The sequence below is a fragment of the Myripristis murdjan genome, chromosome 11, assembly GCF_902150065.1.
Source record: "Myripristis murdjan chromosome 11, fMyrMur1.1, whole genome shotgun sequence".
NCBI classification, from domain to species: Eukaryota; Metazoa; Chordata; class Actinopteri; order Holocentriformes; family Holocentridae; genus Myripristis; species Myripristis murdjan.
The window spans coordinates 27,528,361-27,600,449 of NC_043990.1; the positions used below are offsets into that span (position 1 = coordinate 27,528,361).

Here is a 72,089-nt window from a genome sequence, read left to right on the forward strand (position 1 = left end):
GGCACTGTCTCAGTGCCGGACATGAGGGCTGAGGCACACGTGATGGCGTGCACAGCTGTCCACATTATCAGTGTACAAACAAAAGAACAAAAATACAAATCATGAGCAAATGTGCATCACCAGTTATTCACATGATCAGACTAGCAGGTGGAAATATTGTGTAACGTTGGTATCATTACATAAACAAATGATGTAATATGTACAGGCGTTCATTGTCAGCTATTTAAAAGGTGGCAGTAACTTGTACACAAGAGGAATGAATCACATTTATTATTTATATGCTTTTTTTTTTTTTTTTTTGAAAGGGGGGATAGGCTAGACCAACAGTTTTCCATGTATGGTTGCTCCAATATATTACATACATTGGCCTTTTATTTAAAAACCACCTCTTAATCCAAAGACAGAGAATATGTTGTTATGATTATGATGATGATGGTGATGATGACTACTAATATTACTGCTACGTTTCATTGTGTGCTCAAAGAGATTTTCATTATCCCAGTGTTTCAGCTCACTTTTTTTTCTTTTTTTTTTCATAATCATGCAACGTTAACTATCTGCCGCTTGGACCCAAAAGCATCAGGATGGGCCTCAGTGAACGGAATTAAGCGGCGAGCTGAGAAGCTGAAGGATGACCAGTATGTGCCAGCGAGTCTCGTGTCATCAGCATCAATAGCCAATCTGCAGACCTTCAAACATCCCAGCCAGGCGGTTCATGACCTTTCCCGAGGGATCGCCATGGTGACAGTGTGTCAAAGCAGCAGGCCCGGCCGACGCCGCACTGTAAAAAAAGGATGAGTCACTTTCAACATATCTGGGTGTCTCAGTTGGGATATCACCCATCTGTGCTCATTTGAGTTATATACTAATATAACTGGATATACAACATAATTGTAATTGTAACCAACATACTTATATCTATCAATTAGATTTAATTAGGTGACAAGTATTTTGTGTTCCTCCCTGCATATATGGCCTTCTGCAGAGTTTTTAATGACATTATGAGGCACATTTTGCACATCCTGAAACTATATATGGGACGTAAATTCATATTTCAAATTCCTTCTCAGTTTTAGTTAAAACAGCACATCTTGATGTTTACTGATATGTTTTCACTTATTTCATAAATGAAATATTATTGGTATATTGTCCTATTGCACATATTCTCATATCATTCAAATGTTGCTTGTCTTGCAAATGCTTTGATTTGATTTTTTTTTTGGATGTGTATTTTTCTATCTATTTTATTTTATGTTTCTGGTTATATAATGATACCATCCATATTTTCATTCATATTTTCTTGGTCTCATTATGTTCTTGTGATTTGGCACACCCTAATAATGCCTCACTTCACTCTTTTATGCAGTATTTAGCATATTCTGGCACTGAAAATTGTTAACTGTGTTATGTTTAAATATGCCCATTTGCTCTGTTTATATTTATTTTCTATTTATCTTAGCTGTATCTTCCCTCCCAATTTATGGTTTATGTAAGTCTCAGATTATCTTATCTTAGCATGTGTTGAAAAGCAAGACAAACATGCGTTGCCCGGACACACAGATGTGTTGAAAATGACACTTCCTTTTTTTTTTTTTTTTTTTTTTTTTTTTTTTTACAGTGTGGGCTGATTCACAGTCGGAGTGACTCAGCTCTAGGGCTTCAGCTGCCTTTTAGAAACACTATGCCACAGATCCCTGGTGTGGAGGCTGAACATTGGACTCCTCCTCCGCCTGGACTTGTTTATTTGCCATCCCACAATGCACTGGGAAACGGGAGGTGGGGGTGTGGGGGTGTGGTTAGATGAACAACAGCAGGGATCCCTCAGCCAAATGGACATGTTTACTTTGGGATGTTTCTCCATCAGTCACTGTGACAAGAACAACATTTAAAAAAAAAAAAAAAAAAGTTTCCACAGTTTTCATTAGGAACGTCAGCGCACTAAACCCTAAATTATGGCAAAGTCCCTGCATCTGATGGACTTTTCCAACAAAACTTCTGACCATATCTGTTCATTTTTTGGGGACAAAGCAGAGAAATTACAAGTTATTGTTTAGTCAGTGTGATAAATTGTTAGATGTAGGTCACCAAACAAACACGGCCACTGAATCCTGAATGGACTTTGTTTTTAAATGGCTTCCAAATAGAATTCTGACATAAATTCTTAATCTTTTTTCCTACATTATAATGATAAATGCTCCAAAATAACATTAAACATCCTAAGGCAGATTTTTGAAGGATATTAGTGTTTGCCATACCCAAATGTCACCCACGGTTTGTACTCAGTTGTCCTGAATGCAAAACCTTTGTCGTTTGAGAAAACACACCGAACCTTGGCTCTGGCTCCAGTCACAGACATTCATGTTTAATTGCAACAAGCAAGAGTTAAAAACTTATTGTGGGCAGCCTGAGAATCCCTCTGAGAACACTGGCAACTTCAGCTTTGATTGGGTGAGACTGAGCCCCAAAGGAAGCGTGTGTATTAATAGAACCTGTTCTTCATCATTACCACCGCCACAACGCCGCCATGAAAACAAGCCCTCCAGGGTGATTCATTCACACACTAATTGTGGAACAAAACCAGAAAACAAGGAGAGCCAAGGGTATTTACTCCGTAATGTTGTGGCGTTCAAGGCATGAGGCAATCAACAATATCTCAATATAGTGACGGTCCTTCGTCATCCCGAGGCCAAGGGAGGATTCTGTTTATTTGTGGTCTCAAAGACTGAGGAAAACCACACCAGACCTTTTTAAGGCATAACATTTTGCTAATTCATGTGTAAAAATATTCATATTTCCAAGCAGTGTCAGCCTACGCAGATTTTTTTTTAAAGGAACATAAAAATCATAAATGTGCATTCTACTAATCTCTATGATATGTAACATATAACATGATTCAACAAATATCCAGTTCATGAAAGCTTTTTCATTTGCTGTTCTACATGTGCTGTGGCCCGTTTTGTTACAGGCAGCAGTTTGATTTGATTAAACAGAAGAAGAATTGAGTACTTAGCATTAGCAGTGGCAGCCATCATAGCCGGACAGACAAAGACAAAATAAACTCAAGCAAAAATGGAAGGAAAGGTTCAAAGGAAAGCCAGCTAGTAAAAAGGGAAAGTGACTGACTCGGGATGAATCTGGAGCGCACGACTTTGGCGTTCCAAGGTCGAACATTCCAAAATGGGAAGTGACCACGGGAAATCGTTTATTAGCCCCAGTCTACACAGGGTGTCTTGCTTAACATGGGCAGGTGTCTACAATTGTTCCAAGTTGCAAGCACAACAAGCAATTTTTGAAAGTTTGATTAACAATACGTACTAATAGATGTGTGCTGTTAATGTTACTTTAAGCGGTTGCTGTGTTTTCCTGATAAAACCTCATCAGTTAAAGCATGGGGTTGGAACTTTTCAACCCAGGCCATATTAAAACACCGCACTTTGTATAGCTACATCCACGCCGTTCTGCTTCTATAGGTCAGCTATAGCTGCGTTCACCATGGAATTCATGATGTGAATTTAGGATGCATGAATGTTCACAAGAAAAGAAAAAAAAACTACATTTTCCACAGGGAACAAGTATTTTTTGAAGAGGTCCTCCACACAGCTCGTTTGTTCCTACCCTCTAATATGTCCTACTTGAGTGTTTCCTAAATTTGTGCCCCTACTGGCATCAGGAGACTTGCCACAGGTCCTGGTGTTCATGCATCAAAATGGTCGCAGTTTGGTTAAGATTAGGCACCAATAACACTTGGTTAAGGTTAGGGTAAGGTTGAGGTTAAGGTTAGAGGACCTTTGTCATCATGGTGGCCATAATAAATACGAAGGATTGAGGAAAACAAAACACCCGAAGATGAATACCTAACTCACTTCACTCTGAAGTTAAACTCTTGTCTCTGGGTTGAAAGTCCTGTGTAAGGGTGATCCAGCCAACCGACCAACCACGTACCAACACAGATTTTGGCAGCTGTTATACTACGATACTTTACATCAGTTCCTGAGACACAACATTGTTGTTATTTACACAACTGGTAGAGAATGCTTACCTTTAAAACCTTAACTATAGGTCGTAATACACTGCTTGTACAAATTACCTATGGGGTCCCTTTTTGGTAGAAGACAGTCTAATTTCTTTTTTACCTTGGACTGTCAACACTGGAGGATCTCGAGAATTTTTTGTGCTGACACACTTACAGTTTGTGATGCCAAGTGGAAGAAAAAAAAATCAGTTGATTGGTTCTGTGCAGATTTCAGACTAGTGGGCGTGTCTTTTTAAGATGCATTAAGACAAGTGCTCCCCCGCACTTTCCCTTAATCTTAACTTCTTGCACAGAGCATTGTCTTATGCTGTGTTCACGGGGGGTAGGAATCACTGGATAACTGGCAATACAATAGTATCACAATATTTTACCCACAATAATGAAGGTATCACCATATAGGCCATTCTATGATTATAAGATAATCAGCTATGATACATCACGATATCTGTAACTGAGGAAGAAAAAAATGCCCAGGAAGATATTTTTCCCATAAGCAAGACTGAGTCGTGTTGTTCAGTGTTTTGACCTGCACAGCGACTACAACATGAACATGACAGAGCAGTTCCAGCTCAAATACCGAAAGGCAGGGAACAAACACATCTCACAGGAACTCAGATGTGCAGTCTGTGCAAATTAAGTTGAAACCCAAATATAGAGACCTGGCACAAGTGTATCAATAACGTCTCACAAGGGAGAGTATCATGATACACTGCCTGGCCAAAAAAAAAAAGTCGCCACCTGGATTTAACTAAGCAAATAGGCAAGAGCCTCCTATTGGATAATTACTGCATGGGCGATTATCTTTCAGCTGGCAACAAGTTGTTTAACCCCAACTGATGCAATGAGTAGCTTCTCATTTCTTAAACAACCAGGTCGAAAGACACATCCCGTGATCGTGGAAAAGATGTTAGTCTGTTTGAGAGGGGTCAAATCATTGGCATCAAGCAGAGAAAACACCTAAGGAGATTGCAGAAACTTGGGTTAGGAACTGTCCAACGCATTATTAAAAACTGGAAGGATAGACCAGATTTACCCTGTTCCAGAGTGATAGGCGCATCAGGGTAAGAAGAGAGGCAGATGAAGTGAAGCACCCATCATGCCTAGTGCCTACTGTACAAGCCTGTGAGGGCAGTGCTATGATCTAGGGTTGCTGCAGTTGGTCAGGTCTAGGTTCAGCAACATTATGTGCCCAAAGAATGAGATCAGCTGACTACCTGAATATACTGAACGACCAGATGATTCCATCAATGGATTTTTTTCTTCCCTGATGGCACGGGCATATTCCAAGATGACAGTGCCAGGATTCATCGGGCTCAAATTGTGAAAGATGGTTCAGGGAGCATGAGACATCATTTTCACACATGGATTGGCCACCACAGAGTCCAGACCTTAACCCCATCGAGAATCTTTGGGATGTGCTGCAGAAGGCTTTGCGAAGTGGTCTGACTCTCCCATCTTCAATACAAGATCTTGGTGAAAAATGAATGCAACACTGGACGGAAAACAATCTTGTGACATTGCAGAGCTTATCGAAACAATGCCACAGCGAATGTGTACTATAATCAAAGCTAAAGGCGGAAATTTTAGAGTGTGTGGCCTTTTTTTTGGTGACGACTTTTTTTTTGGCCAGGCAGTGTATATTGCATTATCGATTTATTGGCCCACCCCTAGAGTTCACATCTTCATCGGATCCATGGGATGGTTCCAAATCTCCCTTTATGGGATTGCAAACTAGATGTCTCTTACAGGACTTTATGTTTTTAAATTTCAGCCATGGCTCACTGGTTATTTTCAGATCAAATTTCTCATCATTCACAGAAAGCCTTTGAAGCGTCAAAACTGGGCCAATTCATGTTACATCTAGAATCCTGATTTGCCCAAATTGATGGTACACCTCGGTGCGGTGGACTTCTTGCACTTCCTGCTGGGATCCTGGAATGTATACGATAAAAGGCTCATTCATACCCTTTTTTCGTCCGTCCATCCGTCTGTCCGTCCGTCCGTCCTCTACGTGTATACACTTCATACCTCCGTACGTCTTTTTTGTTGGCGTGTGCGTTAGCACAACACTTCCTCTAGATGGCAGTGCCGAGCGCCAATAAAACGGCATTAATAAAACACGGCGACTGTGGAAGAAGTTCTTTTATTGTATTTGCCCCGCAAACGTAAAAAAAAACAAAAAAACAATAACACACATTTCGGTGGAACCTGAGGCCACTAAAACCTCAGCTGCCACTTCAATGGGGAGTTTTGGTGTTTGGTGCTGCCAATGCGGGAAATGGATGATGAGCGGCATTTCCAGTATTTCAGGATGTCCGCCCCAACTTTCGACAAGTTAAAAAAACAAAAAACAAACAAACAAAAAAAAAAAAAACTTTTGACAAGTTGCAACACCACGCTCCATTTTTAAATGCCTTTGCAGATCTTCGTGACTCTGGTGATTTGATGACAATGTGAACTATAAACTCAATACTGCCCCCACGAATTCCGTTGGTATTGCTCCGTTTCGTCCGTAATCGTAAGCTCCCCCGCTTCGTGCAAAATGACGGACGAAATGATCGGACAGGACGGATGAAATGCTCCATCCGTCTCCGTTTCCGTCTTTTATGTAGGGTATGAATGGGCCTAAACCCGACTCAACATGAACAGGGTGTGTCTTGCACTGGTGGGCATGCCTTGGAGTCTGCAGTTAGATTTAGAAAAAATTCCCAATATCCTACTTGTAATTACTGTTCGGAGGTTGACATAAATTTTTCTCTATTTTCTTTTTTACAATACAAAAAAACAAACAAACAGAACTTAACATTTTTAAAGTGTCAACACAGCGTTACCATGACGAACATAATGATCGACCAGAGACACATGGATGATTTTGCTCATTACCTATCACTTAAGCTGCTCTCAAAAACTACAGAGGTGTCTTCCTTTACTCCTTGCATCACAAACCTTCTGAATAAACTAGAGAATTAAATAATGTGCCCGGTCCCATATGCTTTTTTTTTTTTTTTTTTTTTTTGTCTGCTGTTTGTTGTTGGCATTTTGGGACTGGGGGTTGGCCCTTTTGAAGTTCTCTCAGCTTTACACTGAGACAAAATATTTCTGCAAAATGCATCATTCATCTGGTCACATTAGATTTGGCACAAAAGTCATTTCCACTCTGCCCAATTCACCTTGGCTGCAAAAAAATCAATTTCTATCAAGCTTCATGTCTCTGGATATTGATATTAATACTTACATTAATACTAGTATTGATAATACAAAACCAAATGTAACAAGCAGAGCTCCACCTGCCCCAGCAATCCAAAAGCTAAGAAAATCTAATCTGGAGGACGCAGCATGAAGAATGTCATTGCTTGACAGTTTGTACCCACCTTATTGCTGCATACACACACACGCACACGCACACACACACACACACACAAACATACAGCGAGCAGGAAGGTATTGAGTAAACTCTTCCATATAACCGCAGGCCAAAAGCCATTAGAACCTTTTGTGTCTTTGTGAACACACACACACACACACACACACACACACAGTGATTATTGTTATGTCCACTATGTCCTTACTGGCTTTTTGCATTATTTGTATGTTCTCAATTTTGGAAGTGATTCTCTTATTATAGACATCGATGATTACATCCTACAGTATAGTAAATGTTTTCAAATCAAATAATGAATATTGTAGATAATGGCTATTAAATACTAATGTACAGAATATACTTTTATATTCTTACATACACTCAACCAGATAACTCTTTATCTTGCAATGATTTAAGCCTAAAAACAATGTATTGTTTTGAAAATGAACATGTGTACACCGCATTTCCAGTGGCTCTTCCTGACAGCCGTAGCACTAAAGTCAATGGACTGAGCTGAGAGTGAGAGAGTGTCTCAGGTCGCTTGGTATGTAGCACCAAACTGAGGCCTGGATACTGGAGGGGAGGGGAAAGCTTGCTCTAACTATCTCTGCTCTGCTGCAGCACTCAGTAAAAAGAGGAAGCCAGGGGAACGCAAACAAAGACACAGCCCAACGGCTCTCTCACCGCATTGCCAGGAAACCGAGTCGGGTTTAGGTAGGGGGAGGGGAGCGCGAAGAACAGGGAGGAGGAGGAGGAGGAGGAGAAAAGGGAGAAGGAGACCAAAACACAGCAGGTGTGCTCCGGTAGTATGTAATGTGTCAGCATGGCTCAATGCCGAACACACTCGGGCCTCGGCGGCACCAAAACACTCTGTCTCCAACACTGATAGCATTTTATTTTTCCACTTGCTGAACAGGGCTGTGCATTCTCTAAACCCCAAGCTATTGTGAAGTCCCTGCAGATGACATTATTTGCCACCAAAATGCGACTGGTGACTGGCAAGATATCTTTTTTTTTTTTTTAAGAGAAAGGTCACCAAACGATCTGCTCAGAGGGAAGGTCCGAACTGAATTTCCCTCTGTGCAGTTTCTTTTTAAAACGTGGCTTCCGCTGAATTTTAGGCGACTGGGCTTTCTCACGTAAGTGCGATCACCGTTTGACACCCACACTGCACTGAAAGCAAAAGCTTGTGATCTCGGTGAACTTTTGTCTTTCACTTCAATAAAACAAGTTGTCGTGGGCGTGCGCTCCGGCGTGTGACGATCCGGAGCCGCGCGATCCCGTTTGGACCCTGTCATCCTGACGCATGACACCGCCGTGCATCTGTGTTGCCGCCTCGCCCGTGAAAGTGAAGTTATTCCCAACAACAATGGAGCGATCACATGGGTCCATGCAGGCAGCCCTGTTGTTGACTCCTGTTGCAGAGGTGCCTGTTTTCCCCTCGGATAACCTCCCTCCCTCCCTCCAGCCGTCACTCCTCTCCCTCCTCCTGTTTCCACGTGCTCTCGCTCTATCTGGATGGGTATGAGCAGGGCTACTTCAAACACGTGCACTATGCCACCCCCTCCCCTCCTCACCCTCCCTCCAAACCACCACCACCACCACTCCTCTCCTCCTCTCCTGCTATCAGCCTATTTCCCTTTGTCAAGCCCATCTTGTTCTGTGCTATGTGATTTGCTCGAGCCTAGGAGACATGTGATCACTCCGCTGGATACCAAGAACTCCGGGCAGGCAATGTTTTTTGAAGGAGAAAGAAGAGAGGGAACAAAGAAAACAATCAGACACGACCGGCCGACTATCAGGACGTTTTGTACGGTGTCCTCTGAACAAGTAGATGCTGCAAGTAGACCGCGATTACACAAAGAGGAGCTCATTTTAAAAATTCAAATAGTGTATGTGATATTCCCGTGGCCTGGGAGGGATCAGTGCACAGCCCCTGCATGGCAGAGTGGGCTTGCTGCCACTGTTGACACAGGAGATTGCAGTATATTGGGTTTTATTAACAGCAACAAGTTAGCTGCTGGAAATGAGTTGTTAAGGGTCAGCTTGCACATTGGTCAATATTTCTGTAAATGTAATGGAAGATATCAATCTATCTATACATATATATCATCGGCATATAGGGTTGGCAGAAAGGTCTGTATTTAAAACACCTACAGAAAATACTGATTGTATTGTGTGGGGAAACATTGGATTTGTGCAATATAACAAAAAGAAACAGAAACACACGACAGGAACAAGCAACCAGCGGCTACAACGGAAAACCCAAAGTACTGACCGCCGCACCCAGAGGCTAAATATTCATCAGACAACAGCCGATGGGCTCTGAGATTGCTGTAAATGTGCCGCTGTCATCCGGGTGGCTCAAACTGATATTCATACTCAACAATCGTTCCATTTCCACGCCATCATTCAGTCTGTATGAACTGATTTCTGCTGTGAATCCTGCTAAGCAATCCCCAGCGACTGATGTGTGCAGCCGCGTTGACGTAGCTGTCGCGCAACTGTAGTCACCTGCAAAAACTCAGTCAGTGTTGACACATGGTGCAGTTTATGCCAAGTCAATATGCTGGTGAAAGGGGTCGCAATAATTGCAAGAGCTCAAAATCGCCGAAAAACATTTGGACAGAGGATTCAGTAAAGTCGGGCTAATGCTAACAAGCCAGTGGTCATTTTCAGCAGGGCTACTTGAATGAAATTTTTCCCAAACTCTGAGTTTCTCCTGTTGATTTCCCATTTTCTGACACACATATCCAATCTGATGAGGGTTTTGTATGAAATACATGTCACAAAATAAAACTGAGAGAAAGCCCAATCTGTTTGACACATTAGCCTTATGGATCTGTGGGTCCTTGCATAATCAAATGAATATTTTATGGATTGGTTATGATTTAACTGACAGGAGTTTCCAGAGGAAACTATTGAACAGCAAAATGTGGCGATATTTGCAATGCGCAAATGTTAATTTTCTGAGATAGTCGGGAGTATTGGTCAGCTTTGCACATTCCCATAACTGTAAGTGTCCACTTACGGTTCACACACACTGTTAACACGTTTAGGAACACCTACCCTTTTGGAGCAAACTGCAGAATTTCACTTGTGTTTTAATCTAAGAGAGTGCATTAGTCTCAGACAGAACATGTGCTGTCTGCCTGAGAGCAATCATCAATCAGCAGATCAATTTTATAATCTATACATGGATCACACACTGGGACAGGTGTATGTGCAGCAGCAAAGCAGGGAGGAGTGGCAGCCTGGCGTCCAGAGGAAATGCAGTTTTCATGACCATAAAGACACTAAAATAAAACATTAACAAATGTAGCAGCAAGCAGGGTCCAAGCAGCATGAGAAATTAAGGAGCTTTGATGCGTATTGAAGAGTTCATGAATTCTGAAATTTGTGATCGTTAGCTTCAGTGGAGAAACAAAGCCTGGGAATTTCAAATCACAGTGTCAGCTCACATGTAGGATGGTTTATAATCTTGAAAAGTAGGTGGGAAAAAAATGATAATGCTCACAAGGAGCACCTGAACCCAGGACCTTTGCATCCACCTCACCCTGTGAGCCACAGACTTATACATCTTCAGAATAAATAAATAAATCACAACATTCTGCAGATATCAGGTGTATTATCAAAGATTCTGGTGTCATTTCATCAATCTGACCAATCTGACCACCCTTTGAAACACTTGATGTCTGCCATCGACCAAATGTCTCGGTCAGTTTCGGTAGAACTCAAAGAACAGTTTTAGAGAAACAGATGTTAATTGAGTATCGCAAGCTTTTCTAACAATTCAATGGATGCTCTGAAAAACGTTTAGCTCCCTCAGAGCTATGGTGTGATTTTAATGATTTATTTATTTATTTATTTTTATTTTTATTATTTTTTTTTTTTTTGAAGGTTGGAATGCGAAATCATTTAAGTCAAGCAAAAAATCTGCAGGTACCGGTCAGAATGAGTGAAGCGTACGTAAAGGCACCAAACCCACAAACTATGGCGCAAGGAGCACAGTGTGGCAGGAAAATGAGCAGGGAGCGAGGCTTCTATACTGGACTGATTGGGAATGTGGAGCAGCTGTCCACTCCACATGCAGACTGACTGCCTCTGTCCTACCAATTAAGGCGGAGAGAGGAGGAGGAAGCAGGTGAGAGGCAGAGCAGGAAGGAGAGAGAGAGAGAGAAACCCAAAATGGTTGAATAGACAAATATTTATAGTTAGGAATCCAGAAAAAAACGAGAAGCAGCTGTAAACATACAACATACATGGCCTGGTAGAAGGTAGGGATTCAAACCCCAGACCTTTGTATCCCAAAGGAAAGTGACAAACTGCCTGTGGCACTGTGGCAGAGACATTAAAACTGGGCTGCTTTTGTCAACAATCAAAATGTTGGCAATTAAATTCTAAAAAACAAACAAAAAAAATAATAATCACACCTCATTCTGCTGGTTTCAAGGTGTTTTGTCAAATACTTTTTGATTTAGTTTGATCAAACATTTGGCAAAATAGAAAATGTTGTGTATACAAAATTAATGACAGTAAGACACTGCACATCACTGTAAAGCATGTCTAGTAGCATTTGAATGAAAACTTGTGGAGATATAGATAACTGATAATATATGATAATCGATTTTGCATATTTTTCAGTGAGGCAAACTTTTCTGGAATGTGAAAATGTCTAGAAATTTAGTTTGGTTTTTATAAGCCACACCCACTTTAATCAATCATTACCAAAGCTGATTACGATATAAAGTTTTCACATTAAGTGCAATGTGCTTTACTACATATATAACTGATAACACATTCATGAGTTAATGCAAATTTCTGAAAATGAACTATTTTGATCAAAATTACTGGTATAATGGACATGGATGGTCATACTGAAATTTCTTTGACAGCGTAAGATCAGCAAAGTCCTGAGACACTCCCGACTGAGTTTTGGTACGTTTGGTCTAGCAGTTTTGGATGATATGTTGGAAAAAAAAAAAAAGGATTTTGAGAAAACTGAGAAAAAGTTGGAACATTTTCCAGTTTTAGAGCAGAAGACCATTTAAGTAAAGCTGCAGATGACTAAAGGTTCAAATGATGAAAGAATTTTGACTCTTGGCCAAGTGTTTTTTTGAGATAATTGCGAAAACATAAATTTGATTATTACAGCGCCACCTTGAGATTGGTGAGTGTCATCTTCTGTGCCTGAGTAGAGCGTGGAATTTGCGATTTTGGCTGCCCACACACTATTGCCCCTTTTCCACCAAAAAGAACCTGGTGCTAGAGCCAGTGCTTAACTGGTGCCAACAAAGAACCGGTTTGCTTTTCCATTGGCCAAGAGCCAAGCGGAGCCAAGTCAGAGCCACGTCATGACGTCAGCGTGAAACGTGATCACGTGGGTGTGTGAGACGCTTGCTCAGAATCACAATAACCAACATGGACGACAAATGGACAACCCATCGTAGCGATGCAAATACTGCTCATGTCTTTACAAGCCTACATTGCGGTCCAGAGTTGAAAAACGCAATTATTGCTGGCTACCCGTCGTATTCGTGGTCGGAACAAACAACGACTACATTTAGCTTTATGTTTATAGCTTTTGCTGTCCCCGTTTGGGTCTGTAACCCCGCCCACCAATGACGTGGTGGGTCGCGTCATCGGTTCTTTCTCTGGCTCCTGTTTAGCCCCTGCTCGAAGTTGGTGCTTGCCTGGAACCGGTTTGGAACCAGTTTGGCCGGTGCTTGGGCGGTGGAAAACCAAAGAACCGGTGCCAAGTCAGGCTCCGAACCAGCCCTGGAACCGCTTTGGTGAAAAAGGGGAATATAAGAACAAAGAAGAAAGAATGAGACCAAAAACAACAGGACTACAAATACCAAATAACCTATATATTTTTTTTTTTCACCTACAACATGAAAACGTGGTGGCAGAAATTAAAGTGTGCCGCAGTCTGATACATGAACGGACTGCTGCATCCCTAATTAGCTCTGCTATTGTCATAACACACTCCCAACGAAGGCGATACCTTTTTAAAAGCTCGTTATCACGGAGAGAGTGTTGACCTGATTACAAGACAGACTGCCTGCAGCAGCCATGTTAGGATTATTAGAGATTTGGTCCTGGTGTCTTCGGAGTCCTCTTTACTACTTGTGTCTTTTCACAGAGTTAGGAGCTAGTCTTAACACTAAGACACTTTGTGGCATACTCATAGCCCCAAAATTTAGATTTTCTAAAGTAATTTCTATTTCTAGGAGTTGCTCAGCAAGTTAGGAGCTACTTTTAACCTCAAGATGTTTGGCTATGACGGCCTCTGGCATATGTATTATCATTTGTTTTGCATATGTAAGGACGAAATTGTATGCAGTGGGATGTGATAAAAAAATTTCTTCTGAAGGACATTGAGATTTCCATTCGCCAAGGCTTGCCCGCATGCTCTATCTATGCAGCAAGATCACTACTTTCTGCAGTGCAGCCCTCACCGCTGCCATGTTAACTGTCATCAGTAATGTTAGGTGTGTAGTCAAGCTAGAGAAACTGTTTTTAACATTTTATATGATGGTGTATGAACTGATGAGGTGCCCTGCCTCCCTCTGTGATCAAACTGCCTCTGGGATGTGTGCTGCAGTGGTAGCTTTTTGTCAGCAAAATAATTATTTGGGTTGGAAAACAGGGGCAGAATTCAGTGGATCCAGTCCCACTCAAGAGAGAAAACTGCAGATAAAAAAAAGTCCAAGTTTTAAACAGCAGTTTAAATCACAGAAAGTGACAGGGAAGGTTATGTGAAAACCTCATGGATTTTCCCCATCGAGAAAATGAGTTGGATCTGGAAATCCATATTTGGGCAAAGGTTTGCAACATGACGTCTGACCTGTGAGGCCCGTGAGCTGAAACAAATTAAAAGGCTTCGTGGTCGTGGGATGGAGTAGAAAATGCAAATTAGAAAACTGAAAGAGTCCAGATTTGACAAGTCATTTTTCTTCTTTGGTGTCACCTAATGTTGGTCATATTTTATGATGTCTGACGGCAAAACAAAGAAACCATGCCATTCGCACTGTCTGAAACATATTAGAAGCAGCACATTAGGAGGGACGAACAAATTCGCATACTCTTTGAGGTTGATAAATGTTCTTAAACAACTTCTTTATTGGCACAGACATTGCAAATTGAAAGATGCATTTCTAGCATTAACTGAACATTTCTATTCACCTTTTCTATTTTGTTACATCAAAAGAAACATAAAGGAAACTCAGCAAACGCTATCAGATGTCATCATTCCCAGCTTTCAATTCATTTTCAGCTGTGAGGCACAAGAAATTCAATGAATTTGTCGCCAGTAGTGACACACAGCTTTGTCTCTCTCAGCACAGATGAGTTAAAAAGACAGACAGGACATGTCTCTTTTATTTCTGACAACAAGACACACGAGTTTTAAATATGCACCTGTATAAGCTGACTTAGAGTCCAAGCCTAGAGCGAGCTGACATCAGTGACATATACAGTGTCCATGGATTTCCCCTGACATTAACCTGCAGGCAGTTCCTGTAAGTCATCTTAACATGACTCTCTTCCTCTGTAACAGTTCAGTAGGACGTCATGGACCTCCAGGCCAGTTGTTTAGCTGGCTAAGAGAAGCCCGGCCAAACACCAGTTTCCCAACATGACCTAAGTGAGGAGAGAGCAAACAAAATAACAGGGCAGAGAAACAGCATTCCATGAGTGCTAAGAATAGCAGACTGGACCCTGTGCTGCAGCTCCAAGTCCAAAACGAGCTGCAGACAACAGGCGCAGTGAGTCTGAGCACGTTGCCAAAACTTTGCCAGGCTGGTGAGTGTTAAAGTTCAGGACATTTCTAAGAATAACACAAGACCACATGTTCGATGCAGAGCAACTTCACTTAAAGACACAATATAGAGTTTATTTGACCAGGAGCATTTTGGGTGTTTTTGAAGAGGCTGATTCATACAAGGAAAAAAATGTGTTTTTCTAGACTTCTTGGCCTATTGTTGTATATATTAATATTACACATTTAAAAAACATTAACAGCTTTAAAGGAACAGTTCACCCATTTTGAAAAATATGAAAAATGTGATATTATTTCACTCCCCCTAGCTGTTGTGTAGCACAGTAGTGGCTCTATCTTCCTCTCATTGTTACTGAATGCTGAAAGTATCTGGATGCTCCAAATGCTAACTGTTAGCCTCCTGCCATTGAGCTGGACCCTGGTTAACATTTGCAAAATAAACCGCCTTAATCCACTCAAAAGATGGCTTAACATCACTTTACACATGTTGCATTCTAAAAGGCAAAGACCCAAACAATTACCAGGTGATATCTTTGCACGCATCACCGTTTGAAATCCTCCTGCTACTGTCCAACATAACCGCAAGAGGGAAAGTGGAATAATATCACATTTGTCAAGTTCTCAAAATGGGTGAACTATCCCTTTAAAAAAAACATTTAGCTGTCAGGTATTGCTGTTGCATATATCAAAAGCCAGATAATAAATGTCATAGTGCTGGGGAATTTCCCTGGTTGGGATCAATAAAGTATATCTATCTATCTATCTATCTATGGTAAAAAGCATTCATCCAATACCAGCCAATAATGAAGCAAATGTAAGCAAATGTAAAATGAGCAAATATGAGCAAAAAAATTGAGAGAAACACATTTTTTGATGGAGGAAACACAAGTAGGAATGCGAATTACAGACACAGGTAAAAATTATTTTGTGGTGTTGTCACATAATCCAGTTTGCTATGGATCTTCACAACGCATAATATGTAAATAGCTTACATCATGAAATTTTATGAGACCATATTAGGCAAAAAGCCCTTCAACATGGGAGACAATTACTCACAGGGCCTTTAACGCAACTCAGTACGCACCGACAAGTCATGGTGGTTGTATACAAACAGACACATCATCCCATCATTAGTCACTACACTGCAAAAAAAAAAATGTCCGTCTTCAGAAGGCGTTTGGGCTGTTTTCATGCCACGGCGACGTGTGAGTTTTTTCCCCCTCACATGTGACACAGATCTGATGTTTTCTAATGAATGTGATATCTCTGCGCTCGGTGTCATTTCCACATAGCTGTCAGTTCGTATTGGCATCAGATAGGGGTTATATCCTGGAACAGATATGTACGCTCATCAAAAAATATCAGATATGAGGACAAATTCCGAACTGGGCATGGATGCCTGTGGCGATAACGTGGTCACAGTTGCAATATTTAGCGTTAAATTTGATTTTTCTTCTTAAAACAAGTGAACAGTTCTGCCAGTGGGGATGAGATAAATCCACTAGTGTCGAATGCAGTTTCACGTGGTTCAGGATTTCTTTTGAAACGGGGCAGAAAAAGGCTCATTCAGTGTAATTCTTCAAAAAAAATTACCTAATTGTACACTGAACTCAGGATAACATAACTTGTTAAGATGGATATTTTTCCACAGTGTATCTGTTGCTGCTGTCTAAAACAAGTTCCTTCTTTTTGGACTTTTAGACACTGTTGCCAACATCACAGCAGCTTCCTGTTGCAGCCTGGAATTGAAAGTTGGGTTATCCTCGGCCATGTTTATATCAGATCCAAACCCTCCTGCTTTTCTTTGTGCCACTGCTAAACATGTGAGGAGATAATGAGCAAAGAGTTAACAGGATCAGACCTGATCTTGGCAGGTAGGACTTGTAAAGGTTGCTTAATGGGGGCTGGGAGGGGGGACGAGTCAGGAGAGGTGGCCAAATGGAGCCGCTGAAGCAAAACACAGCTCCCACCAAGAGACCCAGGAATCCGAGAGGCGCCCCACCCCCTCCCACCCTACCCCCCATGCAAACACAGACATTAGTGCAGAAACACAGCACCTCCAGGACACATGCATGAGCACATGATTGCACACACACACACACAAACATGCACACATGCAATAAAACAACATATGCTGCTACCTGGAGCAGCAGGTGGGACGTCCCTCCCCACTGAGCAGTCTCAAAGGAGGGGAGGGAGAAAGGAGGTGGCATGTTGTTGCTCCTTACCAACAGAACAAGGAAGTCAACAGTGGGCTTGGACAGATATATGGGGCTGATATTTGCCTCATACTTACGACTGGATATCAGCCAGTCAGTCAGTCAGTCCACCTCTGATATGATGGATATGATGTGGTTTGATTTATTGTGGAGTTGATCAGAAACTACACTGGCTGTCTATGCAGAGACCTTCATCTGTTTTTGTTCTAATGTGACAGTTTGATCAGATTCCAATTTAGTTTATTATTAGTGGTGGTGTTGGTAATGGTAGTGCTACTATCTTGGTTTCAGTGGAGAATTTTAACATTACATTAAAGTTTAGTGCTTCTTCTTCCCTGTTAAGAATGAAATATTGGGGGGAAAAAAGATGTTCAAATTTAAATACTAAATATCAGCTATCTACAGCTTCAGTCAAAAAAATAGCAATATACTGGGTGCAGTTTGTATAGTTGTTTCTCACAGTTATGACTAACTGATCAAAGCATTTTAACTCATTGAAACCTGAGCAAATGCACTTGTTTTCTTTCAAAAACATTATATATTCAAAGTGAAATTACCATAAATTTACCACAAAAATACTATAAAACAAATGAAGCATATGTATGTATGTATGTGTATATGTAATGTTATGTGCGTGTGTGTATATCCATCTATCCATCTAGCTATCTATATATCTATATGTTATGAAAAGCTAAAACGTAAACAATTTAAATAAGAAAACTACCATAGAACAGAAAATTAACAAAATATAAATAATTGAATGAATAAAAAAAATAATGAAAGGACAGTGGCCAAATATTTGGGAGAAAATGCAAGGAAACTACTAAATAAATGAATAAATAAATCAAGTGAAAGGTGGAAGAAGTAAAACTTTTCCTGGTTTCCAACGGTGTAACTCATATTTAGTGTTCACTGCCTGGTGTGAAACCACAGACCCTCCAGTGTGGACCAGCAGAGGCTCGGAAGCCTTTCCAGCCTTCTGTTTTCCTGCGTTATCAGTATCGGCCTCAAAACACCTATATCAGTCGACCTTTGGTAAACACACCGGCTAGTTAGAGCCAAGCAGTCAACGCCTCCTCTCAGCCACTGTTGTGCTGCGTGGGGAGTGAAAATTTCATGTGCACGAGGAGGTGCGTTCCTAATATGTAAACAGATATGAAAACACTCACATGATCTCCTCTGTCAGAGGGAATGTCATGGACGGAGAGGGGGAGCGTTCCCGCTGATGAATACGCCGCTCGTACGGCTCAGTGACTTAAGAGGCGAAGGGAGGATAGAAACACATTTTACTGTACTTAAGTGGCAATTTATTCCAATGACCTTTTTACAAATCTATTTCCTGGTGCTCTCTCTCTCTCTCTCTCTCTCCGGATAAGGGCAAGTGCACGAGCAGGAGCTGCAGTTGAGCAATAGTCTACTGTGATTACCTTGTGTGTGGCTCTGCCCTTCTGTCGGCAATAATTGCCTTGGCAAAACTGCATTAATCATGTTGTGACAACACATGAAGCCCTCATTGGAATAAGAGCACAATGAGAGATAGTCAGTGTGAACAAGGGGCTGCGGGGGCGTCCGGAGCCGGGGGAAGAACAGGGAAGAAGCAGCCATGAGTAATACGAAACCTGGACGTATGTGGCGAGAGGGGAAAAAACAACTAAATGAGAAGGCTAGATAGAAAGAACGAGAGCGAGACAGACAGACAAAGGGAATTCATGCTGGGCCCTATGCTTGTTTACCTCTGTTGTTCACTTTGTTCCAGCAGTTGCACATAAACAAATTACATCCAATCCATCCTCCTACCTTTTGCATGGACGCTGGGTCATTACATAATGGGCAGTCCAAAACACACAGCAGTCACTTGACAGCGTTTGTTGGCTCCAGCTGAAAGAAGATTTGTACGTCAATGATGAAAGCACCGGGTCGTTGATACAGACAGAGCATATATGAGTGATGATCAATAACCAAGACTAACCGTTTCATTGGTTAACTGTCAGGGTGCATTTTCTGTCTCACTCGCGCCGCCGAGTCATTCTCAGCAGATCAGGTCGAATAAGAGGAGTCTGAGGGCTTGTCGCATTATTACATCCAGCCGTGCCTAACTACTCTTGACAGCATTCAACAAACCAAAGGGGAAATGAATGATGTGATGTCCTGTGCCGTCTAGGAAAAGACATTCCACCTCAGGATCAAACCCTTGGAAAAAACAAAACAAAACAAAACAAAAAAAACACACACACACATTATAAAAAAAGATGTGTTGAGATGTTGCTTGTATACTAGCCAACAGCATTGCCACTACCTTGGAAAGTCCAGGCGTATTTGACATAGAAGCCAAAATAAGCCTGAGCCAAGCAAAGGGACACACTTGCATTCGCCATCGCTGAGGACAACAGCTTCCTAAATAAATGGAGGAGGCTCTGGCTGCAGATCAAAACATACAGCGTCCTTCCAGCGTAAAAACAATTGTCAAGCGAGCAGAGAATTAGAAAGAGGCTCCAAGTGTGGCTGATTTTAGGGGCCCAGAAATAGGACACATTCCTCTGCAGCGAAGAGTGTGTGTGTGTGTGTGTGTGTGTGTGTGTGTGTGTGTGTCAACAGGGACACATACCAAATTCCAGCCCCAACTTCTTCACTTTCGCCATATAGGAAGGCAGTGAGACTAAAACCAGTTTGAAACCAAAACCAGTCAGTGTGGTTTCTGCTGAGCTTGGTGGGTGCCCTGTCAGTGGTTTCATCCCCATCATGCAACCTGACCATGTGATATGGAGTTTTGGTCATAAAGACGGACCAAACACATTTATATTAGAGTAAAATCACACCGCCAAAGCATTCAAAGCCAATGGATTGGTGAGCTCTGTCTAATAATTTATCACACTGACCAAATATTGACATCTTGTCAGTCATGACTCATTCCTCTACTTTGCCCTCAGATATTCAGTCAGATTATGCAACTATGTAAGTTTTGCCGCTGTAGTGATATTTCATACAGGGACTTTGCCATAGCTTAGGTTTAAGTGGATGGTGTGTGTTTTATTATTCTAATACAGCTCTGTACACACTCTGAACACCCTCATGTTCAGTAATTACACCTAGTCTAAAGTGTCTGTGTTAAAATATATTGGGAGTTTCATTTTTTTTTTTTTAATTCACATTCATATAAATGTTTTACTTTTTTTCCCAAGCAAGTCTATTAATTAAAGACCATGGAATTATTTGTGGGTTTTGTTCTTCATTCTTTTGAAACCTGACCACATTCAGGGTTTTTCTTTCAAAGATATTGTATATTTAAAATTAATTTACAGATTAAATTACCACAAAAACAACCGCAAAACTACACACAAAAGTGAAAGACTATTACCATGAAATTTCCACAAAATTACCTACAAAGGGAAAAAAAGAGAAAACAAAAAATTACCTAAAATTACCAAAAATGCAAAAAAAGAAACACAAAACAAAACAAACAAAAAATAATAAAAAATTACATTACAAAAATAATGATAAAAATCTAAATAAAAAAATAATGTAAAATAAATAAATAAATAAATATTTTTTTGAAAATATTTTTTTTTATGAATTACGTAAATATTATATGTATGTATGTATGTAGGAATGAATAAATAAATAAATAAATAAATTTACACAAACATAAACTCCCACCTATAGGCTCCTGGGTTTCAAAGAGTTACAGATTAAACAAATTCCAGTTGTTTCATCAAGGACATCCTGTACTTAGTGAGGTCCCTGGTTTGATTCCCATGTGCTGCCTTACCTGCCGAGGTGCCCTTGTGCAACAAACTCAACCCCCTCAGCGCTGCAGGCGAAGGCTACACTCTCCCTAGACAACAAAAAAAAAAAGTGTTTTGCATCCTTGGAGGGATTAATATCAAATCAAGCCGAAGAAGTAACATCCATCATGTAGTCTTAACACCCTCTCCTTTCTATTAATATATCTAATCCCAAACATTAGATCGTCAGGTGCATAATCTTCAGGAGTGCACTCAGAAAAAAGGAGGGTTCCATATGGAAACAAATGACATGGAGAAATGGCAAACCTGGTGGGGGAAAAAAAAACTCATATTTTATTTCTGAGACTTTTAAAGCATTGTAATACACAGATGATACAGTATTATATGACATATAGCTCTTTACAGCCCCATAAAGTTCCTATGTGAAACCATCTGTGCATGGCGCCATAAAGAACCCTTTAAACTGGTTCTTTAAACTGACCCTTTTTGTCAAGAGTGTAAGGATAATGAAGTCGAAATGAAAATCCACTGAGTGCCTTGTCTCCAGGACATACAGTTTGCTTAAATCGGGTTGGTAGATCAGTGGAGGTAGTTACTGAATATTTCTTTGCACAGTGATTAAGAGGGAGGACCAATGGCAACAAAGGAGACGGAGAGGACGGTAGCTCCGCCCCCCGCCCCCCACCCCCCTCTCTCTCCGCTTTATAGATGTATATAATCCCTGAGTTGACCCAGAAAACAAACTCCTCTGACTGCCGAGACGCCGCAGAGTTTGATCCGCTGCTGGGGCTGCATGTAGCCGGAGCATCAGCTGGAAAAACAACCCCGGCACAGATCCAGCTCAACTTCTCAATAAGGATTATAAATAAATAAATTCGGGTAGGTGTCGTCTTCTATTTCTCCTAAAAGTAGGCGCGCTCGGTGTGCAGACACAGCCTCTCCACTGTGGACTGTGTGCTATATTCTGTTTTCTTTACATTATTTAGCGCTTGTAAAATGGAGTTACACGGGCGGCGATATGCGCAAATAACGCACATTGATATTTCACCTTGCCACTTTGTTGACGCGCGGTGTTATTGCGATTTTTATGGCATAAACTGCTGTGAAATAGTCCGTGCGCGCAATTCCTATAAGACTGCATGACAAGGATGAGATAAAATGGGGTTCTTCATGTTTAACAATGCCAGTAATTATTATTCTTCGTATATTTTCTTTCTTTTGGAATAAAGTGGAATTAGGCGGAATGGTAATCTTAGATCCGTAAAGCTTTATGGAGTACAGCGCACCGGAGCGGAATATTCTAAGGATGATTTAGGCTATTTAGAAAGTGTAGCTGTCTTGTTTTATGGGCAAAAAACACCAAGGTTGGAATTGATACAAGCAGCCAGGGGCACCGGAGTTCATCTTAGGCGAAAAGAGAAGAAAGAAAAGGCGCAAATGTCTTTGTTTTCACTCAGTCAGACACAGAAGCAGACGGACATTTGGATCCATTCATTACTTGCTCCTTATTCTGAATATGATTTGACCTGGATGTGTTAGAGTTCCACTCAGTGGAAGGTAACAGAAAATGACGGTGTCACCCATTTTTACCAACCCAGTCGTTAATTCAACTCAGAAGTCTCAAGCTGACTGCAAATGGGTTCAGCGTGAATAAATCTCTATTTGTCATCATCTGCGGGTAACCTGAACTGAAAAGCTGTTGTATTGATTGTTTGAAGATGCAGTGTGTTGAGGGGGGGAAAGGTGTTTGGCTTGGCTTCCTCTCATGGTTGGAGGGGTGAAATTGGAAAAAAAGCGCTCCTCTGCGTCCTTTTGGTGACAAGGGTATGGCTGCCCTCCCTCGCCAGTGTAATTTCCAGTAGCAGTTCTTTGATGGTGTAATTTCGGATATTTGAAATGGGTTTCCATTGGCCACTTTTGATGTGTCATGAAACAGCTAAAAAAAAAAAAAAAAAAAAAAACATTATTAGAACAGAAAGAACAGATCTCACTTCATCATGGAGATATCACCACCTTAGAATTATAAGGTTCTACTGGACATTTTTGTCAAAATTGAGTTATTCACATATTCCTATTCTGTGATAAGTTATTCACATTAGGGGGTATGTTATTTTTGAGTATTGCATTTTTGGACTTTTTATATGAACACAATTGCTCTGCATATCAGTTTTCCAATGTGGGATCTTAAAACTGAGGCTTAATATCTCAAAATTTGCTCAGAACACAGGTAGAGCCTTATCATTTAAAGGCATTGACATGGCTACTACTCAGGAGGGGTGACAGTAAAGTGGAAGGTCCCATTTCACTTTGCAAATACACCTCGTCGTCATCATCCCAGATTGTGAATCTCTTTGAAACTGAAACTGTGATCGAGGGATTTGCAAATAAACTTGACTTCCTGCACACTCACTAACATGACCATGTTTGCCTCACACAGGGTGGTAGAGAAGTCATGGCTGAACACATGATGATGCCCATGACCCACGGCTTCAGGATGGGCATGAACGGGCCACCGCAGCACAACGGCCAGCCCGGCCTGCGCAACCTGCCCAACGGCCAGGTCATGCACTACGGCAGAAACCCCCAGAACAACATGGAGGCAGCCATGAGGCAGAGGCCTGGCATGGTGGGGCCCGGAGGCATGGCCGGCCAGGTGAACGGAGCTCCGATGGCCAACCACCACCACCAGATGATGTCTGGGAACATGATGTACAACGGCCAGGGACCTCCACAGCAGCAACAGCAGCATCACCACATGCATCCCCAACAACAGCAGCAGCAGCAACAAGGTGGACACCCTCAGCAGTACCTCCCGGGAAATCTCACTTCCCAGCAGCTCATGGCCAGCATGCATCTGCAGAAACTCAACACTCAGTACCATGGACACCCGCTGGCATCCGCGAACGGCCACCACCTGCCCAACGGTGCGCAATACCGTATGGGCCCAGCCCAGCTTTCGGGCATGCAGCATATGGGTGGCCCCTTGGGTCTAAATGGCATGGACATGGATCTGATAGATGAGGAGGTTCTTACTTCACTCGTGCTGGAGTTTGGGCTGGATCGTGTTCAGGAGCTGCCCGAGCTCTTCCTGGGACAGAACGAGTTCGACTTCATATCGGACTTTGTGTGCAAACAGCAGCCAAGCACGGTCAGCTGTTGAGCAAGTTGGCCAGAAGAAGAGGAACAGTACTGGTTGGTTTAGGCCTGGTTGGACTGGACACCCCAAAGAATGACTGAGCGGCCACAGTAGCACAGCAAGAGGAGACAATCTCTCTGTTCTGTTTGGGTGTTTCTGTGTTTGTGTATTTGACAATGTCTTGTAGGCCGTCACATTGGCCGGTCAGCAAGATTATGAAGAATTGTAATGGCAGAAAAAAAGAGCACCAGGTTTCTCCTTATTGAGCTGGTGCCAGTAAGATCTGAGGTCTTGGGCCAAAATTGAGCCATCCTGATGCAGCGGGCTTTGTTTGTACCCATCTGGCCCTCAGCACATGTCTGCAGTGCCAAGGCTTTGGGATGATTGTAACTAATAGAATTGGAAAGACAGCTGAAGACTATCCTTCTAGGTCTACTAGATTCTACGGCGTCTATAAATGTATTTTATCGCTGATGACACCTTCAACTAGTAGCAGACATTTTACAGATCGAATTTATAAATGTTAGTTCTCTGAATTTGTTTATACAAGGATTAAGGGATCTAAGAGAGATAGTAAAAAGCGTTTTCTTTTTGATGACTCTGCATATTGAAGGCTGGCTCTTCAAAACTGGTTCAGAAGGTTGCTACAAACCTTGAGATTTTCACATTTCCTTGAAGAGCGAGAAAGTGAGGTTCTGCAGCATTCCTGGGTGATGGGGTTTATCATGGATTGGCCAGATAAAATGTGCTACATTATTTTTGTTTTGTTTTTTTAAGTGTCCAATGTCATTTACTTGAGTCAGATGAAATCTCCTGTCTATCATTAAATGTAAAAGGCTCGTGTGAATATACATGTCCACTATGCCTCTGTTTCCTGCTACTGAGAATTTACTGTGATTGAATCATTGGCGAAGTAATGCATTGCTTAGAGCATCGGCTAAACAAACATTTATTTGCAGAACGTTTTCTGAAATCCACTGTTCCAAGTCAGACATCTGGGGGCTCATGGCAAGAGAAGCCTGAGTCACTACTTAATAGAGCAGCAATTTGTCTCTACGGGAGAAGAGTGGGGGAGGGAGAAGCCTAAGTAGTATTTAAGGAATGGCATAACTGTGGCCTATTTAAATGTCTATGGCACAAGTGCCAAGAAGGGTCAAGAAAAGTCAAACAAAAAAGCAGCCAGCCCCATCAAAAGCTGTTAGTCACAGATCTGAGGGGTGGCTTTGAGTAATACAGCATCGAGGAATACGTCCACTCATCGGGAGGGATTTAAAAATACAACTGAGTAATCGCATAATTTACATTGGTGCGTTATTTGTGACGTCTGTGAGTGGTCAGTGCGGCGAGGTGCTTGAAAGTCAATGAATGGCGTCGTCTTCCCCAACCGCTGCCCGGTGTGTTGAGTGTATGTGGCTGGCTGAGTGGAGGCAGCGCAGAGAGAACTGAACTGAAGAATTCGGCGAGTTTGCGATGTGTGGACACAACACTCACCCAGCAGCACTTAGTTTAATCATTATTTAAAGCTGCCACTACCTGTGGCATTGATTTCATTAGGCAGGAAGACCAAGCGAAGAGCACAGCCGTGCAAAGTTGTTGTTTTTTCCATAGATTAGCTTACTCCGCTGGTTTTCTTCTGATTAGATTTAAATTACATGTTCACACACGCTTGTCTTAATTGAGGTCAGCCTGCACACTCTCCAGTGACTTAATAATTATAAAACGGACATGTTCTGTGGTGCATTTTTCTTGTTTTTTTTTCCTGTTTTTTTTTTTTTCTTTTTTTTTTTTTTTTGCAGTTGGTAATTAGGTTTTTGCCAAGGTTGCTGCTTTGCTGCTGCTGGATGGTTGAGGGAGAGATGGAGAACTTCCTGCACTTGTAATGCTATTTGTGGAGCTGTCAGGGGGGTCGGGGCTGTGTGGGGAAGCTAGCTGGTGCACTGTGTTAATCTGTTCCAATACAAGTCTGCTGTCCCTCTCTCCCTCTCTGGAGATCTGCCATCTCTGAGCTCTCACCTCAAACAATGGGCACTGAAACACTCAAGTTGTAAAAGGCAGAAAACCGCCAGCTTGTTCCCACTCAGTTTTAACTTTCTGCCTGGCAAACTGCAGTCAGACAAACTCGCAACCTCAGATGATTAAGTTACACGTTGAAATACATCTTCTGGCCTTAGTAAGATAGTGGCCTCTGATTACTGCTATATCAATAAGCCTTCTTGTGTATTGTATCTTTGTACTGTAGACTAGAGGTGAAGTTGACCTAGATACATTTAAGGTACTTTTGAAAAATTGTCAGATGTAAATGTAATCAATGGCTGATATTGATGTGTTGACAAGAGATTATATCATACATTTTACAAATGAGTGTGTAGATATGAATATACCAAGAGTCTGGGTATTGGGTACAGGGCCTGAAGCTTTAAGACCAAGTAGACTGCATGTTAAACCAAGCGTGAGGGATGCCACCACTTTCCCACAAAGCAGCTGAGAATGTACAGTAGAATACTTTGTGGGAACATGTCTTAAGATGGTAGATAAAACGTGTGAGATTGTACTCCTTGTTCCAAATTACACAACTTCATTTGGGTAACCCCCTCCCCCCCTTTCCCACTTCCCCAAAGCTTTTGTAATGTTATTGATTCTATTTTAAGAAAATGTATTTATTTTCAAATAAAATATTTATTTAAAGAACTGTTTTTTTTTGCATGTCAGTGACTGCTTTATCCGCTGTTGGCCCGTGGAAAAGGAGCAGCATAGAGCAGATAAACCACCTCCCTTACATACCATAACCGTGTAATCCCACATATCCTCGAGAATGACTCAGGCTACAACAGACATGATTTTCATGTAGAAATACAGCATCCATCTTATCAGCCAAATCATGACGTGGGGCCGCAACAGAGTAGGGCATTTCCTTCCCACAAACTGAGAGGGTAATTTGCTCTGTTTACCCAAATGTTATTCTGGTATTGGGGATGGGTATTTCACAGGAAGTGAGGAATTACAAGTTAGGGGTGAAATCCAAGCTGCCTCCCAAACAGCACTGAGAAAGTTGTACTTGCCAGTGTTCTTTTCCCTGCTTTACTCTTTTGGGATCCTTTGGTATAAAGCATAAAAAAGGTGATGTGTGCAGTTCACTGACCTCACTTTGCAGGATTTCTGGCTTTGTTCAAGTGTTTATTTACCTCTCACTGCCATTTGGAACTGCTATGTGCAGCAGTTTTGGGGGAAAAAGGAGGATTTCCCTTCATAATAAAAAATTAAAGTCATAAAATATTCTAAAGACTAGTAGAAGTAATCAATTGTCCAGCAATTAGTTAAACACAGCTGGAAACTGCTAATTTATATGAAGACATGCAGTAGAACCCTGCTCTTTGAAATCACTTGGTATCGGAGGTTGTCCAAGCAACTAAAGTGCCTGTTAAAAGTGTCATACATCTGTCATACCATTAAGTCTTATCTCTCAGTCGTAAGGCCTTTGCCTATCAGCATGACAGACAGCCATCCTGCCTATTGAGGCAAATCAAAAGTGCACTGTTGACTGGGAGAAACTGTGGTGTTTCTAACTTGCTGACTTCTCCGCTGACTCCAGCTCACTGTAGCAAAAGCTTAAAGCTACATTAGACAAGTTTGCATGATGGAGGCTTCAAACGGTAGCGTGAACTTTAATACCCACAAATCCTGTAACATGTCAGTCATTTGCACACAGCACGCTCATGTTTACCAACCCCGGTCGGGCCTGTGATGCTTTATACCAAAGGAAATCAAAGGGATGAAAGAGACAGAGGATCTGACGGTGGTGAGTCCTGCTTCCTCTGGTTGGGGCGCTCCATCGCTGCTGCTCAGGACATGGTTTGGATTTCAAGTCTTAAGTTTGGATTCGTCATTTTATTATGTGGAGACTGAGAAACTCTAGTGTTTGTCTGACAGTACAATCAGAGATACTGTTCTTTAGTGTTGTGATTTAGACTGATGGCCCTTTTCCAGAGGGCCTTCAGACTCCTTTCACAAGCATTTGTATCATTTGAATAATATGGCATTAATTTAGCATTTTAATACTTAGAAATATGTTTTTCTTGTATTTTTTAAAAATATTTTGTTGCTAATTTTCTGGTAATTTCTTGGTCATCTTCTGGTCATTTTCTTTGAGAAATTTCTCAATCACTTTTGGGTCATTTCTTGCTAATTTACTCATTACCTTTTTCCAATTTTGTTGAGAGAAATTAAATGTATTGGCTGGTGGGAAAAGGTGATTAGCAAATTAACAAAACAATTACTGGAACCTTAATAAAGAATTAGAAAAAGCATCAAAGAAACAAAGAAATAAAAAAAGAAAAAAAAATAACAACAAAAATAAATAAATAAATAAAGGGATATTTTGCACAAAATAAACTAAAAAATATATATACATCAATTATTAAAATGATATATTAAACATAAGATGAGTGATACTGGATCAACAAAAGATTTCCTGGGTTGAAATATTTGAGAAAAATAAAATATCTCTTGACCTTTATCTCCAGCACTCATCTCTATGGCAGCCCATGGCTTACTGGGGCCCGGAACATGAGAAAGTTTCTGTTCCATACCACAAAGCAAACCAGAAACTCACCAAATTCAAAGGGCCGCCTGCCTGTGTGTAGTAAACACACTGGTGTGCCGTGTTTTCCCTGATGGTTAATTCTGATGGACTGAGTGTTCCTCTGTCTGGTCACCAAACTGGTTCATTTCAAACAGTGCTATTAGTGTCAATTGCCAGTGTGTGTAACCATCTCTTAGCCCCAATCTCTTTGTTATGTCTGCCAGCCAACTCTAATCCAGGACACAGAGCTGGGCTGGCAGTGCCAAGTCCACCTGGTGGGACAGCAGGGTAGCTCTGCCTGCCACATCTGCTTTCAGACAATAATACTTTAAAACACTGCTGATACAACGGCTTTTAAACCAACAACAGATGACGCTGCTGTAATAGCCAGGTAGGCTGTTTGCATGAACACTTACTGAGAATAGCCTCTTTGAATCTTATGCAAAGCGATGGTATAATGTTCATGTTTGACAATCGGATATTGATTGGAAACCACAAAGTGATACAAGATCCCGAACAGGCTTTGAAATTATAGCATCGCATAAATAATTTACATCTGTGATTTAGGCTGCGTTCAAATGGCTTTTTTTTCCCTGCAAGAAAAAGGCTAAAGCAGCAAGTCGAGGCTTGTCCAGGGTTGTCTTGTCTTCTGGAATCAGGCCTGTCGGAGGAGTGGGGGCTTTAAATGTGCCCATAGCAGCAGCCGTCCAGGTGTAGCCATAGAGATAATCCACAGACGGGACAGGGTCAGACAATATGTTAATCCCAATCATATAACACTGCTCACCTCAGCCCAATACCTCATTTCATAACCACCAGGTAACTACCAGGTTCTGTTGTAGCTGCTAAACACAGCTCTCACAAGGGAACTGTAATAACAGTTCAGTCTAAACTGCAGATTTTTGTGCACAGGTGATACTGAGATATTTAGAGTGACGAATTATTAATTAAAAGCCAGAGTTTCCCAAGGCACTAAGCCAACGTGTGAACCACGCCCGTCTTCTTCCTCACCCCCTCTCGTCATCAGTCATATGTTTCCCGTTGAGCACGTGACAGTTGACAGTTTTTACATGCGCAGGTAGCTGGCGTTCACTCACAGCGGTGATGTACAGTAGGTGGGAATCCAGCGTAGCATTTCTCGCCGGTTCGCTCACGTCTGTTTCCCACTCAAACCGACGGCTGTCTCTCCCTGTCTGAGAAACAACCCCCCCCCTCCCAAACAATCACTCCCTCACTCTCTTGCTCATCATGACTCACCACAGCGGTCTAGTCAAGTGGTTGCTTCAGGGCTGAAGACTACCAAGGCAAATGAAAACTCCTCACGCCGCACCAGTAACCTGTGCAGCGGGGTCATGCTGGGATCGTAGTGACAAACCGAGTGAGAAAGTGCTCATGTTTTTTTTTTTTGTTTTGTTTTTTTTTTTTAAACTTAGTTTCTATGGATCAGCCGCCCTGTGTTCATTCATGCGTTCATTCAGCCATCAAACTTGATGTATCACACAGTGCTGATGATTTTCTTTATTTTTTACCTTTTATTTATAAGACAGCAGCAGGAGACAGTAACAAGCCACAGACAACAGGTCATTACAGATTTCCACAAATATGCCAATTTACATATTTCTGTATATAAAAAACAAAGGGGAAATCCTGCCTAGTCATATTCAAGAGCTGGTCTACCCCTCATACCAGGGTCTGGGGATCCCCCGGGGGTCCTTCAGTGGCTTCCAGGGGGCCCCAGGCAAAATGAGGAAGTTTAATTGCACTGTAATTTAATTCACGAGAAACACACACAGTATAGAAAATTTATGAGCGATCGCTTTGTCATTTTCCTCTTTCTAGGTTAATCTCACTCCGATTTGTCAAAAAAAAAAAAAAAAAAAAACACCATAGCATTAGCAAAAGAAACGATTAGCCAAATATATACACACATATATACACTTAACCCTAACCTAACCCAACGGGAGCGTTCCACAAGTTAGCCACCATAAGACTTGGTTCATGTTTGGAAAAGGTTATTTAAGGTTAGGGGAAGGTTTGTTGTAATGGTTAATGTTAGGAAAATGACAGGGTTAAGGTTACAAAATGTTAGCTAAGGTCCTCAGGTCAGCTGGGTCAGCCCTGTTGACTGACCCATCTGCCAACCAACCCGCCTTTTTTTGCCCACCTAACACTACACCCGGGTATCATTATTTACAAGACCACTAGAGGTTGCTTAACTTTGAAACATAAATTCAGGTCATAATAAGCTGCTGTACAAACACCCTATGGGGTTGGTTTTTTACCGGAGGACAGTCTTGTTTATCTCTCGGTATAGGGGGGTGTGTAGCTTACTGAAAGTCAACCTGGGAGTCCACAACAAAGAAAAAAAAAGTTTGAAATCCCCTGCCTTCTACCCCGGGGTGGATCTACCATAGTAGCATGAGGTGGCAGCTGCCACCCTATAAATGGGTGTTGCCACCCCAGCTGCCACCCCGGTTGAGCCATCTAATAAAAAAATGTCGCTGCATGCTAACACTGGCACAGTGTCTGTCTTATCCCACGGCAAATCCACAGACCCACATATACAGTAATAATTTCTAACACCATCACTTTAATAAAGCCAGTTTTGTTGCTCTCTATGATCGATGCCACACAACTGTGAGTCAGCCAGTTTATGAACGCTTTTACAACACCTTTCCTGGATTTGACTCAGACTTCATCAACAAAACAAAATCCAAGGAGAAAGAAATCAGTCCCGCCCACACTGTGTGATTGGCAGGTGATCTCTGGGAGGTGCAGTGCAGACACAGCTATGAGCAGCAATAACCGCTCAGCACCAAAGATAGAGACAACATTTTAAAATGGAGGATCTTTTTAAACGGCTATTTTAAGAATGCACCTGAGTTTGTGCTATTAGACACAACAGAAGCCAAACAATCGTGGCACATGAACAGTCTCTCTCTTCCATCTACCCATACTGTTATATTTCCACCACACCCTCTTTGTAAGGTTCTCACGATTTCACACAAGGTGACCTAGATGTAAAAAAACAGTTGTGTTCAGCCCTCTAGGCAAACCGGTACCGGTATGTTGAAGGGAAATGGGTGAAAAAGTAGGTCTGCAGTTTGGAAAATTTCTTGCTAATTTTCACCTTGGCTTCCTGTTAGTATTACATAAAGCGCAGATGGAATACATCACACAAAATGAGGAATTAGGTCATTTCTAACCTCCATGTAACCTCATTTGAAGTCTACGTCTTTTTAAGCTCTCAGGAGCAAATTACAAACTCCAAACGGCAGATAAATATGACACAGTGATGATAAAAAATCACCGGCGAACTGACATAAACATCATAGTTTGACGCTCTACAGCCAGCGCCTGATTTAATGAATACCCTCAGGACAACTGGTACAAACTCTACCGTCTCTCCATGGAATGGCTGTGGAGAGCGTTTCCTAATGCTGAGGACATGAACAGTGTGACGTGGATCAATTTTGATTTGTTCGGTTTTGCCAAGTAGACTTGAGATTGTTGTTAAGCAAAAATAGCACGGACCGTGGACCCTGTTTACAGCAGCATGAAGCAAAACCACAGGTGTCACTAATGATATTAACGGAGTTGCGCTGCGTTGAGCTGTGACGGAGCCAGGAGCCTGCCGCTGTGCATTCTGGTTCACTGGAAAGGCTCTGAGGCACTTAAGAGGAATGGAACCTTAATTAATATCATTAGTAACACCTGTGTGTACCTGCTATTTCTTGTTAAAATGACTGCTGTGGAAAGGCTACAGAGGAACCGCATCAACAAATAGGAACAATCAACCAGATTTTAATCATTACTTGAGAAGCATAAGGCTTATTACGACCTGCGATTACGTTAAGCGACCTCTAGCAGTCCTGGGGCCGGATTCTCTAAAAAGTTCTTACTAATAATCTTAAGACGTTTCGTAAGAGGAAAAAAATCAGAAGTTCATCAGAATGTTCTCAAGTGCTATTCTCCATTATTTTCTTAAGAACTGCACATTATCTTGCGAACTTCGCAGCTATCTACCCAGGAAGGGCCAGGGGATCCATCCGGTCTCTCAGAGGTCTTTCTGGATTGCCCTCTTTAGCTGCAACCCACAGCAGTTCCATCTAAAATACAACAAAACAATATCCATTATAGTCTCAACTTTGATTTGACGTTATAAAAGTGTTTTCTCAAAAATTGAGATACATACTTTGTATTGGAAAACGATGATATTACTAACCTATTAGTTAATGGAATCTAAATATAATTGACACATGAATGGTGACTGGTGGCTAAGCAAAATGTCCTCATATAGACTCAGAAACAACAGCCTGTATGTGTCTAAATACTGGTTTAGATATTAGGCTGAATTACAGTTTAGATATCGATTATCTCTATGTTAACTTATACAGGGTAAAATTATTAAGGTATTACTACATTAATCTATGTTAATCAAATTTGGCTCTAAATTAATCAAAGATGTTGTTGATGAAAACTAGCTTACCTTCACACAGCATGTGGTTAATTAAGACGACCTTTACCTGTCTTAAAGTTACGATACTATTCAAGAAAAATAGTAAGATAATTTATTTCAAGAATCCCATTTATTCTTAAGAAAAAGCATAAGAATAAAGTTGTGAGCATTCTTAAGATCTTTTGTTTGGGTTCTAAGATATGAAGAGCTTGTTTGCAAAAACAGATATCTCCATTTGAATTTCTTACAATCTTTTTAAACTTTTTGGAATTTTATTACTAGAACTTTATATTTATTTCTATTTTTATATGTTTATTTAGCCTGGCATCATTTTTATTATCCTAAATCATGCTTTGTGTGTGTGTGTGTGTGTGTGTGTGTGTGTGTGTGTGTATGTGTATGTGTGTGTGTATGTGTATGTGTGTGTGTACTCCAAGCAGTATCAGTGAAAAAGGTGCATTAAGAATGGCTTTTATCTGTTTTTGCAAATGAACTCTTCATATTTTGTTTGTGAATTCAAAAATATCTTAAGATTCTTATTAAACCCAAATATAAGAAAAAAGTGGAACTTAAGAGGAAATTTAATCGTAAGCCTTTAGAGAATCCGGCCCCTGTAAATAACAACACTGTGGCAACAAAGGCTGGGTTTGAAATCACTCACTAACGTGCTGTTCATACCCACCATGATGTCAAATTGAGTATGTAGTGCATTCCAGCAGAATAGTATGTGAATTTTGCGTACGCGAGAAATGGCCGGATATAAACTAGATTTGCAAGATTTTTTGTGTATGCAACGTGAGCTTACTGGTTATACTCAGCCTCCCCAGAATGCTAAATGGACTACATTTTCTACAGTCCAGTCTACTGACCACTCAAAGTGCTTAACAGTGTAGAATGCACTGTGTCAGCCCAGACTGTGCGATGGCGAATGGTTCTGAACCAGCAGCAGCGACCGTACAAATGTGATTTATTAACGTTATATCCATGTTGTGATGCTGTAAACGAGTGTAATTTCAGACTGAGGCGAGTGTTCCTCTGCTCTCAGCTGCTCACGTCACATTAATGCGCTGGCAGCCGGCCAACTTATTGAAACGACATATAATGTTACTGTGCCGAATCAGCGAGAATCCGGCTGAAGACTACGTTGTACATCCTGTCTTCAAAACAAAAGCGCCACGCGTTATAATGTGTTCAAGGACTCATTTGTGGATAAAGCTTTTATTTTGTGAACAACAGGAAGTGTGCTTATTTTGAACTATGGCTTGAGCGCCTTGAGATAACCTCTGGTTTGATTTGATGCTATACAAATAAAATTGAATTGAATTGAATTGAACTGAATTGAATTGAATTGAATAGAATAGAATAGAATAGAATAGAATAGAATACACCTCAGTGTGAACAGTGTGCCGGTGCCAGCAGACTAGTGGTTGGCTGAGCAGGCAGGATGTGGTAGGCAGTATGTTAGCAGGCAAACCACAGCCAGTGTGTGTGTGTGTGTGTGTGTGTGTGTGTGAGGCAGCAGGTGAGGTGGCAGAGGAGTCAATCAACAGTTTGACTCCAGTGTCAAGCAAGAGCAGAGTGTGTCTTTAGGCAGCAAACCTTCACTGCCTAATATTAACCATGACCTGTTCCTAACCTTAACTGTGACGACAAAACTTTCCCTGACCTCAACCACGACCTTTTCCTAAGCATTAGCAAATATTTTTAGTCACTAGCAAGCTGGCAAACTAGTGAGCTAAATAAAAGATAAAATAACACTGAATTAACCAATATAAATGAACATAAATGCTCATGATTTAGTTTTCTTTTTGAGTAAAAAAATATGTGGTCACATTAAATGGTAGTTTTTGTTGTATTTTTTTTTTTAACTGCCATTTGCTTTTTCAATTTTTACCTTAATACAGCTGTGACTGTGCAGTACCAATATGCTCAACACAGAAAGCCAATGTCTATTCCCACAAGCACTTATTGAATGAAAGGATTTTATTCCTCTCTTTATCAGAGTCAGAGGTTGGAGTCTGATCGGTTGTTACTTCAGGAGGTACAGGTGCCATATCTCTGCCAAGATTGCAATAAGCTTGAACACAGATTATTATGTGCTTAAGGCCTAATATTGATACAGAGACAATCCTAACTAAAGAAGATAGAAATATAACACAGACAGAGGGGGGAAAAAACACACACCACTTAATCAGCTCAGCGAATGGAGGAATATTTGATATTTTGACTTTAAATAAAAAAATCCCACCCTAATCACACTCTTTTTCAGTGAACCAGTTTTCATGTTAACGTTTTCCAGGGCTGGAGTTTTCAAACTTTTTCAGGGTCTGGACTCCCAGCTTGACTTTCTCTGAGCTGCAGACCCCCATCCCAAATGACTGTGCCTGATAACAAGATGCTTTTGTTGAAGTATTAAGTATGTTTGTGTGAAGTATTCTTTAATACACTGACAAAGATTCAAAGAAGTGAGACTATAGCATCGTGTTAAAATGATCACACAGTGACAATTTCTAGTGACTGAATTTATAGTCAGATTAACCCTTTCAAACCTGAGCAAATTCACTTCATTTCTTCAATAAGCCCAAAAAAAAAAAAATCTAAATTACAAGAAATCTATATTCATAATTATTGAAATTATATCTTTAAACATCAGATCAGTGATGTTGAAGCAACATCAGATTTTTTGTGTCTCAAATTGCATTTAAACTACTCCTCATTTTGCTCAGGACCCCCCTGTAGCCCCTCAAGGACCCCAGCGGGATCCTGGACCCCGCTTTGAAAACCACTGTTCTAAGTTATGCTGCACATTCTTAATATTTGATGATCCTTTCGGGCCAATTTCCCGTCGTACATTCGGTGAGGAAGCTCTATTTGCTCTATCAGCCTTAAACATCCTCCCATGCATAGTTAAAGGAGTCAATATTTGACATCGCGAGGCCTGTGCAGCTCAAGCCTTCAGCTCTGAATCTCCTGTGACCTCAACGGGGACTCGGACACTTTCACAGCTAATCCCCATTTTTATTTCCATTTTTTTCATTTGATCACTTGGCTTAAAGTATTTAGTAGAATTATAACTTTGTGACAAATACATAGTCAAGTGCATCTGAAATCAGGTAAAAGAAGATTAGCATTTCCTGTAATTTGACTGTGTAAATAAGGTCGACAAACCATTGCCTGGTTGTTGTTCCCTGCTGCAGTGCTGTTAATGCAGAAGCCTGGGCTTTTTGGCAACCGACTTCTGGAGGAAAACTGCTTAAAGAGAAGAAATGCGCTGTAGTTTTATTGATTTTCCTTCTTTTGGGGGAGTTTTTCCATTAATCAGCATTCAGGGAGCTAATCTTGTCCACTCAGTTCCAGTCCAGTGTGACACATAAAGGGAGTCTGAAACCTTAGCTGTTATTTCAGCTATTAATCAATGTTTCAAGGCCATTTTATGATGAAACACATCTATCCTGCTCATAATCGTGACAATACATAATGCTTTTCCCCTGGATTTTCTGTGCAAATCCCAGCTTACCGTTGCCATCTAAAACCTTTGAATTTTGGTGTCACTTTGGGTTCAAAACACCACAGACTGATTTTTTTTTTTTTTTTTTTTTTTTTTTTTTGTCTCATCTTCCTTCCAGTTAATTTAACTGTGGCACCTGAGGCCATGTGGGCAGATTGGCTGATTGTTCTAATGGAAGATTATGCCCTTACTTTCCTTTGCAATCAATCAATTAAAAGATGTGAAGATAGCGAGCCACCAGCCCACAAATGGCCCCATGCTTCGCGGGACACTGTTAATGATCAGTCCACAGCATCGTTGCCGTGATGAGCCACTTTGGGGTTGAAAATAGCGGCGGTTGTTCTTACTTTTTCAAACTTGCCTCCATTCACCTACCCAGCGCACAGAAACAAAACAGTGAGACGATGTCAGATGAAACCTGAGCTGCCAGTCATCTTCACCTGCTGCCGAGCCTCTGCTGCCTGCATGAGCTGTAGCATCCACACGCACACAAACACACACACACACACATGCACGCACGCACAGCAGCAGCAGCTTCTCACCAACCGCCTGCAGAAGTCAGGATGCAGCTGTCTTGTTGGGGTTTTATCCCAGGTTTCACAGTTAAACTTTTAATAATGAACCCAAGACTTCACTGCCATAAAGAAAAACTGTTTCCATACCAGACACAAATATTCTCTGCTAGTGCCTTTCTTTTATCTCTTTTCAACATTACCTCAATATTATTTTGGGCGTGACCTTGTGACTGTTAAGGTCCCAGTATTCTTCATGAGAAGCAGAACTTTTAGGATGAAAAGACATCTTGCAAAATGCAACCATTCAGGTCCAAGAGGATGGCCATATTAAACATGAAAACTATAAAAATGATTGGAAATGAGGCCATTATATAATGTGCAAAAAATATATGCACCTTTCACAACATTTATAGGCTTAAACACACAAGGGCTTAAAAGTACATGCAGCTGCAAGGAAATGTCAGATGGGTACATAGGTGCAGTTTGCTGGTCTTTGTTGTGTTGTCATGTTTCCATCGTCAAACTGGCTTTCTGCGGGTGACTTGGGACCATGTGCGCCCCCTCCAGGTACGGACTGGCATAATCACAATTCTGCGTACAAAAGTCAGTTTGTAGAATTTCACCAAACCAAACAGGTGTGTGTAACCCTTCACTGGTCTACTTTCACCTACTTTCACCATGCTGACACGCACTGCAATGGGTTAAGGTTAGGGTCGTCTCTATCTAATGCTCTGACTTGCATACAGTCATTTACATTACATATTTACAAAAACTATGAATTGTTAACAACATAGAATGTGAAAATTTCTTTCTGATGACACTCTTTGTCACAGAAAAACAACTTTTTTTTTTTCCCACTCACCAACGCTTGTGCACACGTGCCCTCCATTGCTTCACAGAACAGTTTGAAAACACCAGCCGACGGCAGTTCCTTAATTTCGCCATGTCATGCAAGCTAGCCACGAGAGGGAACTGACAGTTAAACACAGGAATATCACATCATTAAATTATTGCAAATGCTTTGGTTCTGCGGTTGTGTAAACCTGAAAATTTGTTTGGTGGTTTTTTGCTGATGACTCGTTGCATTGACTGAGCATTATCTTCTAGATCAAAACTGGCACAGTTCACTGCTCTCTCTCTCTCTCACTCTGTGTGTGTGTGTGTGTGTGTGTGGGTGTGTGGGTGCATAGATAGATCAAAACCATATCATAATTAGTCAGTTCTTGTCAGCATTAAATAAAAAAATACAAAAACTCCATCCAGTGGTCCATGCAACATGGACAAATGTACCTATTGTTCTTTTAGGTAACCATGTCTTATTATCATTATTATTATTATTATTATTAGTAGTAGTAGTAGTAGTAGTAGTATCATCATATTTATTATTGAAACAAGATGCACATTTTCAGCCCCTCAGCTCAAAATGCAGTTGGGCCAGAGTTTTTTCATCTTTGAGAAGGAGGAATGCCTCCTCTGTGGAAAAGCTATCAGGTGACATATTGTACGTGCCGCCAACAACCTGAAAAGCAAGGGTCAGAGAGGACATCCTTTTGTACAATGACTAACAAAAACCATCAGCTAGTGACAACAAGCCAGCCTCAGGCCAAGGCAGCGGGGTTTACGTCCAGATTTCCCTGTCAAGACGCAACTCTCCACAGAAATGGCCGCTGAGAGGAGCCCTGGCAAACGGAGTCAAAGAAAGAAATGCAAACTTGTTGTTCCAGCCTGCCTATCATATCATTTCATCTTTTGCCAGAAATCACCACGGTTCACCACACAGACTTTGAACCAGGGCCATCTCCTTGGTTTCCTAGATTTGCATGGCTGTCCAGACGTCAGCGCCCTCCCTCCCCCTCAGCCCCCTTCCCCTCCAACAGCGCCTAAATGCGTCAGCAGTCCTTCCTCCTAACCCGCCCCCCCTCCCTCCTCCTCTTCTTCTTATCCACGCTGCCTCCCTGCAACACCTCAGCCGGGCTCCCACAGCACACTGCGTCCTTGAGGACTTGCTAACTACAGGCTCCCTTCCCCCCACCCATACTCTCTCTTTCACTCCTATTGTTTACTCCTGTGCTTCTCAAAGTGGCATTTGGGGACCACCAAGGGTCCTTCAGCTGAATGCAGGGGGTCACCATGCTGACAAATCAGGAATAGCCACTGTTAGCTAATTAGCTACAATTTATCCCAGTTACAGAATGCATAAGAATAGCCTAACTCAGCTTAGCAGTTGCATCACAAACACTCTTGCAACCACGTCTGGTTGCATCATGGAGGTCCAGTGGAAAATTGGTTATGCACATTTAATGCCAAAATATAGAACTATAACAACCGGGCAAGAAAAAGAGGTACCTGAAAATGGTTGTTGTGCTGTCGGTACTGCATCTATTCTATATCTATTCAGTAATGTTGTAAGTAAAAATGAATTCTCTGGTAAGGTTTTTGAATATAGGTCACAGAACATAGTTACTGGACAGAGTAAAGTGTCTTGTCTTTAGCCCAGGCTCCACCCTGTGCTCACAAGGCAGCATGTTCCCTCAGGTACTATGTTTACATGCACACAAGAAACCAGATTATTGTGAGTAACCAGGTTCAAGGTTGTGTGGGGAACTATTTAGAGTGGGCGGACTTTCGTCAAAAATTTGAATCCAAACCGCTCAGTGGAAAGTAAATGTGTGCACATCAAGCCCATTTTTTGGGCCAGGTGCAGGATAAAGAAATACAAGTAGGAAAGTATCCGCACACTGGATTACAGCTCCCAACTGTTCATTTGACTACCTACATGATGTTTCAACCCAGGAAAACTTAGGTAGGCAAATAAAGTGTTGGGAGCTGTAATCCAGTGTGCGGACATTTTGCTCATAAAGCTCAACGTATAGCTCAATGTATAATGTTGGTTTGACAAACCACCATTATACACTGAAGAGAAAAAATTACCTACACAAACTATAAAGCAGGAAACCTGATTTCTCAAAAACCCCAGTTTACATCACAAGGAATAATCGGGTCCCACCCCCACCCTGACTTTCTCAGGACTGTTGAAGCCACCAAAATGCACTGGACAGCCAAAGTCTTGTTTTGGGGACTTCCCTGACCTTTCCTGTGTAAGGAAAGTTGCTATTGACTGTCCCAAAAGTCGCTGAAAGTCAGTGGATGATGTCATCATCTAATTTCCATACCAGGCTGATCTGAATGATGAGCAGACATGAACAAAAACATCATTTGTGATTGGCTATAATCAACATTTTACTGTGTATGCACTTGTCCAGCTGTGGTGGTGTGAATTCCCAGCTGCTCTCTGGACCAGGGCCAGCCTCGTGACACTGACCCACAGAGGAGCTGTGGGACTGGGGAAGGAGACTCACGGTGGTCCCCTCTCAGAGGACTGGACTGTTAGCATGCTAGGGGCATGACGTACATGGAATGGTCTGTTACATGTTATAACATTACATTGTCGCTTAAGTTCATCAGTGTGTGAGCACGGATATTCTTCAAAAGATCGCTACATTTGTCACTAGTTGCTTTTGCTGAATAAAGTTGCCATGGGGAAAAAACTCACTGAATCTAGCAACAGAGTCACCAAGCTGGCAATACTACCTTTGTCTCTCCGCTCTGGAGAGATGGGCAGCTGGGTGAGCAATATGTGTTTCTTTATACAGGGTGACACAAAAAAACGGGAACTTTTTAACAATCCAATGAAACCAAGAGTGATGGAAGAAAAATATTTTATTCATAGTAATTGAAACCTTAAAACATGCCATTTAAGAAACAATGATGGAATATTCATTTTTTAAAAATTGTGCTGCCACTTGCTCATGTCTGCCAATACGCACTTCAAAGATTCCCGTTTTTTTGGGTCACCCTGTACTTAAATCAGTGGAAACGCTGACATAAAGTTATTAAGCATTCTTTGTCGACAACGTAGAACACGGTCGCTGAACATGTTCACCTCCTCATGCAATGTTTTTACTGTCCTGAGCATTGTATGGTGTGCAGTTATTATGTTTATCATGTCAATTCCCTTATCCTTTCTCTCTTCCTGCACATGCGCACATGGAAAACTGTTTAGAAAGAACGTTTAGTCAGCATTTACATGGTCCATTAACCTGGGCAGAAATCTAGCTGTGTTAACCAGGTTTCTCTTAATTCCCTGAGAATGGAAACCTGATTACTCTTTTACATGGCAATTTAGAAATCCACAAAACACACTTCAGAACATGACATCAGAAATAGTTTGTGTGCCACTTTGTATGTGTATGTGCATAAATGCATAGTGATTAACCCTCCTGTTATGTTCAAATTTATGAATTTTTTTTATGATTGGGGTCAATTTGACCCCAGCAGTTTAAACCTCCACAAAATTATTATAACTAAAATTGTTACCAAAGTTTATGTGTCAGGTACTTTATGTTTCTTGGTTGACGACCTAAATAGCCCTTTAAATAAAACATAACTCCCCCACACTCCCACTTATACATCCAGTATTCCTATTACGCGACAATGGAAAAATATGCAAATCACCATAAAATCTCACTGATTGACCTAAAATTGGAAAGAAATATTATTTTTTGGTGTTTTAATGGCTTTATATTATTTCTAAGTACAGATTTTGGTTATTTATAAATGATGCGTTACAAAGTGTGAACAGGACATTGAAAACATATCATCATGTGAATTTCATGTTTACCGGTAGTGCCCATTACATTAGGAAAACTCATTAAATATGAAGCAAAAAAAAAAAAAAAAAAAAAAAAAATGTTGTTAATCATTTATTTAGAGACATTAAACATTGAATGGGGTCAAATTGGCCCCAAACATAATAGGAGGTTTAAATGAATACATTCTATATGAACAGACACATAATAGATTAAATATTTAACAACCACAACTCTCTGAATAATGACAACAACAATAACTGTAGTCATTGTCATCGTAATCATCTTATGAATTCAAAAGACTAAAAGAAAATCATTCTTTCCAGGCCTTGAATTCACTTGATGGGCTCAAAGCTCAAAGCTGTCCTGCCTGAGCAGAGCAGGGATCGAAAAGCCTTTTATCAAGTCAACATGAAAAAGGAGTTTTGTCAAAAAGGCGAGTGATGTGGAGCAGTCAGCCCCCCCTCCCCCGCTGAGAGGCCCTCATTGTCTTGTGAGCTGTGGTCTGCAAACAGGCGTCCCTATAGGAGCCAGGCAGCCGGATGGCCAATGTGGGCATGACTGGAGCAAAAAAAAAAAAAAAAAAAAAAAAAAAAAAAAAAACAGACGGCAAGAAAAAAGAGCATCCCTATGAGAACGCCTTGCTAAAAATACATCCTCTCTGTGCCTCTCCAAGGTCACTCTGTCATTTTGATTTGATTGGAACACAGCAGTCACAGCTGTCTTCCTCCTGAGCCTCACTAACAAGCATGGCATTACTCTGCCAGTGATTACCCAAACAGCTACCAGATTTGAACCGTTTGGAAAAATGGCCAAATGATCCCCTACGATTCATTTTGCTTCCCTGCCCGAATCGCAAAACATGCGCTTTGTTTACCAGGTGACAGTGCCAGACCACCGCAGACGTAATGGAGGGTAAAGCACTCGAAACTTAGTTTATTTTTTGCAGGAATGAGTTTGCCTGACATCTTTATGAGGCACTACAATCAAACTGATATGTTTTACGAGGATGTAACGGCGGCCGTGGAGTGCAAATCACAATGGCAAATAGGAAAACGCAACAATGAATCACAAAAAAAACCACCTACAACAACCAAGAGCAAAAGAGAGAACACAATGATAGATCAGAAAACAACATAACAAATCAAAAATTCATACGAAACCACAGTCACAAATCGGGACGTTAACTCAAACCGGAAAAGGTCGGTACCTATCGAAAAGGGTCGTCGCTGATTGGACAGACCGCACTGTCCATCTTTTTGCCTTCATCCAATTTTTCTCCAATTTCTTTTCTTTTTAAACATTTCTTTTTTTTCTTTTTAAGCATGTCTTCAGAGCACAGCTGCTCCTTTTCGATAGGTGCCCGCCTTTTCTGGTTGGAGTTAATGTTGTTGTGTTTTGCGGATTCAAGGTTGAGGTTTCTGTTGCGAATTTTTAATGTTTTGTGGTGTTTTCTGATTTGTCGTTGTGTTTTCTCAATGTGTTCATTTGTTAACTTAAGAGTAGGAGATGCTTTTCAAAGGAAAACAGGGTAAATTATAGGGATAGTTGTATTTATTTAACTTCCCTCCCCCAGCTGTTCTGTAGGACAGTAGTGGCTCTATCTTCCTCTCATTGTTACTGAGTGCTGGATACTGGCTGGATGCTCCACATGCTAACTGTTAGCCTGCTGCCATTAGCTGGGTTTCCATCCAAATATATCGAAATTTTTGAGCGAATTTTGTCAAAATGCGCAAAAGAAAATGCAAATTTATGCCTCTTTCCATTCGTTTTGTTTTGCGATTATTGAGAGGAGAGTGCGCCGTGAGATGACGCCATAAGATAGTGTCTGTGTGTCGACTGAACAACAACAACAACAACAACAACACTGAACAACATTGAATTCCCTATATAGGAAGTAGGGAGTAGTGAGTGAGTGAGTGATTTCGGACACAGCCAAACACTCAGCTGACACTCAACAGCTGATCAGGGACATTCCTGCTGAACTTGTCGGCTCTTGGGAGAAGTCTGCTTACTATTTTGGCAGCGCTAACTTCGTACCGAACCATCCTAAATAAGGAATACGAGACTAATAATAATAATAATAATAATAACTAATAATAAGACTGTAGCTGTGACGTGGTATCCGGTCCAGTCATCGTTTATTCGCAAAACCTGTTTCCACAGCAAAAAGTCACATTTTCTTTTATCGCTACGCTGAGAAATCCACCCCCTCCAAGCGTAAAAACTTTTTTGCGAATTTTCGGCCGTTTTTTCGAATTTCTGGCGTTTCCATCCAAGTTTTTTATTTTTTATTTTTTATTTTTTTTTTTCGCAATTTCTGAAAATACAAATAAAAATAGGTGGATGGAAACCCAGCTATTGAGCTGGACTTCCCCCCAGCTAACATTCTTAAAAATAACTGCCTTGCATGAGTCACTGTATAACCATTGGGGGAAGATGTAACATTTAAATCAGTAACTGTAACTTTTACACTTTTATGTAAATATTAGCACAGAGGAAAAAAAAAAAAAAATCTGCATGCAGTGGGAACTACTTATGCATGCCATTTCCAAAACTAATACAGAAAATTCAAATGTACCATTAGAGCTGCACCCCGCACAAAACACACCCTCACACACGGGATATCTGTGGGACACACAACCAGCATAAATGTGGCGTGGACTGCATGTGCTGCACGGCGCACGATGCCAGGAATCAGACTGAGCAGGCTACGGGAGAGGGGAGTTTCTAAGCTGGTTCTCTGAGGCATAACACGCATGCTGACTCAGGCATGTAAATTCACGCCCGTGGTGTGAGGGAGCAACCGCGTATGGCTCCTCATTCTGAAGAGACAAACTTCATTCTCTCTCGGCGCACGCCACGCACACACAAGGATATATTGGGATAGTCATGTGTGACGCACACGGGCTGGCTATTTTGTTAAGTGTACACCCCAAACATATGCAAAGACAGTCCCATGTTTATGCACATGCAGCATGACTCACACACACACACACACATAGACAGCCTAGTGTCACTGTTGTCACAAGGGAAGTGTGTCTCATGAAGGCTGGCATTAACAAAGACTAGATTTTATATTGCGAGGGGTGGAGTTGCTGGTTTGATCCCTGGTGTACCCTTGAGCAAGGGCACCCACATGGACGCCGGCCTGCTACACCGTGCAGGAACTCACTACTAGTCCGGAAAAGGGAAGCATTTTCTTGTTGTAGCTGCCCTCCGTGCGATAATACCTCCTGGATCCATTTAATTGTTATATGTGAGTGTATAAATTGTGTGTGAGCATGTGCAACTCTCCCTTGTGACGCAACCTCAATACAAGAACAACAAAACACAACGTGACGTGCAGTGTGTGGGCAGGCCGGGGAGGAGGGAGGCAAAGTTTCTGCATGGTAAGAAGACTTAGTCAGCCACCCCCGTGCAGCTTAGCAGGCTGATCGACATCAACTCACAGCTGTTGTGTGCATGGCTACACTTGAGCTAAGTCAACCGCACAGATAGACCTTGTGAGATAAGACGTGAAAGCACAACAGTGAAAGACAGAAAGAAAGACGGAATAAAAAAAAAAACCCAGCACAGATGTTTTTCTGAGGGCTGAAAGGAGAACAGAACCGGATGTGTGACATGAAACTCAAGTCAGAAAAAAGGGAAGCGGACTGTGTGATCTGTTAGGGAATGGAGCTCTTTTTTTTTTTTTTTGTTTTTTTTTGAAGAGGGCATTTCAATCCAAATGAAGAATGTCCGCCACATGTACCCCCGGGGTTATGGCTGCCACATGGGTAGGGCGAGGCGTGGCGCTCTTCATGTCTCCGTTTCAAATCATCATCTTGCGCCTTTTATCATCACAGAGCAAAGATTTTGTCCAATAATTAAATTCATTTGCAGCAACAACAAAACAAACCAAATCAGGGAAGCGTTCAGGACGCACTGGGAGTTTGCTGACCTTCGACTAATAATGTGTCACACTAACTACCCAGTTTCTCCATGGGGATCATTTTAGTGTCATATCTTTTTTTTTTTTTTTTTCATCTCTGCTTTATGTGACAGTGACAGTAGAGAGGAAGAGCCAGGGGGGAGAGAGATTCAAACCCAGGCTGCTGCTGATAGGTGGTGCGTGCTCCACCAGGTGGGCCACCGGGGCGCCCCCAGCATTATCTTCATCGCTCCACTTGCTCCCAGAATCTCAGCCAGTGTATTAAAGTGACTTTGCGGGCTTTGCACATGACATGAGATGCAGCGACTGTGCCGTAGCATAAGGCTCAGAGCTCCGCCAGCCCTCCTCTGAATGGATGGAGCTCCTGCTTGTTCTGAATGGATGCGTGTTGTAGATAAATGGACAGGCGGGGACTCTAGCGGGGGGAACACAACAGCAGCAGCAGCAGCAGCAGCAGCAATCAGGCAGATTCATGGCCAGACAGCAGAAGTCTGTCAGCCTCCTGGCAACGTGAGAGGACACCTGGAGGTAATGTAAGCAGCCCTCCCCAAACCCACACCACCTCGCCCTCGCTCACTGTGGCTCCATGTCTCTCTGCCTCTCTCCTCCTTAACTCTGCGACCCCCCCCCCCCCCCCCCCCCACCCCTCCACAACCCAACCCAACCCAGCCTCCCCCTCCTCGTGACTCATCACCAGAACCTTAATCACCAATGAGTGGGCATCGCCTCCCCTTCGCCGAGGCTCTTGAAAGACAGAAGACTGGAGGTAGAATCAGCCCTGTTGCTCTGTTGCCCCCTGCTGCTTGCTGTGCCACATTGCAGTGAGTGGCCAGGACAGGGCGGCTAGAGGAATCAGAGTGAAATTGAACGCTTTTCAAGCCCCTTTAAAGGTCAGTTTTAGCCACATTTAAGACTGAGCTTTAAAAAAATATCTTTTTATTGTTCAAATGAGCTTTGCAAGTACGTATAAAGGTAAGTACCATGTATTCAGTCTGATGCTGGGGTCAGTGTCAGGTAGGAATAGTAGCAAGCTGCTGCTGCAAAAAATGTAATTTTTCTTTTTACACAGAACCTGGAACAGGTAAGTCCAAAGACTTTGTGGATTTCTCTGTGCCTTTGCTCAAGTGAATAGCCTGGCTTCTGCTGTGTGTTTATGAGACTAAATGCACAGTGGCTTAGTTCATCTATAACACTGTGACACGTCAGTATGAAGAATGTATTAGGCTCAGCAGTAAATCTGTAACATCAGAAATGTTGATTTTCATGCAGTAGAGCTTGACTAATTTTGACAAAAAAGAAATGTAAAAAAAAAAATGGATAAATTAAAATAATTGGAAATTAAAAGCCCATAAATTCAAACATAAGACTATTTTAAAACTTTTTAAAGGACCTGCAGACACCCTGGACGTTTTCTTTTCCATATGACATCAGTCTGTATCATTTTCATGAAGCACTAGCCTGGAACCTGAACCTCATAAGACACAATAAGTGAATCATAAGCCAACTGTGAGTGCATGATAATGTGTAGTAATCTGTGCCTAATATAAACACAATGTGTAGAAAGACTAGGGGTTGCACACTTGAAGCAATACTTAATAAACAGAAATTAAGTAAAACATTGTCCTGTACATAAATATTTTTGTGCTCAATTTAATGTCTATAAGCTGCCAAAAACCATATTTCTAACTAAAATATGAACAAGTCACAAACATGACTCAAAAGAATATAAAAATAAGGAAGTGGTGGTCTTCTTCTTTTTTTTTCTTTTTTTTTTTTTCAAGACTGACCACTGAATTTGACTAAACTTCCATATCACTTTAATGGAATGGCTGCATGGTTAATGGAATGATGTTAAAGTGAATGTAATTTTCTAATGTTTGTCTGATGATTATGGCGAAGGGAAAGTTTATCTGTGCTTCTAATGGGAGTGTAATGCTCTCATAATGCCTCGTGCACTTCAACTAAAGTGCTGCTGACAGGAGTGTAATTGAGAGGAGAAGAGGAACGCCACAAAGTAAATGCATTAATGATAACTGTATTTTGATGACAGCCATATCTGTATGGTACTTATGGATGAGCAATGCAAACAGGGCCCATTCACTGTAGGGAAAAGAAAGTAACAGATCCAGGGGAGATGGGGAATATTCCAAGAAGAAAAACCTCACAATTTCCAAGATTAAAGTCATACATTTATGAGAAAAAACTCACAAATTTATGAGAAAAAAAACCTTGAAAATTCTGAGATTATAAAGTCACAAATTTCTCCTATTTTTTTCAATTTAAATTTTATTTTATTTTATTTTATTTTATTTTATTTATTTATTTATTTATTTTTTGGTCAAGGATGTCCTGAGGGAAGGAATGTCTTGACTCTGTGAGGTTGGATCAGCCTCACACTGCAGACGCTGCTGCTCGCCGTGTCTCAGGCCTGCAGCTGATGACCTCATCAGATTCTACTTTGACATGAGATTTAGTGTCAAGGAAATCCTGCTGATTTTAGTCCAGAATCCAAGATTGTTTTCTTCTGAATCGGCCCAAGTCACTGCAATGTCTCTTCAGAGTCCAGATGCTGAAGAGAAGATTGTGATTCTGCACTCAAATCACCAGGATTTCCTTCTGACTGAATCCCACAGGAGAAGAAAAACTGTTTTTCAGAATATTTTCTCATAAATTTATGACTTTAATCTCAGAAATTCTTGGAATTTTACCCCCAGCCCTGTATTTTTTTTACTCCCTACAGTGGCACTAATATGCCATTGTAATGTAACTCGACACTCAATAAAAGAGCATAAAAAAGAATGCTAACTGTATTTTACATTCACATCGCTGCGGATGCTATAAATGAGAGGATGTGTCTGGCTCTGAGTGCGAGTGCTCTGTAGGTCCGAGGCTCTGGCTAAGTCCTGGACAAACACACTGAGATGCCAGATTTTAGGCTGCACTGTTAAGGGCTTGCTGAGAAGTGCTGCTGGACTGGGATGGCATCAAACTGTCCTCTCTGGGCCGGGACACTGCGTTTCTAAGCAGGGAAGTGTGTAGATATAGATCAGCAGGCACTTTAAGGTGTTCTGGGCAGACCTTTGGACCTCTGCCTCAGACTGTATCCACCTCTGCAAACACACACAGCGTGACAACATTTAACATCAAAATCAGTGATATTTTCATAAAGCAGGGTTGTCATTTTGCTACTCTCCATCACCGACTGATTGAACACAAAACTGATTCAACTGATGGTGCATCACAGGGTTTCTGGGTATTAAAATTTTCAGAATTCAAACTGTTGCCCCTCATTGTCACTTGGAGCTGCCAGAGCATAAAACCACCTTGTTTCAGTGTTTAAAGAGAACCATTCACGTAACGCTCACTACTACTGTCATAGTTAAATTTTTTGTAACTTCATCATCCAAACCTGACTTCTTTAAAGGCCCCATGGCATGAAAAATGCAGTTTTCGTTGTTTTTTCATGATAGGGAAGGTCTCAGGGCGGCATTATACTGTCCCATGCATTAAGCCAGTGATAAACGGAGAAATGCACACAGCCCGTTTTTTTGAAACTCTCCCTTTAAAACGCGTGGAAAGCACTTCCTCCTTTTTGTGACGTCATACATAAGGCGACTCCGCCCACTTCAACTAGCCAGCCCGCCTCCATTCCCCAGGCAACAAGCTAACAAGTTAGCGGCATGCCGAAGAAACGTTGCTGCGCCACAGACGGATGCAAGGAGACTCATGTTTCATTGCACACTCTTTCAAAAGAAACACACGTTAGAAACCAGTGGCTGATGTCAATTTTTTCCCAGGTCCCGCAGGATTTTAGTCCAAATTTGCTCGTCTGTTTGGCTCATTTCAGCGCCGACTGTTTTATCAACCCGACACAATACAATGCCGGTTTCTCAAAGAAACTATTGCTAAAGGAAACTGCTGTCCCCACATTAGTACCGTTGATAACGTTATAGCCGTTAACTTACCTGTGATTGGCCCGACCATATGTCACTCAGAAAACAGTCAGCCAATCAGTGGAGAGGTGCTGATTCTCTCTTCTGATTGGCTAAACGAACCGTGCTGCCACAGCTCCGGGAGAAAGGCAAGAGAGAGGAGCTGTGAAACTATATTTAGCAGACCACAGGTACTCAAAACCACAAATACATCTTGCAGGGATATCAACAGTTAAAATAAAACCCTGGAAAAGTGGACAGCTTGGGGCCTTTAAGACACACAAAAAAAGGAAAGAACGTCCGCTCAGCACACACTGAACTGTTACAATATTTATGGCTGAAAATGCACGTCTGAGAAGGTTAAAGGACCATGCCAGTGATTTTGAACGTTTGGCCCATTTACCACAGGTTACCCACAGTTTACATTCCAACGAACCATTTCACAAATTGTACAGGGGACTAAAAATTTCACAACATATAATCAAAATCCCTCGATTTTCAAATTTGAATTGTTGGTTGAAACAGCCACCTTGTAATGCTCTGCTTCTGCGGCTCACAACAACGTCACCATTCATAAACCACAGAACTGATAATTGGCTGTGTAAAGCCAGCGTTTCCTCGGGGAGTATTTTCACGTTACCAAGGCAACAGCTGTAGTGTTCACTGATGCCACCGCATCATGTGTTGTCTGTGGAGGGTCTCAGTCATCCAGGTCATGGTTATCCACACAGAGTTGAACTGAGGACTTGTTTGCAGAGTCTCAAGGACGTTTCACTGAACTCGGAGTGAAACGTGAAACGAAAGAGAAGTGAAGCGTCTCCCAGAGTCAACACACAAGTCCAGCTGACCTCGAGTCAACTCTAGATGGATTGCCGTGACCTGGATGATGGAGAACCTCCACAGACAACCTAACTCAACTCTTCACCAGCCTCTTCAAAGGAAAATGAATAAAAGAATTGTGAAAGTAACCTTGCGTCTCTTGCATTTTGATTCTGGAGGAGTTGAGTCTTACCTGGTTGGTTATTGGTCATGTTATTCAATAAGTTTGCCAACAACAACAACACAGGTAATTAGGATTAGCTGACGACAAGTGATTGATTAATTGTTCAGTGTCTTGTCCCTTCGTCCCGTCCCGCCTGATGGACATGTCTTCCATGTCAGTCTGGTGGAGGATGGGCTCAGTGTTGGCTGGAGGGGCTTGCAGAGTGAGGCAGGAGTCAAGCAGCTGGTGGGTCATGTCCTCTTCCTTGTGGCTGCTGACTAACCCACAGATCATCGTCCACCCCGACCAGTAAACTGCCCCCCTCGCTCTTCAGGAAGGCACAGGCATAGCGTGGGACATCGCGGAGGAAATATGTATACAGATAACCTCCTGGAAAGCAGAGGAGAAATAGGACACATTTATCGCTTTGGTGCTTTTCCTGTGAAGGATCACACTGCTGGTTTTGCATGTTTAGACTAATATCTACAAAATGTATAAACTTTATGTTTCTGCTAATAATTTCCCGAAGCAAGCAGTTGAACTTTAGAACTGCGATATCATTTTCAGAGCTCTAAAATATATTTTAAGGTGAGTGTTTCAAAGAAAAAAACAATTTTGAAAATCAAGGGATTTTAATTGTTTGTTAGGAAATCTCTAGTACCCAAGAATGATTAGCAAAATTGTTGATAATATAAAATGTAGGTAAATTGTAGTATATGGGCCAAACTTTCAAAATCAGTGGCACATAACCCACAGACACACTCCTTAGCTTGAATTCATTTAACTCATTTAATGTCATTTAACTTCGACACCAAGTTCAACTTTCTGATACTAAAGTCAGAGACACCACAGGCATAAACTCACCCCAAATACACAAATCCATAACATGATATAATGTAATACAGCTGATGCTATTCAGATGTTTTCCTTCATTTGTTGGTAATAATTTACAGAGTGGACTGAAACTTGTTGATGTCACCAGGTCATTTTAAAAAGCTGGTTAGAGGTTAAATATTGATTTTAGGTTTGACTCTTTAGACTGCTTTACATGAAGCTTGTATCTTTATTCCTTGTTTATGTATGTTTATGTAAATTAATTAATAATTATTTATTTTTTTATGAATTTTATGCTGTTCATATGAATAGATATTTAGACTTAATTATTCAAGTGTATTATGTTGTTATGTATATTATGTGTGTTATGCAGTCAGATCTCACCTGAAAACATAAAAAAACATAACATGTCATATCCGTGGTACAGTATATATTAATGTGATACTTAATGACATATAATGTAAATGCAGTACAACAATGGCAAGCACACGGATTTATGCCAAATACAATTAAAGAGTCCAACTGGGAGCTATTCCAGAAGTTATTCCATCACTCCTTGATATTTTCAACTTTTATCCATTCATCGCTTTTTAAATGTATCATGCCCTCAGCACTAGGGAAGTCAAAGGACATACAGTATCTCAAAATTTCATTCTTGTCCACGAGTGTAAGCTCCTTTCCCCACTGAAGGACAGGTAAACATCTCTCAGCTCTCTGTGTGCTCTTCCAAAAAATAAAAAAAAAATAAAAATAAAAAAAAATAAAAAATCACAGAGAGGAAGGCACACATCAATTAGGATTTTTCTTTTTCTGGAGAAAAAGGCGTTTGCAGGGCCATGGTCCCACAATGGATGCTGCAGCTTTTTATCTCACAGCTGAAATGGAAGATGTGATATCAATCTCTTCCCTTTACCACATAGTGCAACACAATTCACTCTTCATACAAGTGTCTGCCCCTGGTGCTACCTTACCTGGTAACAAGTACTGTATTAGATGTCACCATGCAACGTATATATACGTTTTTTATATATCAACAAGCAAAGATCAGATCAGAAAAAAACAGCACCAAGTGACATAAAGCTCTGGTAATTTATTTAAAAAAAAAAAAAAAAAGTAAAAAATTAAGTTCAATAAATTAAATTATAAATTGATTTTAATTTACTTAAGTATTTTTTTTTTTTTTTTAATTTCTCTTCTTTGTACATTCATTACATTCATTCATATTGCTTTGTTGGTCCTGACACTTCCTGACACTTACGTTCTATCTTTGTATAGTAAAGATTAAAAGAACAGAAAAAATAGTTTGGTTGGATGAAAAGGGCTTATAAATCAGATGCCCTCAAATTATCAATAAAGACTCCACTTGGGCAGCTCACTAACACCAACCCCTCTCCTACACACATTTTTTTCCACACATGAATTCAGAAGAATCACATCCCTGCATGAATACCAATAATACCAAGTCAGTCATCACTTCAGTTTGTCCCCAGAAATTCACTTGACATAAGCAGAGGTGGACGTTTTGATGGAAATGCCCCTGGTACTAAAACAGTCTAACAAAAAGAGCATTCAAAGTGTTGAGAGGTTTCTCTCTCATTTATTTCAGTCCATCCCTTTTTCCATACCATTTACTGACTAAATAGAGGAATCCACTCAACCATGTTGTCACAGACTGGGGAAATGAAGCAGAACATTGACACCAAATACATTTGGGTGTGCAGCAGGTAATATTTCACTTGTAGTCATGAGCCATCATGAATGCATTATATGCACGCTGTGAGGAAATGATAATTATTGGAATCAGAGCATGGTTTAAAAAAGACTCACTGTGCTAACAATGCAGGGGGTTAACTGTACAGTAGATGACAAAGGTATTGCATTTAATTTGCCCATGTTTGTCTGATTATTAAATTACTGAAAGCAATTATTTATGCTTTAAGACTTTAAAAGGATTTTTATGTTTGCTGTACACTCCAAAGTAAGCAGTCAGTGCTTTAAACCACCACTTGAGGTCAGTGTTGTTCTAAGGTAAGAGCCATCTCTCCGCCAGCCTTGTCAATGTCCTGAATCTGAGGTCAACACATCGTGGCCTTTCCAGTGACCTGAGTGAAGAGAAGCCATATGCCGCCGCAGCCACAGTGGAGCCAGGATAGAGGAAATAATGTGACTGTAAATGTAAGCAATGATGAGCACTCTAGAGACAAAGGATGTTGAAAGCAGAGAGAAATGCCAAGGTAACATTTCTACGCAGCACAATGGAACCGCGTTCTGTCACATGCCCGAGACAAATTTCTCCTAAGAGAGACGATAAAGGCTAATCTAACCCAATCCAGGAGCATCAGGAAACCAACATTTGATCAGAATGTGAAGGTCTGGCTCGTTCGCGTTGGTGCACACACCTGCTGGAGGACAGGAAAGAACTGTCTCAGAGGTTTTCGAATGTCCTCATGCCAGGGGCCACCAAAGAGACAAACATTAAGGTGGGCGAGCCCGTTTGATAGGATTTCATCCCATTTTGGAAGATTTTTTGCCGGCGCTTATTGAATGGTGCAACTGCTGTTTGTGTGGAGATGATAGCGGTAAGAGTGAAACCTGAGCACACAGAAGTCATTCCCACATCGGGATACTTTCCACTGAATGAAATTATATGGAATTTAAATTGTGCAGGAACCCCCTGGAACCTCCTCAGGGACATACTTACACCGTCCAAGCCATTCCTCCTGAGTCATTCCTCTATGCGTTTGACCATAGGCAGTAGGCGGATGGTTTTTCCTGTTCCTCGGCCTGGCTTCGTCAATAGGGGCCGGTATTGATGGTATAAACAAATGGGATGTGGAGCCAAAAATAGCCGATTCATAGTGAACCTGAGAGTGAAGGCGAGGCCTTGGGATTCAGGTCGGTCGGTGAGTTAGCGCAGTTCGTCAGCCCCCCCCCCCCAGGAAGAGGAGAGAGCCAATGACCCGTGGCCAGTCTTCCTCCAACAGCAGCGCACCTCGCATATTATCACCCAAGTGAGTCATCAGCAGCACGTCAACATCACTGAGGTTCTTCATGCCAATCTTTCCTTTGCTTTCTTTTTTTTTTTTTTATCCCCTAGCGTGCCTCATTTGAGCAACCCCCTCCTCTCTCTCCCTCTCTCTTTCTCTCTCCCCACTCTCTCTCTCTCTCTCTCTTTCTCTCTGTTCCATATCTCTCACCCTTCCCTTTCCCTGCCCCCCAACAAGCCCCCACCTCCACCACCACCCCCCTGTCCTTCCCAGTAAGCTTCCATCACTTTCTGCTGAAAAATTTGGAGGTCTGCCAATTTGTGTGTTGCACTGTTGTGTGTAATTGTGGCAAATGCCTGTGTGTGTGTGTGTGTGTGTAGACCTGGTGTGTATGTGTGCGTGGTTGTGTGTGTCTACAAAGGCGCGTGTACGCGAGTGTGTGTTCATTGCCTTTAAGGACACAGTGTTTCTGTGAACATGTGAATTCGATTGATGACTGAAGGGAGGAGTCACAGAGCATTGGCATTGTGCGTGTGTGTGTGTGTGTGTGCATGTGCAACAGTATACGTGTGCATGTTTCTGCACATGCACGAACGGATGTATATGTGCGTGCATTCATCCACTGCTTTTAAGGACACCGTGTTTGCACGCGCGCGTTTTTTTGCATTGGCGTGCACGCGGGCAAGTGCGAATGCGCTGAAAAGAGTGAGAGAATGCGAGAAAAAGAGGTATTGGACGGGTGTTGTCTTACAAGCAACAACAGCACATTGCAGAAAGAGGCATTTTCAACCAATTTATTAATCCTTTTAGGCAATGTTCCCTGTTCAGAAATGCAAATTGAATCAATCTGAGTCTGACTTTTAAGACTTTCAAGTGGGATTTAATTAGAAGCCGAGGCACACAGTTTTAATGAGAGAGGGGGTGGAGAGAGAGAGGGAGAGAGAGAGAGAGAGAGAAGGGGGAAAAAGGAGTGAGGGAGGGGAGATGGTGTTTTAATGCTACTCCTATGGGACCAGGGTGAAGGACACACAAACCCAGCTCTGATGGCTTTCTTAAAAGAAGAAAATTCTATCTTTCCATCCGGCCATCTGTCCATCCGTCCTGCCGCCCTTCACCTTCGACTTGCCTGTTTATGCCTGGGGAGGGGTGGTGGTGGTTTTGGGGTGGATGGGTGGGTGGGGTAGGGTTGGGGGGGGGCTGTTTGGTGACACTAAACAACGCCCAATCCACTCCGAGCCACACATCGCCCTCAGCGGCGAACCAGCCCACTTCCTCCGCCAGCGGTTCAGAGCTCCTGCAATCTCCATCTCCGAATCCTTTGTCCTTTTGTGTTGCTGCTCTTCACTCCAATGCCATTTCTCTCTTTCTCTCTCCTCCTCCTCCTCCTCCACCTCCTCTTCGCCGAGATCCTCTATCCCTCCTCATCATCCTCCCATCATTTTCCGAGCCCTAAGCTGACTGAGCCTCCCAAAGCCATCAGATCTGATTGTCTGATCTCGAGGCATCGAGTCCGCGGGCTGAAATGAAAAATGAGGATTCCTCTCAGCCTCTATTTTTATTCTGTTTTCATTCTCTCTTTCATTCGTCTCTCCTCGCTCTCCCTCTCTTTTCCCACCCCTCTGCCATCTCTTTTCACACTCTCTATAATGCCCCCCCCCCCTCCTCCTCCCCACTTCATACCTCTCTGCCGACTCTTTCACTCATTTTTCCTCACCTCTTTGTGGCCTTTCTCACTTGTACCAGTCTCATCCCCCATCCCTCCGCTCTTTTCCCTTCATTTTCCCTTTCATTCTTGTCATTTCCCATTCTCCCGCCTCCATATGCTTGAACTGCATATGCACTGACGCAGGTATCTCTGTGGGAAAGGTACAACAGAACACAAATATCATTTTCCCATACGTATTGCTGATACACAGTGGTCAGTGGAGCCTTTTCAAATGACTGTCCTCTAATTCCCGTGCCTAGTTATGCCTATTTTTGTCTTGACCATACACTCTCTCTCAGTTTACTGTGACCTCTGCGAATGATAATTACAGCTCTGGGATCATTTTAATGCTCTATGAAGTCGGGGGCGGTGTTATACAACAAAGTACCAACATGCTATAGAGTTCTCGCCAGCGACACCACCTTCCTGCGAGGTAGCGTTTTTAATATTTGCATGTCTTTTGTGGGTCTACCGCATCATTTGACAGTTTTAAATGTGAATTTTGACCAGATTTATGCTGACTTTGCAATGCATGTACAATTACGTGCATGTCCAATTCAGCTGATATCACAGAATTGTAATGTTCCCAGTTAACAAGCAGGGTCATAAATAACGGTTTTATTTTTTACAAATGATAGGACAGTTTGTAAAAGTTACTGCTGTTGGCATTAACCCCTCTAAACATCAGACTGACGTTGAATTATAGAAAGCAAATCCCACCCCATTCCCCGATTTGTTTTCCCCATAGTTAGTCATCGTTTTCTCACGCTGAGCTATACTGGATGAGAAATGCCAGCAGAGTTGACTTTGTCTGGGTGGTAATAATTCCGCCATGTGGATTTTATCAAGCAAAGTGATGGCAAGAACATTCGGCATCAGCACTGTTTGGTTTCCTGAACAGCAACTCACAGAAAGTACCCTGATTTTTCTGAATGAAAGAGAGGTTCATTTGTTTGTATAGCCCTTCATGATCAGCATGTTTTACCAAGAAGCCTACCTACGTCGAACTAATCAACAATCAGTCACAGATCAGATTGGTGAAGCATAAAAACAAGGAAACAAAACAAAGCATTAATCACACACACTGCAAAAACGCAAAATCTTACCAAGATTATTTGTCTTATTTCAAGTCAAAAATGTCTTATTTCTAGTCAAAATATCTCATTACACTTAAAATGAGACATGATCACCTCAGAAGTAAATTGTTTTAGACAATTGTCTCTTGTTTCAAGTGAAAATTTGCTTGTTTCAATGGCAAAATTTGCCAGTGGAAAAAGTGAAAATTCACTTGAAATGAGTGAAAATTAGCTAGAAACAAGAAACAAATTTTGCCAATGAAACAAGCAAATTTTCACTTGAAACAAGAGACAATTGTCTAAAAACAAGTTACTTCTGAGGTGATCATGTCTTATTTTAAGTGTAATGAGATATTTTGACTAGGAATAAGACATTTTTGACTTGAAATAAGACAAATAATCTTGGTAAGATTTTGAGTTTTTGCAGTGCAATGGCATGTCCTAGCCTTACATAGCAAGCCTCTCTGTCCTGTAGAGCCTAGGCTACCCAACACCACCACCGCCCAGTCTCAGACTCAAAGTGTATGCAAGGAAAACCTCCCAAGAAAACCTTACTATGAAAAACAAGGCAGAGCCTTGGGCAGGCCAAATCAGAGAGGGATCCCCGCCGGGACAGCTGAGTGTGCAGCGGTTGCCAGGACAAACACTGACATAGACAGTAACATGGACAACGACATGAGACACAGATGAGGCAAGAAAAAAAAAACATGACGCAGCAGTGAAATGATGCCATGGTTGGCACAAACCCCCACAAAAACAAGGGCAGCACCCGCGCGCACTGCCAGGTGGAAACATTGCATCGGGGATGGGACCGAGGCCAATGGCAACGTCCACAGAAGCTGGGACAGTACCTGCGTCCAACTGCCAGGCAGAAACACAGCGCCTGAGAAAGAGGAGACACACACACACACACACACACACACACACATACAGAAGATGCAATTACCAACTTCCACTGTGTAGTTTTCATGTCCCATGGCCGAAATGCTGTTTCAGAGGTTGTTTTCCATCCTGACAGGAATAAAGCTCTGGGGGAAACACTGAATAATTGTAATTTTGGGGCATGAAAATAGTCCGATTTAGAGCTATTGAATATCAACACAAAATGGATATTGGCAGTCCAAAAAACTAAAATCAGCCTTCAGTACCTCATACCGCTAGAGCCCTTGCTACCGTGCCGACCATTATAGCATGGAAATGGACTGATATGAACAATTTCAAGCTGGGAGGTGGGTGGCAGCCAAACCCAAATCTTGCTTAGAGCCTCCAGAAAGCATCGCTCCAGTCCTGGGTCGGTGCTGGGGCGAGGCAGGGTGAATCTGCCAGGTGTCAGTGTGGTAGATGAGCTGGCGGTGTGTAAGGTGCAAGGTGATGGAGTGCGTGAGGTCCGGTCTATCGCTGTCATTAATAACCCAGACAGGCCTGCCAGCACCTTGGAGCCCCGCTCCCATACATAACCCTCAGAGCAGCCGCCAGGGCCCTTACCACGGGCCCCCGAGGAGGCCACATTATGGCTGTCTGGAGCAAACACACACATACACACCGCCTCACAACTCTAACCGACATGATAGAGAGGAGTCATGTACAGTATGAGGAATAGCGTAGAATAAAAAAAAAAAAAAGTCTCCGCAGGAATACAAGAGGTTACGGACTGAGATATGTGACGCTCAACTCTGTAGACGTCCTTACATTTTTTTTTCTCTCTCTCTCTCCCCGTCACCGGGTCCATTCACCCAAAAAAGACAAAAGAGAGAGAGAGAAAAAAAAGCTGAAGAAGCCTGGCAGAAGTGTCTGCTCTTGTCTCTCTCACAAAGCACCTCTTTTTTTTTTTCTTTTTTTTTTTTTTTTTTTTTTTTACCGCTGGCACACCCACGGTGAGAGTAACTCTTTCAAATCAAGACGCACTTTATAGAAACGTCCCGCGTCAATTTGGCATTCGTCTTGCCTCGGCCTCTCGACAGTTAAATCTCATTTCATGCATCTGCAACTGAGCTTTGGAATGCCTGAACGCCGCTCGGTGCTCGCTGAACTCAAATGACCCGGCGCCGGGGCTCGAGTCTCCTCACCACTCCCTGTAAAACTTCCTCCTTCAGGGAAAAGCGGGGATATGGCAGGGGGAGACAAACATCCACGACGGGGATGAGGTTGGAGGGGAAAGGGCTGGAAAGGGAAGGCAAACCGGACGGGCTGATGAGGAGAAAGAAAAGGAGCGGCGAAGGGAGAGTTTGCATCATTTTTTTTTTTTTTTTTCCTGTTTCCCCTCAGAGATTCTTCAAGGTTCCACAGCTCTTATTGATCCGTGAATCTGGCCTGAAAGACTTAGTTTGCGAGATATCAGCCCCGATCGCCAGGCTCCCCTCCCCTCCCCTCTCTGCCTTTGAACATCGCCAAGCACCTGTCTCTCACCTTATCAACAGGCGGGGGGGGGGGGGAAACAGACGCGAGAAAGTGAATGAAGGAGAGGAATGGAAAGGGATGATGGCAAATGCGAAGAAAAAGAAAAAAAAAAGAAGTGTGTGTGTGTGAAGGTGGAGTAAAAGAGACGGCAGGAACGGCAACAGGAGCGTGTGTGTTTGTGTGCAAGCGAGAGAGAGAGAGAGAGAGAGAGAGGAGGAAGAGGAGATGGAGACGGGGAGATAAAGATAGAGATGGATAGGAGTGGGAAGGAGAGGAAAGAGGAGGAGAGAGGGAGAGCGCTTTAATGAATTAATGACTGTTCTCACAACTAGACGCCTCCTCTCTCCGGCTCAGACGCAGCCGATGAAATAATAAATAAACACATGAATAAGTGAAGAGGCCTGGATGAGACGGCACTCCGGAGGGGAGAAGATGGGAGGCGGCATGGGGTGGTGGGGGTGGTGGTGGGTTTGTGTGTGTGAGTAGGGGGGGGGGTAAAGGCGGATAGGCACGCGGTGAGCCTCTCTGGTGATTTGCTCCAACATCAAGCAGCTGGAGGTTGCTGAAATATTTAGGGATGCGCGGGGAGCTGGTGAATGCTAATAGCACCGACTCGCGCCCCCCCCCCCCCCCCACCCAAACACGCACACACACACACACACACACCTCCCCGCACCCCCCACAACGTCTCACTCCGGTGCACTCCGACCACCTTCAGTCTCGGGTGACCTTGTGCAACGGCGAGATCGGGCGGCCACCGGCATGCTAACGAGACGCCGGCTCCGATTTGAGCGGGGTTGCCAGACGCTGCGGGGCGCTGCCAGGGCAAGTAGGGGCATCCAAATGACATGCCAGCGTGGTCGGGGCCCAGGTAGAGATGGGCAGGGTGCCACTCATCCAGGCCAGTGAGGTCCATCCGATCGTACTGGGGTGGGGAGGATGGGGGGGCTGTGCTTCAGTGATAGATGTGTTAATGAGGAGCGCTGGATGTTCAGGATTGGCTCAAAAAAAATAACCAGAGCAGATTCCTCAAAACGGAAGAAAAGGCCGCATATCATCCCGCAAGTAAGAGCCAGAACAATGGATTATATGCATTCCGCCGCACATTAAAGGAATACTTCACCCATAATGCATAATATCTGTATCAAGTGCTCACCGCGTGCTGCTTTCAGTCCCTGACGAAGAATGTTTCACTCGCCGGCCTTTATATATTCTAAAAATGCTCGTCATCTCTGATCGAGCGGAGAAAAAGAAAACCGGGTCTGTAATTTCTGCTTTCGCGACAGCAGAATGCTTATCAGAAGTTGCGTCTGAAAAGCTTGCACTCGTCATGCTTTATAATCTAAGTCTCTGGTATCCAGTCGCATGCTCGGCATGACGAGGGTGAGCTTTTTTAAAAGGCACGTTTGATGGCGTTTTAGCTGTTGTTAAATTGTGAAATTACAGCCCCAATTTTTCCAATGGATCAAAGATGGCTAACGATTTCGGAGGTTTACCATGGAGGTTTTTGCGAGGAAGACTTTCTTTTTCTGGTGACTGAAGGCAGCACACAAGTGAGTACTTGCTATAAATATTACAAATTATGGGACAGCGTTTCAACGGTTCTGGCTAGTGGTTGTATGGAGCTGTGCACAGGAAACCGACTGGCATGGGATAGATATTGATACAACAGACCAATACCAAAGACCCTGTGTGGATTTTGTGAACCTGTCACCTAAATGCCTCTCTGATATTTTGATATTTTAGCACTAAGGACATCATATTGTGAATATTTGGTGCTCTTTTGGGTTGACACTGAACTTGAATGGGTTGACATCGAAGCTCCTGTATGTTGCTGTCCGTCAAATGTCTGCTGGATAATGATTCATGAGGCAAGTCAGAGTAAAATAAGCAGCAGGGTTCTTTAAAAAGGCATTATTATCTTTTTGATTGGGAACCTTTAAGATATCATGTAGGGGAGAGTGGGGTAATTTGTGCCAAGGGGCAAGTAGTGCCACCCCTGTTATCTAGAAAACCATAGAAGAAGTTGGTCATGTGACCACATATTTTTGAAGAGGCATCCATTTCACTCATCCTGTAAAGAAGGGAGACACATGGCTTGAGAGGTAAGCACATTTCAGTTCAAAAAACATTTTTTTGCCCTCCAAAGTAAAATTTCTATGATCAAGGTTTTTTGATTGCTGTGTTTGAACAATTATAGAAAACTCTGAAAACAGTTCACACAGGTTTTAGTACTTTAGTAAGCTACACCATGAGTCTATACAGTTAGCATGATGTTAGCTCAAAACAGCTGGGGGATGCATTTTTTTCAAAATGGTGGGCTTGGTGTAATTTGTGCCAAAGGGCCTGGGGTAAGTTGTGCCAGTGGCACAACTTGTGATTATATCCTATATATTACTTTATTGTATTTTATTGTTCATTGTACATTGTCTTCTTACCTTTGATCACTAAAACTATTCAGATTCAGATGAAGATGATCTGCAGGTGCTCATTTTGGAATTTTTATTTTGTTCTGGGTATGTGTTCATGTGGCGCTAGGCCTTGTTATAGAAAAGTGGCCTGTGATCTTGTTAAAATAATAAATAAATGTTAAATAAATAATTTTGTATTGAATTTGTTTTGCTTTTATATAGCATTATCATTTGTGAGATTAAAATGATCTGTTTTACTTCAGTAATCAATGGCACAATTTACCCCAGTGTATTCTCTCTAATGGCACAATTTACCCCGCACCGGGGGCAAGTTGTGCCACAAAACCACTTTTTTTTTCAAAAGCTATATTTCTCAAACAGTTTATATAAGATCCAAAGTGATTGTTCCCAGGGATGCACAACATCATAAACTATATGTGCATATTTTAGTTGGAGGCATTACTGTAATCCTCTCGCTTTAAAGGCACTTTAAGTAGAAATTGGCACTACTTACCCCACTCTCCCCTACCTTAATGGTTCTATGTGGAGCCATTTGACCATGGTGCCCTCTAGAGAACCTTTCTGAAAAGGTTCCTGGACAGTTCTTTGGACTGGAGCTGCTGTGGTGCTAAACTAAAGAAGTGTTTTTGAACTATACAGAACCATTTTTGACAAGTGTGAAGACTTAGAAGGTAAGCAACCAGCACAAAACACTGATGTGTTTACTCTGGCCTGTGAAATCTAATAGCCCGTACTTACTATATGGGAATCTCCAATGGCAGTCATGAATTGAATATGAACAGACCTACTGAGTCCAGTGCCTGGGATATTTGAGGCTGAGAGTCTGGCCAGGGAATTTTTTTTTCTTAGCATTGGCATTTCTCCTCGCTTGACCCTGATCTCTCTCAGCGCTGAGTCAACCAACACCTGCTGTTTCATCATTGGCCTACTCTAATATGCTATTAAAAAAAGAAGGTGTTATATAGCACCAGAAAAGTGTGTGTTAGGCTCGGGCCCTCATAGAACCCTTTTTGGTTCTGCAATGAATAAGTTATGAAGGCATTAAATGTTCCATATCAGCAGGATTAAAAGTAACTTTGTAAAATCCAGACTAGGTTCTTCACTCTGATGTACCATTTTTACTCTTTCATTATAAAAAAAAAAAAAAATAGAGAATTTTTTTTGAGTGATTATGGTTCTATATAGAACCACTACTCTAAACAAAGAACATTTGAAGAACCCCCTTGCTTTCATTTAACATTTCTTCTCTGTAGACCCTGACCTTGCTCAAAACTGATCAGCAGGCCCTCTTTCCCCATCATTTGGTCTATAACAGGTGAGATTGTTACATTTCAAGTGCCAAATTTTTAGGAAATAAGACAAACTTATATAAAATTGGCACAGGCAAAGACCTTGCATGTCTAAAAGTTCCAGGAATTTGGATAAACCACTGTCCATTTTTGAAATCATGCAGTAGGTTTTGAAAGGGTTTCAGGTTTAGAAAGGGCCAAGGGTCATAAAATGTTCCCAACCCACATAAATCACCAGCACTAAAGTTAAGGGGGTGATATTCTCATTTCAAAAACAGGTGAAGTTCATATCGAGCAGATACTGGCTCTGGTGTCCCGGTCCCCAGTCCCCTCCGTTGTCCTGCTGGCCTGGGTCTTGGTTCCCCTGCAGGGATGCTGACACACTGGATGGGAGGCATGGGGCGCCTCCTCGGAGCCCCGGTGACATGATTTACGGGCAGAGCTGCCGGGGTTGCTGGGCGACGTCTCGCTGCGGTCCCCCGCCACTATAATCGGAGCTCCACGTCCGGCTCCGAGGAGTCTGCCCAGCCTCACATCACCTCCTCCCCCTTCTACCTCCTCCTCCTCACCCCCCTCCTTCCTCCCTCCCTCCGCTTGTCCAACTCAACAACACACTCCCTGTCGCCTCCTTCCTCCTCCTCCCCTGCCACTGAGGTATTGTGAAGCAGAGGGAGGGGGAGACGCTTGGAACAATAGTAGCTGTGTGACGAAGGCCACTCCTTTGAGGTGAGGACACTGAGATTCACACACACACACACACACACAAAACCATGCGCAGAGGCATGCATGCACACACATACGCACTCGCAAAACGTAAAAAAAACAAACAGCAACAGCAACACAATGGCACTACGTTGTCTTGCCTCGCGCTGCGGTGTGGATTTATTGGTTTATATGTGGCATGCAGATCCATCCCCCTTGTAAAATCGTATTGTCTGGGCTCCGTACAGGAAGAGTTACATCGTATTGGCTCTTCATGTCTGAGGCTCAACACCTCCACTGCTTTTCTATCCGCCCACTATAATCAGTGGAGAGCGCTGGGAGCAACTTGGAGCCTGGCTGGCTGGCTCGCATAGCTCCAAAGTGCCGGCTGCAAGGGAGGTCATCTATCCAGAGCACGGGGAATCTCCTGGGAGAGACAGAGAGAGAAAAACAGAGGAAGAGGGAGAAGGAGAGAGAGAGAGAAAAATGCAGCAGGGTATTGAGGAGGAACGGTAGGATATGGAATACCCTGTTAAAACGACACTAGGTAAGGTGTTTATGCGAAAGCACACCTTAGTTTTATCAGTCGAAATCAAAGGGGCCTGTAACACGACAGGGCATCCCATCCCTACACATCGAAATATAATGGTTCTAAAACAGTTCTGTAAAAAGAACTTTGAAAAACTGTCACCTACTAAAGAACCACTTTACTTAGAAAATGGTTCTTCATTTGAAAAAAAAAAAAAAAAAAATTGAAAAGCGTTCCTCATTGAGCCATTTCGCACTATTTAGAGATTGCTGAGGGTTGTTTCATGTCAGGTGGTTCTTTGCCTCCAGGTCGTGCCTTAGAACCGTTTAACACACACCTACTTGTTGATTATCCCACTTGTGCCACGGTCATTTGCCAACAGTATAAAGGAAAGATGAGAAAACAATATAAAATTGCCACAGCTGATAACAAGCAAGCTTTGACAGTTGTGCTTTTTATTGCTGCGATGGTTTCATGTTGGGGAGCGAATGACTTTAGAAGCGTGATTAAAGTTGAGCCAAACTAGGTGTGCAATACATGGTGTAAACGCACACCTGCCGGCCAATCAGAAAAGAGTATTCACCCAGACCAGGATAAAAAGTTAAAGTGAAGAGCCATTTCACCACAATTTTTTGGGTGGTTCTTCAAAGCACCTTCTGGGATTCTTTTCAGAGCCAATGAAGAAATAGTTTTTCAGATGTCTAAAAGGTCTCTTTGTGAAATCAGGTGTTAAAGGTGCTACAACACCACTATAAAGAGTTATTTTTTTGTTCTTGTTGGCACCTTGGTTATCCATAAAGAAATGAGAATTAACTGCTATTTTGACATAGCGTCTATCTTGATGAACCATTGCTGGGTTTTCATGGCTCTTTAAGGCACATTTGAACCTTTGAAAGAATTGGTTCTTTGAAAGGTTCTTCATGGAACCAGAAAAGGTTCTCCTATGGCATCACACTGAAGAACCATTTTCCGTTCCAGTTGGCACCTTTATTTTTTCTGTGTGTAGTTACTGAGATGCTGTAGATTTGCTCTATTTGCCCAAAAGAATTTCAGGCATCAGGCACTGTGTACACCTTCCACAAGAAGTGATGAATCAAAACTGAAGAGTGAAATCCAAACTGCCTCCTAAACAGCAGCGAGCAAGCGCTCCAATCCAGAGGAAGCTGGTCTAACCAGCGTCAGATCTTTTCCGTCTCTCATCACTTCAGTATCCTTTGGTGTGAAGCATCACAGACCGGCTGGGTTGGTAAATATGAGCGCGATGTGTGCAATTTACTGACAAACACTTTTCAAACATTTACTTCTAGTTGCCATTTTGGAACTGCCATCTTCTGAAGCTTAAAAGTACCACACCAGTGATTCTGCATGTTTAGTGCAATATCTACAAAATGTTCAAACTTTACATTTCTGCTAATCTTTTCCCAAAGCAAGAGGTGATATTTTAGAACTCATTTTTCCTCCCTTTCATCCAGCCATTGGTTTCCATTCATTCCACTACAATATGAAAATGAACTTTCAGAGACTTCAAACTTTCTTCACACCAGTATTCCATCACTGTAATAAAGTCCTCCACATTAGTTTTCCTAAAAGCAGCAGCACTGTTTTGTTTTGATGACGTGAAATTGGGTGAAGTTCGGAAAATAGTCCCAAGGGAAACATTGGCTTTCCACAGCCAATTATCAGTTCTGTGGTTTATAAACCGCAACGACTTTGTTGCGGTTATTATAAGGTGAGTGTTTCAAACCAAAAATTTAAATTGAAAATTTAGAGATTTTGATTAAATGTTATGAAATCCCCCACATGATTTGCAAAAAGGTTTGTTGCCATGTACAATGTGGGTTAATTGTAGTAAATAGGCCAAGCATTCAATATCACAGGTATGGTCCTTTAATACAGAATATATAATAGAACTACTTAATGTTAACTATTAATGAAAAGAACAAAAACAAAGAGGCAGATATAGGTTTAACTCTCTGATATCACCCAGGTTTCTTTTTATTTCAAACAGTTTTGCAGTCATCCATTCGGAGTGATCTGGTGTTTTCCCTAGGACTGTCAAAATGGAAAAGCGTCTGAAGCAGCATCTAGACCATACCGGGGTACCAGTGAACGTTGTTTTAGGTGGGCTGGCAGCTCCTTAAGGCAAGGTGCTTTCATGCTGGCTTTACAGACGATGATGCAGACTGAAGCTGGATCAGAGAGGAACATCCATCATATTGAAAGTGGACGAAGCTGATAAACCCAATCCACCTCAGTTATGAGATAAAGGCTGATATCGGCCAAGACGATACATCGGTATGACCCCCGTGACGGCTTCCACTCAGTCAGATATACCCTGCATCTTCTCCAGCTGAGCGTGTGAAGCCGACGCAGAGAGGCCAGCAGGACTATGATCTGCCATGCACAAACACAGAGGCAGAGGAACGGGAGGAAAGGGAAGGGAAAGGAGGAGAGAGAAGAGAGAAGCTGTGTCAGAGCTGTCTGCGCAGAGGCCTTCAACACTGTCAACAACACAGCTACATTCAGCGCTCTGATGGAACCAGGCCGACAGGGTGCTGCTGCTGCTGCTGCTGCTGCTGGAGGTGTGTGTGGGTGTATGTGTGTGTGTCTGTGTGTGTGTGTGTGTGTGTGCGCGCGTGCATGTGAAAAAGTGATAGAAACCGAGAGAGAGAGAGATTTTCAGAGTTTTGATAGAAGGTTTGTCACCATAAAGCCTCTCATCACTTTTTCAAAGGAGAACAGTTTCGTCTTTGAGAATATAAGCCCACTTTCTCCCTCTCTGCATCTTTCGGAGCTTTATCAAACTCAAAAGAAACCCCCTACCACCCCCTTTTCTCTGCTCTTCTTTATCATCAATCATCTCTCTTTCCCTCACTCTCTCTGTCTCTTTCTCACACACACACACACGCATGCACACGCACACACACACAGACACACACACACAGCGTTGGGAACCCAAAGTGTTGAGGTAATGACTTACACATGTCCCTATTAAGGATCTGGCACATGGTGGGGAACTTTTCCCACCCGTCCATAATTGATATTAATCCCTGCTCTTTGGTGTGGCTCAGGGGAATGGGCGAAGGAGACGTTAATGCACATACAAAGGCACAGCCCTATACCCCATAAAAAAAGACTTTTGAAAATAGACTGGACTTGGATGAATGAGATTAAACCCTGCCAAAAAAATATATAAAAAAAAAAGGAGCAGACCAGGCAACAATGTGACAGAAAATTAAAGACAAAAAAAAAAGAAAGTAAAAAGAACGGAACATCCCTTCGGAGGATGTGAATGGAAAAGTAGATTAGGGCTGAGCAAAACAGATGTAGAATTAGACATGGAGTCTTCACAGAAGGGTTTGTGAAGATACTGAGCTCTAGAAAGTCATTCTTTATGCTTCTACCATAGCAGAATGCCTTTTGGAGCAATAAAGGACCTATTTAGAAAGATTCACTATCGCACTATGTTCCACTGGGGCCATGTATAACCTTTATTTTGTATATATTTTCACCAGGTTAAGTCCCAGTGAGATTAAGAATCTCATTTGCGGCCCAGCCAAACCCATAAAATAAGGACAGACAACTTATAGCAATAACGCCAAATTACAGCCAAAATCAAATAACACAGTGCCATTAAGAGGCCTTTAAAGGTCCATAATTAAACACTTAAAGTTACATTTGTACTGTCTATGTGTGTCTGTTTCACATTTCTGAGATGGTTTGAACAAAAAAAAAAAAAGCGTGGATTTGATTTTTGCCAGCTTTTCCAAGTGCCTCCCTTTGTCCCGCCCACAAACAGTCGGATTTAGCTTTTACATGGACGTAACCGCCCACTATTCATCTGCAAACGCTCTGATTGGCTAAGCACAGGCCCACTCACAAGGCGGTCTGGGTGGACTGCGGTATATATGGCAGCAGGATCTGTGCAGACACAGGTGAAGAGGACCGGGAGGTGCATTGTGGCAGGCGGCAGCAGGACGTTTCAGAGCGGTACAGCTGAGTGTGTTTTTATTTTAGTCCATAACAGTTCAGATAACAACAGTCTGTCAGAAGCAAAGTGGATGGCGAGCTTGGTGGCGATGGACAAGCACACTGTGGCTGCCTCTCTTAGTCAAGATTTGCTAAATATTTAAAAGCATCATTGGAGGGCCTGTCCTTTTTATCAAGCCCTCCTAGTGTTTTGTTTCCAAATATATTAAAGTTGTTTTCATGGAGAATTAAACCCACTTATGCTGTGGGAAAGGAGACTACTGTTCCCTTTCTACACTTCAGCGGATGTTGCCCTTTCTGCAGTTGTACATGCAGACATTGTGACCGGAAGCCCATCGAGGAGAAAGTGTGTGCTGCATATCACTGTAGACACACAAATAATAATAATAATAATAATAATAATAATGATGCTGTTGTGAGAAAGGATCCATAGTCGCTGAGAGGAGCTGTATGGAGTAAAGGTGTGCTCAAAAACTGTTAGCATTACCTTTCCTCTTTGCTCCCACCCAGCGGTCTATGTAATGTTTTGTATAGGTCAGAGGATGTGAGCCGCTTCCTGGCCCACCACAGTGCACGGTGGACCTCAACACATATTCACTGCAGAATGCAATGAATTTTTACAGGGCTGATTATGAGCCTGTGCGAATCAGAGGCATGACAGAGTATGTCGTTTTTTTTTTTCTTTCTGCTAATTCATGTTTTGTATGAAAAAAAAATCTGCAGCTGTGGTTTGTTATCCCAGGACACCCACAAGTGCTTGATGATAAAATTGTAAATGGTAAATTGGTAAAAATGGTAAAAATGGTAAATATGGCCACTTAGCCAGCTATATCTTTGTACTTACCTGAACATGGCTGGAAAAGGCCAGCCATGCCTCAGTTTCTGGAAGGTAGAACAGTAACTTGGCATAATATTACTTGACAATACAAGTAACAGTTGCATTACAAGAAACCAGCGAAACCAGTGGTACAACAAATACTTTATATGAAATATTTACATATAGATGTCCTAATTATATACAAAAACAGAAACATGTAACCAACAAGACATTTCACATACATTTTCAGACCAGGAGTTCCTCATTGTCCAAAACAACTTTAACTAATTTGTGTGAAGTGTTGTTATTTCTTGAATGTTTTATTCAGCTAAAAATGCCTGGGGTCAAACTGACCCCCAATGAAACACCTACGGGTAAAACACTGAAAGCATATCAAAAGCATATCATCTGCATGACAGTGGTGTGATATGTCTTGACTCTGAACAGATGACCCAGAGGAAGCATGTATAATGAGAAGAGGATTGGCCCAAAGACAGACCCCTGAGGTACTCCACACTGCAGGGGCGCTGATGAGGACACGTAATTGTTAATACAGATATTATTCTATTATTCAAGTAAGAGCGAAATCAGCTTAATGCAGTTCCAGAAATGCCAACCCAGTGCTCCAAGCTATCAGGTAAGATGGCATGGTCGACGGGATCAAAGGCAGCAGTTAAGTAAAATGAGGGAAGAGAACTGGCCTTCATCAGCCTGCATGAGAATGTCACTGCAGTCTCAGTGCTGTGGTTGTGACGAAAACCTGACTGAAATTTATCAAAAATATCGTGGCCTCCAATCAGGCTCAGGAGTTGGTCTGCAATGATTTTTTCAAGTACTTTGGCTAAAAACAGAAGTTTGGAGATCGGTCTACAGTTCTCTAAAACTGCTGGAGGGAGTGAGGGAGGCTTTTTTCAGGAGTGGCTGGATACTGGCAATGTTAAAGTAGTCGGTGATGGAACCAGATGTGAGGGAGTGTTTCAAACTACAAAGTAGCGATATTAGTGTAATGTATGTGTAATGTAATAAGATGTGTAATGTTGCACTGTGAGTAATCAATGGTGATAATTTACTTTCTGAATGTCAGCTCAGTCTTCCTTCGCTTGAGGCTGTGTCCTTCCTTCTGCACTTCAGGGAAGGCCACTCTCCCGAGGCACATGTTGACTGTGGGCGGTTGGCACTCACATTGAAGTGGAAGGATGAGAGATAGAGTCTGCAGCAACAATGTACACCTATGTAACGGGTGTGTTTTTTATTAGTCCATAAGTACATCTTGTATTACACAAACCATAACTTCATATCTATGTACTGTTAGAATACCAAAAAGTTAAAGCACCAAGAGAATTTGAGGTAAATATTTAACAGCTAGATACCTACAAACAATATTTTACCTGTAAAATTATGGATGGCAAAACCATACATGGCAAAATGTGTGCAAAGTTGAATTATCTCCCATTATGAGCAGAAATGTAAATAAATAACAAAAATAACAAAGAAATAACAAAACTTTCAGTCTTGCAGATTCCTAGGAATAAATTTCAACAAATATTGGGCATGTGATTGGCAAAACACACAAACAAAACAAAAACAAAAACAGGGAAACATACTGTAGCACAGACCTCAAACCTCCACTCACATACACAAAGTAACAACTCCCTTTTCCAAAAGTGAACTAAAGTAATAGTTTTCAGACAGGTTTCCTTACAACTGAATGTAGGTTTTTTAAAACATAAATCCATTATATCTACCATTTGATATTGTGCTGCATCATTAACTGTATGAATAGCATATAAGCTAGAATACAAATACATTCCAATAAATAAAACTAAATTGTAGTGAGTGCTGTGTGTGCACTACACCAGATCAGTAGAATTAAACAACCTTTTAAAAACCTCATTTGGTGCTTTTCACCTTGATTTGCTAGTTTGTTTGTTTTATTTCCAGTATATCTGCTGATTTCAGCAAGCAATGTTTAAGGCATTTTAATGCTACCTGGGACTAAATTTAAGAGCAAGTATAACCTGACTAAATGAATGAGACCCATCCTATATTTCTGCTTGAACAAAGGTAGTGAAAGTTTGAAAACTGGAAATCTGATCTGATGAGCCTTTTCAACCAACAAGAAGCTGGTTCCATTCCTACTCATGAACCTAATTTGGAACCGTTCTGATCATTTCAACCAAAAATAAATTGGTTCGGAGCCTGAAGTGTTTGCTCCCAGCAGGAACCAAAAGACAGTGCGACCTGAAGTGGGAACCATGACAACAACAAGAGTCCTGCTATTGCTTTCAATTTAGACATCTCCTGAACGTCAGGAAAAGATGGAAGGGAGTACTAGAAAAAGTTAATTGTATCTCCAAATTGCTGAAGAGCTGAAAAGGCTAGATTCAGAACCCACAACAAAATTAACACCAAGTTTAAAAAAACAAAACAAAACAAAAAAAACTGAAGGAGACCTCGTGAAAAGTGGCGCTGGAAGGGACCTCCCTGATGGGTTGCTG

General features: G+C 41.9%; 1 protein-coding gene and 2 long non-coding RNA genes across 3 annotated transcripts; 1 reads left to right on the forward strand and 2 right to left on the reverse strand.

The window, feature by feature from the left end:
* Positions 1 to 11,877: 11,877 nt before the first annotated feature.
* LOC115367623 (uncharacterized) lies at positions 11,878 to 32,195 on the reverse strand. The gene is made up of 3 exons (XR_003928940.1): positions 32,183 to 32,195; positions 27,840 to 27,846; positions 11,878 to 11,947 (listed from the first exon to the last, which is right to left on the reverse strand). It is a non-coding gene; the product is annotated as an uncharacterized LOC115367623 (long non-coding RNA).
* LOC115367622 (uncharacterized) lies at positions 14,491 to 19,573 on the reverse strand. The gene is made up of 2 exons (XR_003928939.1): positions 19,194 to 19,573; positions 14,491 to 15,038 (listed from the first exon to the last, which is right to left on the reverse strand). It is a non-coding gene; the product is annotated as an uncharacterized LOC115367622 (long non-coding RNA).
* Positions 21,882 to 26,968, forward strand: cited4a (Cbp/p300-interacting transactivator, with Glu/Asp-rich carboxy-terminal domain, 4a). Its single transcript, XM_030063455.1, has 2 exons — positions 21,882 to 22,018; positions 23,577 to 26,968. The coding sequence occupies exon 2, from the start codon at positions 23,592 to 23,594 to the stop codon at positions 24,297 to 24,299; it is 708 nt and encodes a 235-aa protein (XP_029919315.1). The 5' UTR covers positions 21,882 to 22,018; positions 23,577 to 23,591; the 3' UTR covers positions 24,300 to 26,968.
* Positions 32,196 to 72,089: the final 39,894 nt, after the last annotated feature.

Excerpts from the sequence above, each read along its gene's own strand:
- cited4a (XM_030063455.1), top strand. The coding sequence starts at position 23,592 with ATGGCTGAACACATGATGATGCCCATGACCCACGGCTTCAGGATGGGC.